A 56,397-nucleotide genomic window follows, 5' to 3' on the forward strand; every position below is an offset into this window, starting at 1 on the left:
TTCGTCCGATCATCATGGCCACACCCCCATGGAATTCTCAAATACTGCCAAGTATAGTATTAGTGGCTTGTCAGGGCAAGGTGGCATCAGTACTGGGGCGTTGGACAAGTAATGTTTAACTTTTTCTAAAGTTTTCTGGCACTCCTTATCCCATACACCTGGATTGTGTTTCTTAAGAAGACGGAATATGGGGTCACATTTCTTAGTTAATTGTGAAATGAATCGAGCGATGTAATTTAGTCTTCCTAGGAAACCCCGAACTTCTTTTTGAGTACTTGGCGGAGGTAATTCTTGTATGGCCTTAACTTTGTCTGGGTCAATTTCAATTCCTTTTTCGCTGACTAAGAATCCTAGCAATTTTCCTGATCTAGCCCCGAAAGTACACTTGGCTGGGTTAAGTTTTAGCTGGAACTTCCTTAACCTTAGAAACAGTTTTCTCAGAACTTGCACGTGTTCCCCTTCTGTTCTGGATTTGCGATCATGTCATCAACATAAACTTCTATCTCTTTATGCATCATATCATGGAATAATGCTACCATGGCTCTCTGATACGTTGCTCCCGCATTTTTCAATCCAAAGGCATCACTTTATAACAAAACGTCCCCACATCGTTATGAATGTGGTCTTCTCCCTGTCTTCAGAAAGCATCTTAATTGGTTGTACCGGAGAAACCATCCATGAAAGAGAACAGTGAGTATCCGGCCGTGTTGTCTACCAAGGTATCGATATGAGGCAGTGGGAAATTATCTTTTGGGCTGGCTTTGTTCAAGTCTCTGTAGTCCACACACATTCGCACCTTCCATCTTTCTTAGGAACAGGGACTATATTGGCTACCCATTCTGAGTACTTGACCACCTGTAAGAAACCAGCATCAAATTGCTTCTTAACTTCTTCCTTTATTTTTAGCAAGACATCAGGCCTCATCCTTCGGAGCTTTTGTTGGACTGGTTTGCATTCTTCCTTTATAGGCAATCGGTGTACCACGATATCAGTACTTAACCCTAGCATATCTTGGTAGGACCACGCGAAGACATCTTTAAACTCTTGAAGCAACTCAACAAGGTCTTGCCTTGTTTCCTTGGCAATGCAAGCGCCAATTTTTACCTCTCTGCCCTCTTCTAAGATCACAACTTCTACTGATTCCTTATAGGGTAGAATTTGTTTTTCTTCTTCTTCCATCATTCTTAACAAATCCGGAGATAAAACGCTGTCTTGGTCACCTTCAAAATCTTGAGGATCATCTATACTCATGTCTTGCTCAAATAGAGACTCTGAATTAGTAACAGAGTCGCTCATCTCGTTGATATCTGAAGACCTGTTATTGGAACTAATGGAGGCCCAAATAAAAGAATCTAAGAATACTTGTATGCATAGTATGATTATAAAGGGAATGAAAAGAATGAAAGAATATTTGCTCAAGATGAAACTGAATGATAAGTTTTCACAGAAATTAGATTTTGGACATGTGCCTTTTACAAAAGATTCTTATCACCCCTAGGCTTAGGCAACAAGTGTTCTGAATATTACTCTGAATTAGTTCTAAATGTTACAGGGATCTCTTCTGCAGTCCAGTTATTCAGAACACTTCCAGGTTCGTAAGGACGAATGCCCGATAAATTCCTTTCCACCTTTTCTTCCGCGGATATGGCATTGATGTCCAACCTCTCAATCCTTCCTTCTGTAACTCATCATTCTCTTCAGGGTGGACAATTCCCCCTAAACAAAAGTTTTGGATATATGGGGAAAGGTTATCGGTCCCCACTTGACTTCTATCCCGCCCAAATGTGCTCTTCTCTTTTCTTGCTTTTTCTCCATCTCCTTCCTCCTTTCCCTCGCATTAGGCTTATATCCCAAACCATAACGGTCCTGTTTGTTAACTAGGATCGGTACTTCAACCCTTCCCTGGAGGTATTTTCCAAATCCTCTTCCAGGCAATGCTCCCTTTCCCATCGTTAGCTGTAAGCTCATTGACGTAGCTTTGGATATCTTAGGCTCTGGATTTTGCTCGTCTCAATGACAAATGTGGCATTTACGAATTCCAATGATCGGAATGAACACTCTATCGCTTCACTATCAGCTTCTATGTATGGTATATCATCGGTGACTGATGCAATGATGTCTTCTTCTGCACCTATAGTCACCAATCGACCCTCTATCACCAATTTTAACTTTTGGTGAAGTGACGATGGTACAGCCCCTGCGGAATGGATCCAAGGCCTCCCCAATAGGCAATTGTAAGATGGTTTAATATCCATTACCAAAAAGTCTACCTCGTATGTATTTGGACCAATCAATAGAGGTATCTCGATTCTTCCCATCACTTTTCTCTCAGTGCCATCAAATGCTCTCACTATATTTTGGCATGATTTCATGTGAGAACTATCTACAGGTAGCCTGTTTAATGTGGACAGGGGTAAAACATTCAGGGCCGATCCATTGTCAACGAGTACCGCCGGTAGTATACACCCTTGCAATGGGCAGTGATGTGCAAGGCCTTAGTAGATCCCATACCACCTGGCGGGATCTCATCATCGTTGAAGAAGATGAAGTTATCGGCATTTATATTGTTAACCAGGCGATCCAATTTGTTCATTGAGATATCTTTAGCGACATAAGTCTCATTTAGCACTTTTATCAACGCATTACGATGTATTTCTAAACTTAGAAGTAACTCGAGCACTGAGATACGAGCCGGTTGCTTATGCAGTTGTTCCACCACGCTATACTCGCTATGCTTCAAGAATTTTAGGAATTCTCTAGCCTCATTTTCAGTCACCGGTGTGTTAATATGCGGTTCAATTTCGGTCGTCTTCGTTTTATCTTGTTCAACCGCCAAGGCTTTTCCTTTTATAGGCTCCCTTTTTGTATTTCCCGGGTCGTAACGTTTCCTACTACGCGTATAGAAGCCTGCGTCATTACCCTCTTCTGAAGCATTTATCGGGTTCTCCTCTCCCGTGATCATCATATTGCAGTCGTAATTCCAAGGAACCTTTTTGCTATCCTTGTAAGGAAAGGCTACAGGTTTTTGGATTATGACCCTTGGCGCCAGTTGTATTCCAGATCCTATGCTTGTTGGCCTTGAAATAATCACCACCGGGTGATTTTGGGCCTTTCCCGTAGGCCCCTCTTCCGAGGCATAAACTTCTCCCTTTTCAAGTCCTTTGATCTCTTCATAAAATTCTAGCTCTTTGTTGTTCATCAGATTTTGTACCATGGCCTTGAATTCAGTGCAGTTTTGAATGTCATGGTCTTCTTCAGCATGAAACTCGCAGTACGTCTTCGTTCCTTCGGGCCTTTCCTTTGAATCTTGTTTGATGAGACCTCCTTCTATCATTTGTCTCTAAACCCAACTCAATGGGGTTTTTATCTCTGCAATGTCGGTTTTGATTCTCTTTCTCCCACCTTCGATTATTGCGTTTACCCCCTTATCAGCATGATCGGGTAACGGATTCGCTGCTACGTTGGGTCCTAATGAGTTGTCAAACTTCACAATCCCCATCTTAATGAACCTTTCCACCGCATTTTTAAACCCAGTGCAGTTCTCAATTGAGTGCCCTGGTATCCCTGCATGGTATTCACATTGGGCATTCATGTCATACCATTTGGGATATGGAGGTTGCATGGGCTCTAGATAAAATGGAGATACTATGTGTGCATCAAATAACTTCTGATACAGTTCCCCGTATGTTATTGGAATGGGCGTGAATTGAAGTCTCTCTGTGTTAGTCCTTGTGTTAGGCCTCGTGTTGGGTTCCTGTCTTGAGGGGGCTTGGTGACTAGTGGTTATCATTTTTGGAGGGCCAACAGTAATCGGTTTTGAATGGCTCTTGCTATATGTGCTTACGTTGTTTACTTCGCCCTCTTTTTTCCTTGGGGCTGGTCTTTTGAAGTTTTCCCCCGTGTCAATTTTACCGCTCCTTACCGCGTTCTCAATCATTTCACAGGACATTATCATATCCGAGAAGCTCTTGGTAGCACTCCCCAATATGTGGTTGATGAACGGGGCTTTCAAAGTGTTGATAAACAACATGGTGACCTCTTTTTCCAAAAGGGGTGGCTGGACTTGTGTTGCCACTTCTCTCCATCGTTGGGCGTATTGCCTGAAATTCTCGCTAGGATTTTTTCCATGTTTTGTAACGTAATTCGATCGGGTGTTATATCCGTTACATGACTGTATTGCTTCATAAAAGCTTGCGCCAAGTCTCTCCATGAACTAACTTTAGCACGACTCAGTTGGTTGTACCATTTGGCTGCAGATCCGATCAAACTGTCCTGGAAGCAGTGGATTAACAGCTGATCATTGTTGACGTATCCTGTCATTCTTCGACAGAACATAGTTATGTGAGCTTCAGGACAACTAGTCCCATTATATTTTTTGAATTCCGGCATTTTGAACTTAGGTGGGAGTACTAAATCAGGGACCAAACTCAGATCCTTGGCGTCAACCCCGCGATGATAGTCGATATTCTCCATGACTCTAAATTTTTCCTCTAACCATCTACATCGGTCCTCCAGTTGTTTTGGCAGGTTCATTCTTATTTTTTCTGTTTCTGCCACGTCATCGAGGTCCGGGACCACCGGATTAGTGGGATTATCCCCGGGATTAAAACCCGAGCCCATTTAAAAATGCACTGGTACTGAGGTACTAGCCAGATATTGAGGTCCAATGGTAACTGGTACCCTCTGTGGGTACACCTCTGGTTGTGCTTGGATGTTAGTTGGGGTGAAACCTGGAGGATAAACAGGGTCATCGTGATCCTCCCCAGCATCAACTACGGGGACTTTTCCTTTGTTATTCCCTCCAGCCAATAACTGCTTTAATTGGTTCATCACAATGTTCTGGGATTCTAACATGTCCTGCTGGATTTTTTCCAGTCGTTCATGCATCTGATCTTGCATCTCTCGTTGCAGCTGTTCTAATCTTTCCAACCTTTGATCCATTGCTTTTGTTTGGCGGCGAGTACCGTAGTGATATTTGATTAGATTTTTGTTGGTTTCCAGGGTAACTGTCATAATTTAATTTTATTAGGGTCATTTTATGAAACTTACTGCATATGATGTAATGCAAATGTATGAGATGAATGCAGAAAGAGGCATTGATTCGAATTCAATTTCATTAGAAAACTCAACTAGAAAGCAAATTTCTTTACATAAAATAAATTACATATACAGCTTCGCCTTTATACCCAAAGCCTTAACCTCCCTAAGAAGCCAAGCTAAATCTCGACCTCGGCTTGATTCTGACTCATATTTTAAACTCAATACATCAGCCTGAACTGCTAATGTTTGCAGGTGATTAGCCACTTCCCGCACTTGAGTCACAGCATTGCCCATAACGTAATCTCTATCTCTAATCTGACTTTGAGAATGATGGAATTGTTCTTGCCATTGATCATTACTCCTCTCAAGAAGCTCCATTCGTAGCTCAGAATTGTGTAATGCGTCCTCAAGCTCCCCTATCTTTCCTTTCAGTTCTTCGATCTTATTTAAGCTCGCTCTTAATTCGATCATGGAGTTGCGACTACGGTACGAGTGAAGTGACTTTTCTAGCTTTGCCACCTTAGCCTTTAATCTTGCCTTCTCATTTCGGCACTCTAACAAACTTCTTTCCAAAGCGTTTTCTCGAGCTCGAGCATCTTGAAATTTCTTTTCCCACTGATCGGCCCTATTCTTTTCCTCATTGATCTCTTGTCGCCACTGCTCTGACGTTTTACCCAAACCGACAGTTCTCATTGACAATCGCAGCTTCTTGTAATCTATTTTTAGACTATCCAAATCTTCTTCAGCCTTGTTCTTTCCCTTCCTTAATTTCTCGGCTTCTAGCTTGTGGATATCGATGTCTAATCCCAAATGCATTCTTTCTTCTTCTAGCTGTTCTATCCTCTTTTCCAACTCAGAATTTCTTTTCTCAAAGTCTCGTTTGATGATCTCTAATTCTGACGGAACTACTTGTAGATGCTCCTCTATAGACTGAACACAATCTTCCCTCGGCTTAGGGATGTTGTCATTGACTCTTTTACTCCACCACCCATAATATTCGGGAGTTGTCATCGCTCCTACGGTAAATCTTTTCATTCGGTGAACCTATTTCCAAGCGTTAGATATTTCTCGAATTTTTCTCTTGTAGTTTTCATCCTTATAAGAAAACTCACATTGAGCCAGCCCTTATGTTGCTGGTATGAACTGTCTCGATCTATATTGTCTTAATACGAGTAAAGGGGCATAACCGACAGCTCCCCAAATTCCGAGTAAAGGGACCCAATCGAAATCACCACATCGATACAGGATCTCGTCGGGTACCATCCAAGGAGCTTTCCATTCAATGTCATCCTCCTGAAGATTTTGGAGAATCGTCATCCACTTCTCTTCCGTGATGTCGTCTCGTCTTGGTGTAGCAACTTGTTCCTTCAATGGGGAATAGCCTTCTAAGAATGCTCGATAGGAGACATTTTCCACCTTCCAAAAGTGACTATGGAACCACACCAATAGTAGCTGTGCGCATCCGATGAACCTTCCCTCCCCTGCTCTTCGACATGCACTTAGAGATCTGAAGGTTTCTGCTAAGATTGTCGGGATAGGCGTGAGTCCTTTACTAAGCCGATCGAACAAATCAGAGACGGCCTCATCTATGTGCCCTAAAGCTCTAGGGAAAATTACCAATCCATAGATACCTAGAGCGAAGACATCCACTCTTTTCTTCACATCAGGGTGTGCTAATACTAAATCTCGCAAGCTTTTCCAAGGAACGCATTTACTGTCTCCTTTCTGTTGGATTCGGGCAGCGACCCACTGTTCGCTCATCCCTGTAATGCTCATCAATTTTTTTAATAATGTCAGGACACTAGCAGCTCTAGAATAGGCCTTGTCAATTTGAATCTTTGGACACCGAAGCAAGGTCGTATATTCTTCCATGGTGGGCACCAAATCCACTTTTCCAAAAGTGAAACAACTATAAGCAGGATTCCAAAACTGGGCTAGGGCTCGGAATAAATGCTTGTCCACTTTGACACCAAGTAAGTAAGGCAAGTCCCCGTAGTCACAGTAAAACATCTGCTTGGTCCCATCGTCCCATTGATCCCATATTTCCTTCATTTCTCGAAGATCATTTTGGATTACGCTGATACGGGTGAAGTCCCATAACTCTGATACGTACCCTTCTGCAAGACTATCGCCTTTCTCTCTCCACATCGTCTCAACCCACACTCGTACAGCTGCATTGTCTTCTACTTTATCAAGAAACCTCTTTTCCATGATAAGCTTTCTATCTATACTGAACGTGAATCGACACCTCTTTTGAAATGAAAATGCCATGCAATCACAAACAAAGCAAATCAGAGCTAGGATTTAAAGTAAACAATAATAAATAAAGCATCTATTCGGTAAGCATTAGGGTTTGGAATAGCTCTATCTCGGTGGGTTCTTACGGCTCGCTATATGTGGTTTGGTTCTAAAGTAAGGGTACCTGAACCAGCAGATTCCTCGATCCTCACCCATTATAGGCTCATATGGACCGAGTTCAGTTCAGGGGAATACATTTCCCTATGGCCATGCGGAGATGAAAATCTCACGAAGACATAGGTACGGATGTATCCCGGAAGCGATTCACTATCCCATGCGGAGGTGAAAACCTCACGAAGGCGTAGTTTCTCACTCCCACTTAAAAGGGTATGACCAGCGGTCATGCAATGCAATGTGCAGAGGTATAAAATAAAATACAGAACACGATGAAAAAAATATAACTCAAAACAAAAGAGATGCAATGAAAGGATCGTAAATTTAAATCGAATTTTCCACTTTCAACAAAAAGACAAGAAATAATCAACACGTGGCTTGACCCTCTTATTGTCCCCAGCGGAGTCGCCAAGCTGTTGACACCATTTTTTTGGATAAAAACGGGGTCGACTTGGGTTTTGAAAAGTAAAAATGAAACAGGAGTCGCCACCAATCCTTTTTGATAAGGTGTGATCGGGTCACCTTAGAAAAATGGCTATTTTTAATAAACGATTCGATTTATTAAAATAACACTTTTTGGTCTACGAAATTCAGAAAGACGAGTTCGGGAATCGGTTACGCACGAGGAAGGATTAGCACCCTCGATGCGCCCAAAATTGGTACCTAGTTGATTAATTGGTGTCTTAGTGTCGAAGATTGAAAACTTTGAAGAATTTTAAAAATACGATCCTTAAAGAAAACTCTAATAATATTGATTGAAAGTTAAGAAGATATTTAGCTATTTGGTCGAACGAGAAATCGAAACCCAGCACGTTAGGGCACGTTCTCTCGAATTTCCAAACGCAAAACATTGCCTCGTTTTGAAAGTTTAAAAAGGATATTTGGCTATTTGGTCGAACGAGAAATCAAAACCCAGCACGTTAGGGCACGTTTTCTCGAATTTTCCAAACGCGAAATATTGCCTTATTTAGGAAAAAAGGTTTTGATGCATGGTGTTAACATGTGTGACGAAACAATAATGAATGCAGCAAGTTAAGGATAAACAATACAAACAAACATTAACAATGAAATAAATAAATAAGAGTTGGATCAATCGCATCATAACAAATGAATAAGCAAATAGGATTAAAATGTCCTTTTAAAATAATAATAAACATGTAGCCAAATTAATAAATAAACATCGAGTAAAAGAAAAATAAAATAAAATAAAACATGTATGTTTTTATTATACATATTTTAAAATTACAAAATATAATAAATATATAAATTATAAGATATAGGTATGTATGTGTATTACAAAAATATATAGACGTATCCATAGTTTAAGATCATAAAATATAAAGAATATATGCATATAAATATAGATAAAAGGTACGTATATTTATATTCATGAAAATAAAATGTATATAGGTATATATGGAGATGTATACAAATTGTAAAAATATGAAAATAAGTACATGTTTATATAAAATATTTACATACAGATATATTTCACAAAATGTATGCATATATGTAAAAATTTAAGATGTATATATTATATGTGAATGTAAAGATATAAACGTGTATGTATTTATAAAAATAAAAATGTACACATGTATTTGAAATAAATAAAATATAAGACTCGAGACAAATACTAGTTAATCTAAAACAATCTAGAATAAGATAATATATAAAAGAAAATCATAAATGATAAAAGAAACAGTTCAAAATATATGAAACATATAGATGAGTTTAATGTAAAACAAATTTAAATAATAAATGTAAGGACTTAAAACAAATAATAATAAAATAGCCTATTTTTTTTAAAAAATTAAAAACAAACTAAATATATCGAGGACATGGTTGAAACAGAATAAAAAATCAGGTCCTAAACTGCAAATATATGAAATAGGTGGTAAAGGAGCTGAAATAAAAGGCACTGAGGGCATGGGGGACCGGTTGCGCAATATTCCCCATCCCGTATGCGCATTGATTTGCACGGGACCAGATTGGAACAGGCGAGAAATTACGTGGCCGAAATTAAAAGAAATAAAAGAGTGCGTCGCATCTGTCACAGAATTGGAGGGACTAACTGTGTAAAATACCCATTAGGGTAATAATGCACAACCCTCTTTCCTTTACAAGACGCCGTTTGATATTTTAAAAAAATAAAACCTTCAAATCACTATAATCTGCCATTCTTTAAGAAAATAAAGCAAACATGTGAAACCCTAGCCCCCTTTCTTTTTCTCTCCACCGCTTGAGAAACTAAGAGCCACTCTTCCTCAACTCCGATTTGGGCGGAGAGAAGAAGAGCTTCGACGGCGCCACGGTAAGAACTCTCCGTCTTTTCCCTTTTTTATTTTTGATTTATCAAATGCATATATAAAATAAAATAAAAACCAAATAACGAAAAAAAACGAAAGATTCGCACCTAAAAAACTTTCTCAGAATTCGATCTATATTCTTCTTATTTCTTTGTTTCAAAACGCTGTTTTTTTTATACCAAAAATCCCCCCAAGCAATGGTGAGATTTTCGGTTTTTATAACCGATTACCATTGTTTATTTTCTATTTATTTATTTCTACTTGGCTTCTTGCAGGTGGCCATGGCCGACAATGGTGGCAGAGGCGTGCGAGTGGACGTGGCAGACGGGGAGATGGCGCGGCACACATGCGGCGCTCATGGGCAGTTGGGGCTAGGGTTTGCTGTTGCTGAAAGTTTGTTATGAGCTATTAGGTTTGGGCTTAAGGTTTGGGTAGTTGGGATTGAATTTTGGGTTTGTTGTATTTTATTATTTAGGTCTATTTTGCTGGTATGGGCCCGGGCAGATTTTTGGCTTTACAACACCTTTTGAGAATCCATTCCCCAATGAGTTGTATGGTGTATCAATTACGCATGTATGAATATATTTTCCTTCCACCATGTGCTGCCACGAAACTTAGGGCTAATATTGTGGATTCCCGGAGAATTAGAAGATAAAAGAAAACCTATGGGAGATTCTTGTAAGAGTTACTGGTTTAAGATTGGTTTTGGATTTTGTAGGAAAGATATGCTGCATCAATTACACATGGGGATTTAATACAAGTTGGATCATTTTCTTATGCTAGTTTAGATCCAAATCCACACACCCAATTTTGATTTGCGCTTCCATCAAACTAATTCTTTTTACTGTGAAAAACATATTATTTCAGTAATAAATGTTGAATCAACATTATTTTAATAATAAATTATTTTATTCCTTTTACTATAGTATTTTTTTCCCATCATGTTGATTTAGGTATAGTTTGGATAGACATTGCGTTTACTTGTGTTTAGTATAAAAACAACAGTGACGATAAAATTAGATAAAAGTGAACTAATCGCACCGCACTGGCCATTCAAATCCAAGTACCATACTCTTCTTTTAGTTTTTTTAAACCCTAAATAAGAAAGACAACCTCATTTAGCGAAGTCATTAACCCCTTTCTTAAATTTCCATAATAAAACTCGTACCCTATTCAAAAACCCTATTTTAACAAAATTCAACTATCTTTGAATTATTCGTAACCCTATATTTATAATACAGACGTGGTAATCAGTTAGACCTTTAATTACTTAACATACTTTTTTTATTGACTAACATCTCTTGTTTTTATTGACTCCTTTAATTTTAATTTAATAATTTTATAATTTAATCTAAAGAGGTCAAATTCGAATTATTGTTTTGATATAATTTTTAATTTAACAAGAGCTGAATCATACTTTATAGGATTTGAACCTTGGACGATAGGTTTGAAGACCCACATGCTACCGAACTAAACTAATATCACTTTCTTATCATAATAAATAAAATTGTAAAAAAATCCTTTTATTTTATAACCCTAATACAATACATTGTATGTCGTATATATATAATATGAGAAAATGATAGATTGAGCAAAATTGCATCATAGGTTGTGTTCAAAATTCAAATTCTTTTTGGTTTAGAGGGTTTTATGTTTGGTTAGTGATAAGTTTTTTTTCTTTCGCATGTGATTTATCTTTTCGATATGTAGGGTGAAGGATTTAAATTGTGGAATGTTTGTTTTATATAAGCAGCTTAAGGTAAGAAAAGAAAAGCAAGATAAAATTTGAAAGATGATCCCATTGTTGACTGATTCATTTACTGCGAGCTTCTCCCTCATATTGTAGCGACACTGATGTACAAAATATTTCAAAGATGTACAAATTTTTCGAGTTTAAAAACTACATTGAGTGTATTTTCGTAGGAGTTCAGTTGATTTAAAAACTATATTAAATGTTTTAGGATTTAAGGTTTACTTCAGATTTGTTAAATGATGAAATTTTATACAATAAATTAATACTTTTATATTTAAAAATATTTAATCTAAAATATTCGATATATTTAAATATTAGATTTAAAAAATTAATAAATAAATAAAGTCACTTAACTAATAATTTTTAGTAGATAAAATAAAAAATTTTTAACAGAGCAAAACGACGTTATTTTATCGATAGATAAGCAATAATGGCGTTTTTTTGTAAAAACGCCACGAAATTATTGTTCCATTTTTCCTCTTTATTTTCTAATTTTGGGTATTATTTACTCAGATCCCCTTTCTTTTTATTATTGTTTTTTTTCTCTCTTATATTTTAGCTAGAAATCGACGATGCCAGAAGAAGCTAGAAATCGACGATGCAAGTTACTGCTGGTAACAAGTTATTGCTTAAAATTTATCGTAACAAATCTACTTCAAAGGAAGTTATTCATATTCCTTCGTATCGAAGAGAAGTTATTTACGGTGGAACTTGGTTCTCCAGCTCTCGTAAGTTTGTTCCCAGTTTTGTATTTGCCATCTATACCAGGTTTACCTCTCTTACTTCTCTTCGTCTTCATCTCCCTTTCATTTATTCTACCAAAAACGCCTCTTACTTGTCATTTTTTTCTCACATATCGTGCAAGACTCATTTTTCTTTCTTTATGCTCTAGTCTTAACAGTGCACTTCAACTGTTCAATATAATGCTTCTTTATACAATTTGTTTCTGGTTTTCAGGGGGTGTTGTCTGTAAGATGTTGAAGCAAGCGATATGGAAGGTGTTGAGCAAAAGGGTAGTTTCAGATTCTGGTGATAAACTTCTTTTGCCTTGTTTGTACTTGCCCACGACTTCTTTTCACGCTGGACAGGTAGGTACTCTTTTTTTTTCTTTTAACTCTTACTTCAGTTTTTTTTATGGATACCCAATTGTTAATTTATTAAATAATAAATCTTTAATAATAAACCTAAATTTATGGCATTTGAATTATTTGTAGAATTTGAATCATAAAAACATTGTCAAGTATCTTGGATCATTGAAGACAACAACAAGTTAGGTTTTGTAGTCTCTGTCTGGAATTCTTGCTCTGAAGTTTGTCTATTTTATACGAGTTGAGTTTTCATGGTTTGCTGTTGCATTGTTTCTTCTGTTCTTTGTTTTGTTATTGGAACTATTTCCAATTGTCTGGTTTACTTGAAATCCGATATTGGATTAAAGGGACCAAGTAGAGAGCACAAGTGAGAGCGAAGGCAGTGCAAGTGATGAAGTGCTTGTTGTTCCTTATGATAACTTAGCACCTATTTCTTGTGGTAATATTTTCTCATTATTCTTCTACTTTTGAATTTATTGTATTCCAAATATAGCATCAAGAAAAATATAATAGTACATTAGAGTTCAGCTTGTATAATTTGTTTGGATTCTTTCTGTCTTGAAGCAGATATTACTGAATCTAAGCAGCTTTTAGATAAGCTTGTTGTGGTGAAGTATAATAGAGCTTTGGGAAAGAATATGGGTTTCGCTGGTCCCAAGTAAGCAATTATCTAACTTCTGGAAGTTTGATACTTATTTTTTTTCCAAGAAAAGAGAAACATTTCTTGATGATTCCATAGTTATATATTAAAGACTTGCCTCTACATAAATGAATATAGTTTCTGTGACATACATATATTTATGTATGCTTTTTATATATGCCTCTACATTCATATATTTATATATGCTTTTTATATTGTATTGTGCCAAATAAAGAGAATAAAAGTTTTAATTATTGATAGATTCTGCTACTTTTTTTATGTACTTTTTATTAAATCACTCTTTAATCAAATGTAGAATTATAAAATTATTAAATTTTACTATAAATAATTATCCTTATATAATTAATCATTTTAGTAAATTTTCCAACTATCAAAACAGATCACTCCACCATCCCACGTCAAAATTTTGTTAAGGGTAGGAGTTGAGAGAGGTAGATACTTTGATGAATATTTTCTTTTACATGATAATTATATACTTCTTTAAGTTTGCTTTGGATGTTGGGACAATGTCAGTTGATGCCGAAATTTGATAGTGCTGCAAATTGAAGTGTTTAAGTGCTGCAAATTGAAGTATTTAGTTGCTGCAAATTGAGATGTTTTATCGCTGTAATTGAGGTGTATAAATGTTGTTAATTGATATGTTTAAGTGCTGCAAATTGAAGTGTTTAAATGCTGTAAATTGAAGTGTTTAAGTGCTGCAAAATGAAGTGTTTAGTTGCTGGAAATTGAGATGTTTTATTGCTGTAATTGAGGTGTATAAATGTTGTTAATTGATATGTTTAAGTGCTGCAAATTTAAGTGTTTAAATGCTGTAAATTGAAGTGTTTAAGTGCTGCAAATTGAAGTGTTTAAATGCTGTAAATTGAAGTCTTTAAGTGCTGCAAATTGAAGTATTTAGTTGCTGGAAATTGAGATGTTTTATCGCTGTAATTGAGGTGTATAAATGTTGTTAATTGATATGTTTAAGTGCTGCAAATTGAAGTGTTTAGTTGCTGCAAATTGAGATGTTTAACGCTGTAAATTGAAGTGTTAAAGTGCTACTTTCCATTGTCACCTCCCCCATTTCTTTATGCATCAATAACTATATTAATGAAATCAAGTACTACAATTATATATTATTGCAGATGGGGGTTGGAGAATATGATCAAAGGGAAAACATCAGATATGGTGATTCCTAGCCAAGCAGTGGCTTCTTGGACACCCAACATTTTGCACAACCAAACATGACCACAACTTTTAAACCTACATGTTGAGGTTGCTACACACAAGTCCCTTCCTTTTTTTAGTTTATGTGCTATGTGATGATTGTGTTTTAAAATTTAACTTGTTTTAGTTCCTTACATTCTTATACGATTCACACTCAAGGAGCTAGAAACATCTCAGCAACTCATTGGGATCGAGCAGTCAAAATTCAGAATCAAGTGACACACAAGAGCTAGATTTGGAGCTTAAACTGTCACTGTAATCAATAATTTTTTTTTTTGCTTCTTTAAATGCATGCTCATGGAACTACATTTTATGCTTTCCTAGAATTGTAAGTTCAAATAAGGTGTTGATCTGCAATTTATACATACAACTTGAGCAAGTTGATATGAACTAGTTTCAATTTTTTTTTAAAAAATGAAAGGAATGTTATGTAATCAAAGGCAATTTGACTTGTTGCATGAGATATAGTGAAAAATATTTATCTTCTTATTCATGAATTTCCATTTTAATACGTCTTCAAATTAAATTATACATTTCTTAATTGGTAGAATCTCACTTTTGCTGTTGTTGCAATCTTTAACCAAAGAATGGAGTGATGTATGTACTGATAACAGTTCTAAAGGATTTGTTTAATCAAGTAAAGAGATTGGCGTTTTTATAATAATTTAGGATAGGAATGGAGCAAATCCAAAGAATGGAGTGGCATTTTTATAATAAATTTTTTTATTTTTCGTGACCTTTACTAGCGTTTTTGGAGAAAGTGCCGCTAAAGGTCTTGTTTTTTAGCGGCATTTTTGGGAAAAGCGCCGCTAAAGGTCCTAGTCTTTAGCGGCGTTTGTGGTAAAAGCGCTACTAAAGGTCTTGGTCTTTAGCGGCGTTTGTGGGAAAAGCGCCACTAAAGATCCTGGTCTTTAGCGGTGTTTGGGGGAAAAGCGCCGTTAAAGGTCCTAGTCTTTAGCGGTGTTTGTGGGAAAAGCGCCGCTAAAGGTCTTGGTCTTTAGCGGCGTTTGGGGGAAAAGCACCGCTAAAGGTCCTGGTCTTGAGCGGCGTTTGTGGGAGAAGTGCCGCTAAAAGCCTGTTTTGGTGTAGTGAATATAAAAATAATATATAATCTCATTTATTATTTTTAAATCGCAATACATATTTAATGTGCTAAAATATCATTAGTGAATCAAATAATTTAATTATTCTACAAAAAAAAATAGAAGTAATAAATAACTTGAAAATTATATTTTGCATAAATATAATATTCAAATATTAACAAACATACCCTAAATCAAATTTCATGTATAATTTTAAAATTTACCCCAAAGATTTAGTGTACTTCTTGACCTGAACTTGACAATTAGATATATTTTAATCTTTGAACTTGACAATTAGATATATTTTAATCTTTGAACTTGAAATATATAAAATTTTATTGACAACACTTTAAGATTGTCTCACATCATTAAATTTGGACGGAATATAAATTCGTAGTCAAAATAGACCTACTTGTAAAGTTAGATACTAAAGTAGACCCCAACAACATATATAAGTATCAAAATGAAACTAGCTTACAAAGCAAAACTTCGTATGAAAGAAGATAAACAAATTGTGCTACTTGAAGGGAACAACACTGGCACTGGAAAAACATTCCGTGTTTGAGGACATAAAATCTCTTAAGCACTGCGTCCAGGTTATGAGCTACTCACAGCAACACAGATCGCTGGGAAATAGTGTGCCAAATTACCTTTTGTATCTCTTCTTGGAACCACATGGACAGGGAGCATTACGGCTCATTTCTCCACTCTTTACCATATTAAACTTGGTAAGATCCAATGGTGTTAAACCCGTTAGCTTTTGCACCTGCAAAAGATAAAAAAAAAACTAATGACATTTCCAATGGAGAAAGAGAGAGATGCATAAACTAATACTTGTCATTGATGTTTTAAACTGTGGGAGAAACATTCATCCGAACTCAAATGCGAATTTCAGCAACTGAAGATGAATGAAGGCAGACATCTCAGTCTTTTAAGCAATCTGGCATTGAACCAAAAAGCATAACGCAGATCAGCAGACCAAACATCTGTAACTCTATGTTAGTTCGACTCTTTCTTTCCTTTATGCATCCATGTTTGATGCAAGTCTGGGACCAGAATGAATATAGGGAGATAATCCTTTAAAAATCCTCCAAATACATTAAAAAACTTGGACAAAAAATGAACACAACACACCCGTGTCAAACATATATATCAGACACTCAAACTATAGTCTGAACAACAAGATATACAATCATCATTTTGACTCAGATAATATGCATAACTAACTCCCCTACCTTCTTAGACAAATATCTTACTTATCTTTCAAATAGCTCATCCTACATTCAACATCATATTCACCGAGCAGCAGCCAAAAGACAAAAATACATTAACTTAGAGAATTTAAGATCAGACAAATTGAGCAATAGGCATAAAGACACTAGCTCATACGTTTTAATCATTCAACATATTATCAGCAAAAACATAACTGAAAAAAACCAGTGGTGAACCTACCACAGCAAAGTTCTTTGGCATCGGTTTGCCTTCCTCTTTCAGCTTAACCATCTTCTTATGAACTTCTTTAGCCCATGTGAACTTCGCAAGCGCATTCTCAACATATAATAAGGTACAATCACACTGTTTTGCAGCTTCTTTCTTTTGACTCAGTTGGAGATTCTAAAAAAAAAAGTCAAAATCTAAATCCACAATCAGCGAATTCACCTACAGGGCTCCAACCATGTTTTATAGTTTGGACGAGAAAAGGCAGCACCTTCTTACATGCAATGTCAGTGGTCAACAGGACTGGAATGCTCGCCTGTTTATCATGGTGGAAATCAAATTCTTATATAAAACATAGTTAACATTTCTCAGCATAAAGCCTTCATCTTTTGTGCAAACAAATTTTAAATTAACAGAACTCAACTAGTCGAAATCACAAGCCATTCAAAAAACAATAGAATCAGACAAACATGTAATAGAATAAAAATTTTCATCTGTTCAATCTGTTCAATCGAACAAACATTGAAAACATTGAAAGAATTTTCATCTGTTCAATCGAACATGCAATACAAAGAAAAGCTGAATGGAAAACGCTAGAAACGAATCAAAATTAGGAGAACAAAAACAAATATTCCAGATTTGAGCAAAAGCAAAACTAAATCGATTTTACAGAAAAGAGAAGAAAAGAAAAACAGGGAAAGAGTGTGAGAATTTTTCGTTGTTGATAAAATGGAGAAAAGAAAAAAAACGAGAGAAGAAAAGAAATGTACGAGAATAAAAGAAGCAGAAATCGATGGAAGGGAAAAAATTACCTTGCAAAACGTCGGAGAGGATGAGCGCAGAAAACGAAAAAGATGGTAACAAATTGGGAGGGAATCCCTATTCCGCGCTTAAACATCAGAATGGCTATTACAGCCAACGTGGGTAATAGATGCGGAACGGAATCAGGGTGTAATAGCATTACACCCAACCAAACATCCGTTTGGTGGTGGGCCTAGGGAATTGGGGGGAATGCATACCGATTCCCCCCAACCAAACATACCTTGAGTTTGTTCTCTTAAGAGGAAATGGTAATGAGGTGTAAAAGCCAAGAGGAAATGATTATCTTTACCGCTAGAAATGAACAAGGTATGTTATTCATATTTTTCTCCGGATGCAGGTTTTAATTGGGCAATAGTTTTACTTTTGTTATAGCTAGAGGTTTTACTTGTCAAGCATCTTACTGCATTTGGTTAGTTTTATGTTTTATTGTTTCATCTTTCTGGCATTTTATATTTAGTTCTCCTATTTTTTTAGACAATTTCTGCAACATTGGTTTCCTATGACGTGATAGTATTTTTTTGTTGTAGTAGTGATAACATTTGTGGTTGGCAAGATTCCTTTAACACGGTTTATCTGGAAAGGTCTATCTTTGGGTTGCTGATAGTGTCACCGAGTGAAATAAATGCTAGTTGTGGCTCTTATGATTACAAACTATTAGCTTATTGGTAAATTGAATGTTCAGATGTCATGACTGATGTAAATTCACATACTTTTAAACATTGTGCATCTTCTAATTTTATGAATTTTAACAACAAAAAGTTTTCTATACATAATGATTATTTGATTACTGTATGTTTGATCTTGGATTTCTGTTGCTAAACATGAATTGGAATAAAATGAATGCTAGTTGTTCATTTGAATAACAAGAATGAAATAAATGCTAGTCAAGGCCTCTAAAAGACTAATTTAGTAATTTGGCTGAATTGAACCCTTATATCATTAGGGAATATAACAGAAGAACTACAAATAGTTTGAATAGAACATAATGAACTGATTAATAATACATTTAAGAGGTATGTTAGTAGCTGCTAGTCTCTAGTTCCTTGAGAGTTTGGTTGTTCAGAGTGTCGTCTAGGATTGTATTCTGTGCTGTCCATGCAAGTGTAATAAGATTGACTAAGGTCTTTTCCCTTTGAAATTGTTGATCACTCAATTAAGCTCAGTTGACCGGCTATCATGTCCTTGCTCAATTAAGCTCTGCCATAACTACACGAAAGAACAACAATTCCATACACTCATTACAAAGAATACAAGTAGTGGAGTTCACGGACTAGACAATTAAAGAGAACTTTACACATGTAACCAAATTCACCAATATGAGCATTGATATCTCATTTTTATGAGATCTTATTAGATTATTGATTATGAATATGTTTACTCGATCATTTCAAGATCATGGTTTCATTACATGGAGTTGTTTGATGGTGAAGGCAATAATACATTTTTAAGATTACTGCAGCCAAAAGAGTTGTTGCAGAGGAGACCAAAGTCCAGAAACTCTTTTTCTTTTGTGCTTCCACAACTGATTTCTCCATTACCTCAACTTTCTGCTTCAAATCTTGAGCTACTTGTCTCTTTCTGTCATTGATTGTTACTTTTATGTGGTGTAATATTAGCTATGCACTTGGACAATGTTGTTGTTATTATGTGGTGTACTACTAATTATGCATTTGGATAATATTATTAATTTCTAGTATTAATTGTGGTTTGGAAGCTAATTTATAATGATTCAATCCTTGTTTTTTATTTTTTAACACAATTACAAATAATTTATTTGACTTTGGTTGTTTTCAATTTATGACGGTTAATATTGTAGCTTAATAATTGAGTATTTTGATTTATTTATTTATAAATAAATCATTTCAATATATGTAAAAATAATTTAAAATATAAAAATTTATTAATATGTATATAAATTTATTAATATATGTAAAAACAACTTTTTCGGAAAATATTTTCAGGAAATCTACCAAACAACAAAAAATATTTTACACAGATTCATCCAAACACTAGAAAATATTTTCAGTAAATCATTTTCCAGAAAAGTAAATCATTTTCAGGAAATCATTTTTCGAAAAATATTTTACTGGCAAACAAACGAACCCTTATTGCTCATGGTCATCAACCTATAAACCCAAGAGCATTATTAGCTTCTAAATCCAAAACACTAATATCAGCATCCAACCCAACAATGATAGTCTTATTGACTCATTTAAACAAGTTTCCTTTGTCAATCTATATTCTGTATTTGGTAATCTCCAATATGATTTCAGAACATACGATAGCTGGAAGAAGAATAGTAGCAAAGATGCAAAGGGAAATGACTTGTAGGAGGAGGAAGAACCATCTTTTGGGTGCAAACCTGTATACCATATAATAGGATGTCCTGTATAATGTCACGAGAGCTAGTACCGTTGCCAAGCAGTAATTACTAATGCTAATATGATGAACAGAAAAGGATCCAGCCGTAAGATAGTATGGATACTGAAATGCGAGTGTCCGTATGGAAACAGCAACTAAAAGCATGTAACAGGTCCCAAAACAAGTCCCAAACAAGGAAAGTGTTATGAGATTAATAAACAAGCAGATTGAACGGCTGGGTAGGAGATAGGCTGTTAAAACAGTTGTTGCCCAAAAGGTTAAAGTGTTGTATAACCAAAACATTGTGCACACGTTTAGTATAGGTTCTATTTTTTTTTTCTTCAGCGGGTGGAGGACTTGGTACGGGTCCAGTGCTGGTTGAACCTAAAGATGCGTCATACTTGAGTTGGAAATTCTGGGAATTTGAAATGGTACCAGGCTGCTTTGGAGGGTTCAAAGTGGCAGTGTATGTGGCTGTTATAATTAGCACTGTGACTACTAAAAATGTGTTACGCATCTCATGTGGGATTCCCTTTGTTGACACCATTTTTTTTATAAAACAAGGCCGACTTGGGTTTTAAAAATGAAAACAAACACGAGAGTCGCCACCAATCCTTTTTGATAAGGTGTGATCGGGCCACCTTAAAAGTGGTTATTTTTAATAAACAATTTAATTTTGTTAAAATAACGATTTCGGTCCACGAAATTCAAAAAATAGGTTCAGGAGTCGTTTACGTACGAGGAATGATTAGCACTCTCGTAACGCCCAAAATTGGTACCTAGTTGATTAATTAACGTCTTAATGTTGAAGGTCGAAAGATTTTAAAATACGATCCTTATATTAAAAACTTGGATAAATCAAATTAGCCGTTAGGACCCTCTCATTTCAGAGAGAGAAAATGTTATACCCAATGAGTTAGGGCATGATATTTCACCTCTTCAAAAATGTGCTTGTTTAAACAACTCGTACAGTAAAATTTAAAAGGATATTCAATTGTTTAAGTCAGGTGAAAAAATTGTAGCCCAATACGTTAGGGTACAATTTCTCAAAATTCTAAACATTGAATATTGCCTTTATTTATTTTTTAGAAAAATTCTCGTCTCGAGAAAACAACGTGTCATATCCAATGCGTTAGGATTCAACGTATTGAATTCCCGATAATGAGCTTTTATTTATGTTTTTGATTAAAGAGCATTCTCGATTATTTAGATTCAACGAAGAAAATTAGAACCCAATACGTTAGGGCTCAATCCTCTCGAAAATCCCAGATACTGAGTATTGCTATTATTTTAGAAATTTTCCTTTTTTCCAAATCTGAGTAAAAATTGATGTAATGGAATAACAATTATGATAATATAAGTAAAAATAATAAGAGCAAAAACAAAAAGATAAATAAATAAGAAGACAAATATTAATATATAAAAAAATCATTCATGTATACACAATAAACAAGTAATAAGCAAATAAAAGTGAAACATTCTTTTAAAATAATAATGAAAGCGTAAATAGATAAATAAATAAAGAAAATGAATAAAATTATAAGAATGTAAAAAGATATATGTATGTACATATATATAAATTATAAGATATAATAAGAAATATATATAAGCATGTATATATATATTTATAAAAATTAAAAAATATGTATATAGATATATATGCATAAAAATTATAAATTATAAAATATAAAAAATATATATAAGAATGTATATATATGTATAAATTATAAATAAGTTATAAAAATATGTACGGGTATAGGTATATATATATTATAAAAATGTATGTATGTGTATATATAACAATATATGCATGTGTATATAGATAACAAAATTTGAAGTTTAAAAAGTATAGATAATAATATTAATGATGTAATATAATAATAATAATATATTAAAATGATCAATTTAATAATAAATAACTAAAATACCAAGCAGAGGACTAAATCGAAACTAAACAAAACTTTAGGGCCGAAATCAAAAATAAAGAGTAGAGAAAAGGACTAAATCATAACGCGTCTGAAAGGAAAAGGACCAAAAAAGAAATAAACCAAGTCACCCAAAACGCAGCGCTGCAATGGACTAAAATGAAATCAGTGAGAAATTATGCAGTCCAATTTGAAGAATAAAAAAATCAAATTAAAACAAAGTGCAAAGGTGGAGGGCTTAATGCGCAAATATCCCTCCAAAGTAAAACACGCGGATCCTTCTCAGGGTCGGGTCACTGCGCGAGTTAGGGCTAAAACGGCATCATTTTGGCTCCTGACCCTAAACAGCAAAACGCCGCCGTTTAATAACCTTTATTTAAAACATATTTTTTCTTAGAAAAAAATCATTTTTTAGGGTTTTAGAAAAAATTTGCAAAGGAAGAAACTCTCCTCTCAACTGTCCTGTCGTCAGCCGAATGGGCCACCATCGGCCCGCTGTGGGCGGTGGTCAGAAGGCCAAAAGTTGGGTTTTTTAAACCCCGCTTCAAGGGCCGTCTGAAGATCGAGTTTTCATGACCCTAAGGCCATGGGAAGAAACCCCAAACGTCGCCTTCCCCATCCACTTTCAGTGACTCGAAGGACTCCGGTGACAACACTTACACGGCGATTCAGGTATGTTTTCCTTTCTCTTTTTATTCTATTTATTTCGTATGTAAAAAAAATGAAGAAATGGACCGAGAGAAAAAGCCAATCGGAAAATGTAAAAGGAATCACCTTTAAAACTGTTTTCTTTTTTTATTTCTTGAATGTTCGTGGAAAAAAAAAAGAAAAAAGACCCCCTTACAGATGTAAAGATCGGTTTTTAAACCGATTCTCCCCCCAAAAAAATACAAAAAGTTTTTTTTTATTTCTTTCTATTCTTCCTGTCACTGCTTCGGTTGCTTTGCAAGTACTTGATGGTGGCAAGTGGCGGTGGGTAGGTGACAGAGGGCAAGTGAGCGGCGATGTGACAATGGCGGCTAATCAGGGCAAGTGGGCGACAGAGGCTGCGGCGCTAGGCTAGGGTTTCAGAAAATTGAAACCCTAGTTTGACTGGGTTTGTTGGGCTGGTTTTTGGTCTGTATTTGGGTTGTTTGTTTGGGCCAAGGTTTGGGTTGATATGGTTATAATGGGCCCTTTGTAATTTTTTGGGTTTGCCTGGGCAAAATTCGGCTGTACACCCTTCTTTCCACGACTTGCTATTGTTGCAAATTTTTGAAGACTGACACCTTTCCTTTTAAAGATTTGATGTGGAATGAAGAGATGGAGGCTTTGGGAAGCGAGGAAGAGGAACCACTCAAACCTCCTGCTTTGCTTATCATGTCTTTAATGGACTCCTTATCGTCCACTCTCCCTTCATCCAATGGGTATTGTGATGGGATATCAAGTGCAGTCAATCCCTTAGCATTTTTGCATTGATATGGTCAGCACACAAGCGTTTCAGCAGTAATTTTACCACCTGTTAATTAGAATATTCATACAAGTAACCTTTGAGTATATATATACATAAATAATTTCACTTGCAAAATTATCATACCTTAGGTCTGTTTCTGATAGCAGCAACATGTAAAACAATGTTGCCATCAATGTCTGCCCAACTCAGAAGTTCTTTCTCCCAACGGTTGGCAGCTTTATGGCGGCTCCTTATAAGCCACCCCACCAAGACTTGGAAAGCTTGAAACCTGTCATTTTTTACGGCAAGATGGAAAATCGTCTCATCTCGAACAGTCACATCTTCAATAGCCTCGGGGCAAACCTCAAGGAACTTGATCAAAAAATCAACATTTCCATTTTGAACCACATGATGCAACGGAGTGAAGCCCTCCCGCCCTTTGACACGAACAAGGCCTTCATCAAACCTGAGGAGTCGAAGCACTGCTTGAATTTTTTGATTTTGCAGAGCCAAGTGCATGGGGCTAAACCCAGCTTGGTTTAGCTTTCTTGCAAACGATGGCTTTAAGTTGATCATCTCCATCAGAAAATCAATATGCCCTGCAGAGGCTGCTACATGCAAAGGAGTATGGAAAAAAGGTCCATCATCGATACGCTGTAAAACATATGGATCATTCAGAATTAACTCATACAAGATGTTTATGTCTCCTGTTTGTGCAGCACCTATCATCCTCTCATCCATAGCAAGGTGCGGAAATTTGCAGAATATAGAAATGGAGTGAAGAAAAAACGCTTTAGCGGAGGATATGATTATGTTAAGGATATAATGAAGTGTTTGATTATTTTTTCCAGGCGAAGTGTTAGACATTTTATAGCACTTAATTATTTTGGATTTATATGTGATGTCAGCCTCTACACGTATACACGCGAATGTCACCTATTTGAAAGAAATAGTAATTATATTTAGTAATTAAATTCATATTTAATATACATTTTTAATCTAATTTTAGTTAAAACGTTTAAAAACATTTATTTAATCTAATTTCTTTAATATATTAAATAAATTGGATTAGAGAATATATTGAATATGGATGAATACTGTATCATACTAATTTTATGTCTCTAAAAATTAATAATGTGTCATTATTTTATTGGTGTTTAAAAAATTAAATTTTTTAGAATCATCCTAATATAAGTTATTCCCTTAATAATAATATTTGGTACTTCCACAAGCAGGTTCAATGGTTAACAAATATCTTATAAAAATACTGTAAAATATTAAAAATATATATTATTTAGTGACTTAATTTTTTAAGAGCATTTGATAATTCATAAAGAAAACAAATAATACGCTCTAAAACATATTCATCATTCTGAATCAACTCATATAAGACGTTAATATGTCCTTGTTGTGCAGCATTTCTCATCGTCTCATCCATGGCAAGGTGTGTGTGTGTGTGTGTTGGGGGGAGGAGATGAAATATACAATATAGAAAAGGAAATAGAATCTTAATTTTTGAAAGGACTGATGAAATCTTAGACCACACAAAACGGAAGATAAAGGATTGATGAAAGAACGCTTTACCATAATTTTTCTTCCTGTTGTAATGTTTGACGTTTTGTTTGATACCAAATCTCACTTGTTAAAAAATATACAATAGTTATATTTATTTTAAAATTTTTTAGATATTAAATAAATGATAACACGTCATAATAAAACTCTAGTTATTTAATTTTAATATAAATATAATATCAATGCATTTAATTAACAAGCCACAATCTTTTTTCTTGAAATTCAACTTTTTGGAAGTTATTTTTTAACCATCAGCGTCAAACTGGCACTAAAGTCTTCCACGCACACTTGTAAATAAATAAAAGGACTCCAATAATTAAGGGACTTGAGAATATAATCTAATATGAATCTCCGTCACACACCTAGTATTTGCTGTCGATAGTGATGGATGAATACGGATTTTGTACCATATACTACTTGGATTTATAACCCCAAGCAATGCAAGCGGTAGTAGTACTATTGTAGGGATTTTCAACATTATCATAAATTTTAGGGAGGAATGAAGTGAATTCATAGACCAAATTAGATGTCCATTGAGTTTTGTTCAAATCTTGGGATTTCATCGTCATATTGGGTCGATTTTGATAGCTAAGATAGAAAGCTTCAGATCATTGATCTTCAAAAGGTTCGGTGGCCATGGTTATATATGTTGATTTTGAGTTTATTGTTGCCGCACTAAAAAAAAAGGTATTACCAATACTAAGAGTTGTTACTAAATAAATATCGTATTATTGTTGCTAAAATTTTATTGTAATGATAAAAGTATGGTTGTTATGTATATTTTTGTTGTCTAAAGTATACGCAACAATTTTACAAATTAAGAAAAGCTGTTTTTAAAATTTGTGGCCAACATCTAAATATACGCAACGATATTACAAATTAAAAAAAGTTATTTTTAAAATTCGTGGTCAACATCTACCCTTTAATAGGCTTATAGAATGCAGAAAATTAATTACTGGACTCGCTCCAATAGATACTTTGAGAAAAAAAATTCATTTTTAATTATATATATTTCAATCACTTTTTATGTTTTCAAATAAAATGTGTTTTTAGCAACAATTTGATTTATTGGTGTAAAATTGTTTTTGTAACGACCCAAAATTCGATGGTGTCAAAAAATACGGTTTCAGAACCTCATTTTCGTAACTCAAGCCCGTAAATATTAAATATTAATATTTACTAGATTGATATAGTAATATATTAAATTTTGGTCTAGTAATTTTGTTAAATTGATGATTAATTAAGGTATAAGGTCTAAATTGTAAAAATCCAATCACTATAAATTTTTAATTTGCTAAAGGATCAAATGATAAATAATCCATTTTAATTCATCATATGGTATTAGATGATGACAAAATCGTTGTTACTAAATATTGTATTGTTGTTGCTAAAATTTTATTGTAACAATAAAAGTCGTGATTTTGTGTTTATCTTCATCATCTACAGTATATGTAACGATTTTACAAATTAAAGTCATTTTTAATTATATATATTGCAACGACTTTTGTTTTTTTGATTTTTTTTATAATGTGTTTTTAGCAACAACTTAATTTAATTAAATAAATTAATTATGATTAGTTAAGTTTAATTAAAGTATAAAAGTTAAAATGAAAAGAAAAACAAAACATTTTTCTCTCCATCTTCTTCTCCACAGTTTCTAGGGTTTTGGAGCTTTCAACTTTTGCCCTTCAATTGGTAAATAATCTTTAAGTTTTTTTTATTTATAAATTTTATATTTTTGAGATCATGAGAGCTTGATTTAACTAAACTATTAAAGTTACTTAAGGTTTGTCCTGAGGCTATTGCAGACGTGACTGTTCGAGATGAGACAATATTCCATCTTGCTGTGAAAAACGACATGTTTGAAGCTTTCCAACTCTTGGTGGGGTGGCTTATGAGAAGCCGCCACGAGTCTGCCCATTGGAAGAAAGAATGCTGAGTTGGCCAGACATCGATGGCAACACTGTTTTACACATTGCAGCTATTAGAAACAGACCTCGGGTATATGCTAATTATTGTCATTAAGCCAGTTAATGATGTGCATATAAGCATGATAAAAGGGTTACTTATAGGAATATTCTAATTGATAGGTGGTAAACGTATTGCTGGAACACGTGAGGCGAGACCAAATCAATGCCAAAAATTTGGAGGGATTGACAGCACTAGATATCCAATCACAATACCCATGGAATGAAAGGCAAGCGGATAAGATTATAGATATGCTAAGCAAAGCAGGAGGTTTGAGTGGTTCCTCTTCCTCGCTTCCCAATACCTCCATCTCTTCATTCCACATCGAATCTTTAAAAGACAAGATGTCACGGTCTCAAAAATGGGCAACAAGACCAGGTCAAGTAAGAAGGGTATGGTACATTAGATGCGTAACACATTTCTAGTAGCGATAGTGCTAATTATAACAACCACTTACGAAGCCTCTCTAAACCCTCCAAAGAAGCCTGATGAAAGTCCATCCACGAAATTCCAAGTCTCTCTATAAGTCAAGATCAGCCTCTCACTTCCCACATATTTTTGCATAAAGCCGACATCAATACTGAACCCATACCCGGTCCCTCCACAGTGGACGTTTCCAAAAAAGATGATTGGACATTTGAATACTCCTCGTTTTGGTTTTACAACACTGTGACCTTTCGGGCAGCATTGTTTTTAACATCACGTTTCCTACCACCTCATTCATTCTCTTCGTTGGCTCTCCTAACACTTTCCTTCTTTGGGAGATCTTACATGAATTTATTTGATGTTTCCTCACGGTCATGGAAACATTCATATGGGTTTTCCAATAAAAACGCACACTTATTATATGATGTAGCCCCCTTTTGTAATGTTCTCTTCTCAATGTTGCTAGTTGTCCTTGTATCATACCAGACAATGTTTTATGTTTGCAGGAGGGTAAACATTACGAAACCAAAATTCTTCTTCCTCTTACTAATCGTTAACATTGTCTACATGGTTTTTATGTATGGTCCAGCTTAGTGGGTCCGTATAATCTAAACTCCGAAACCGTAACGAAGTTTTCGGGTTTGTATTGGTGATGGTCATCGACAAATAAAATCAAGTTTAGATGAAGTGGTTTATATATATATATATATATATTAAATTGAGTGAGTTAATATTATTTTATAATTCTAATGAGTATAATATATTATTAAAGGAAATAAGATTCTAAAAGCTAAAGTTTGTAAGTACCAATAAAATTTTGTCACATCATCAAATTTTAAAGACATTAAATTATTATTATACACTCATCTATGGATAAATTATTTTATGGATCTTTTCCACCATATTATTCATGGTCTCTTTCAACAAATTTTTTCCATGTTATTAACACATAATTTTGATAATTTTTTACTCTGAACCCTGAATCTAGAATCCTGAACCTTGAACCCCAAACTCAAATTTTAAGCCCTAAGTTTTTAAACCTTGAACCCAAACCCTGAACCCTTGAATCTTAAATTTGAACCCTAAACTCCAAATCTTTAAACCCTCAACCTGAACCTTGAACCTCGGGGTTCAAGGTTTAAGGTAAAATAATTACCAAAACTATGTGCCAATGACATGAAAAAATTGCATAAAATTTACTAATATTTTTAAAAATTGGTTGCACAAAAATAAAAAATATTAACTAATTATGAAAGAAAAAATGATTAAAATTTGTACAAAAAGAAAAAAAAAGATGTTTGTTTATAATTTAAAAACTAATTATTTGAGTAAATTAATTAAATTTTAAATAAGTTGGAGAATATATTAGGTATACATTATTGTTTAATAATAATTTATTATCTTTAAAATTTAATGACATGGCGCTATTTTATTGGTACCTAATAACTATGCTTTTTAGAATCATCCTAATATAATTTATTCCCATTATTAAATACCTATTGTTTTGTTTAAGTTTTGAGAAAAAAAAATAAAGTAAATATGGGAGGATTGAGCCTAGCCTGAAATCTTTTAATTTTATACGGGCTATATTTGGATAAGATGGGAAGCACATATCTCGAGTCGAGTCAGGCCTGAGCAAACATGTTGTTCATAAATACTTTGTTAGACGGGTACATGTTTGATAAAAAATTTAACCATCATCCCATAGAAATTAAATTACTATTTTTCAATTTTAGAGTTGGTATATATATATATATTATAGAGAGAGATTATTAATATTGATTGATATATCATCTATCTTTCTCTCTATATAAATATCAAGGCCAAATATGTTAAATACTTAAATGTGATCAATTAAAAAATCATTTTAAGATATTTAATTTAAAATATTTTGATATGAATAAAAGAAATGACTAATTCACATTTTCAAATTATTATTTTTAAAATTTCAAAATATCACATAAAAAATTTTAATAGAAAAATGTTAATACTGTTAAACTTGAATTTTTAAACTCGAAAAATAGAAAGATTAATTCTAAAAAATAAAAAATAAAAAGACTAAATTTTAAATATATAAAATATGTAAGGAATTAGAACATATTTTAACATTTAAATTTTTATTTTATAATTTTTCACAAATCGAAAAACTTTCTATTTCAGACAAAATAGACCAACTTGTCAGTAGATAGCAATTCTATGTTGGATTGGACCCATGAGGTTCCCGTCGACAATGGGAGAGTGGTCCAATTGAGTCGTCCTTCATAACCAAGCGGCTGCCTAACATAATTACAAATAAGTCCACATCTCCCCTATATTAACCTAATAGGCAAAATAATATGGAAAATACAAATGTGCCCATAATTTCATTAATCAGAAATTTTCTAGATAATTCAAGGGAAAAAAATATCATAAATAATTGAAAATTTTCGCACTTACCAATTATTTACGCAATTTAATTTCTAAGCCTTGCCTAGCTAAAAAGAAAACCCCACTATATTTAATCTAGAAAAAACATTGATTTAAGTCGTATCACACATCGGTATAAAAATTACACTTTTACACATAAAATCAAGATCTCTCCACTAAGTTCTCCCTCTAAAAACTTTATTTTAAAAATTGATAAAACTTTTTTTAAAATAATTTCATATCTGCTCTTTTTTATACAATGCTTAGAATTATTCATAGCCCCTCTCAACCTATAAATAGGAGGATAATGCACTTCAGCGCACTTGAACACACATTCTTCTACATTGATAACAATACCCAAATCAATCAAACTAAGACTCAATCAATAAAATTGTTTGTACAAATAATTCAAATATCACAATTTTGAAGGTAGATATTTTAAAATTTTATTAAGCATTACTTGTATGGAATATCCTCGACAATTTTTTTTACAATTATAGCATGTAAGACATATGTTTGTAATCAGAAATTAAGAAAAAAACATTAAATAAAAAAAAGCTATAAAATGACATAAGAATATAATTCAGAAAGAAAATCTATTGAACATAATACAAAAATTTAAGTATATGTGATACTAACAAAACCTACTTTCCAAGCATTGGTGCTTCGTGGCATCAAAAATCTTGTTCAGTAGAAAACTCCAATCTGCATCCTTTAGGAGAGCACTTTCTTTTTCCCAGACCTGCTATACAATGATTATGTAAATCAAGATTTTGAAATATAATGCAGCAATTGGTTATACCACGGTAGAAGAAAACCGAAGTTTCAAATTAGCAGTACTGGTGATGTGATTTTGTATGTTAGAATGACGTATTTGTAATGGTTTTCAATTTTTGGTTGACTCTCGACTGTCAAATAAAGTTGGAAAATTTTATTTATTAAGTTTCCATATTTGAGAATGTGAACATGACATGTTTATGGGTCAATGGAATATCTTTAGGGCTTTTTATTTTTAAGTTTAATGGTAAATTAACATGTTTTATTAAAATAGTTTTAATTGTATATTTAAGTTTTTTTTAATAGATTTGATGAAAGTATTATTAAGAAAAGGTAACGGAATTTAATATGTGAAATATTTTTAATGAGATATAATTTATTACTTAGATAATCTAATAAGATAATTACATGTGAAAAATAATAAAATAAATAAATAATTGATGAAGTTAAAAAAATAACTCTTAATTTAAAGAAAATAAACATAATTATTATTATTTTTTAAATGAATGCATATTGAGAAATTTCAAAAAGATAATTAATAAATCAAATCGAAAATACTGGATGTGTGCATAGGTTAATATCACTAATTGCAATAATTTAGTTAAATACCCTTTAAGATTAAAGGTAAGTTGATTTTGATTTGCACAAAAGATGTAATCTAATTACAATTAAAATTTATAATTTTAGGTATTCTAAAATAAATTGAATTTTTTAAATTTATTCTGAAATGTTAAGCATTAAATTGTAACATCTCGAAAATCGGAGGTTAGTAGAATCAGGTTTGGGAATCGAGAGAGAGTGGTCATGCCTTAATTTTTAAGATTATCTATGCATTTTTAGAAAATAAATGAGGTATTGGTAAATTTTGTAAATTTTGAAATGAGGTCCCAAGTTTGAATCCCTTCCTTTGTGAAATAATTAAATTTTACAAAATTCCTTGTTTTTTTAATGTGTGTGCCATCCGTACCCTTGAACCCTAACTATAAATATAACTTTTTACTGTATTTTTTAGCCTTTAATTCAACTTTTACCTACCCAAGCCGTTCACCACTTCCTCTCCTCTTTTCTCTTCAATTTTCTTTCTTTCTCCCATTGTTGTTGTCACCTACACCTAGTTTTACCATCTCTTTCTTCTTTTTCTTTCTGCCACAAGATTCGTTAACATATTCTCCACCATATTGTTGTCATTTTTCCTCATTAAAATTAGCCTCAAATCTGAAATCTTGAACTCCAAGATCGATCCCGAACATTGCCAAGAAAGTGCATTGTCGTTTCTCTGAATTGTCGTTTCTCTCGACCAGCTTGGGTAATGTCTCTTCTCTCTTTAATTTCTTAATTAATCTTGTCCACTAAAAATCAAAATTTACAAACTTTGAATTTGGGGGATTTTAAATGATTTCAAAGGTATTTTTCCAGAATTTAACGAGATCTCAAACCGTTTTAAAATTCAGCACCAATTTTGGCCACCATGGGTGGTGGTGCGTGCGCCTATGTGCAAGAAAGGGGGTTGTTTTATTTCTTGGTTCTTGCCTATATTTTTTCAGAATTAATTTGAGTTCTTGAACCCTCCTAATAAGCTTTTAAACCCATTTCAATTAGGGCAAAATTTCCTTGATCGATAGGCTATTAGGATCCCACAAATTGTGAAGCGTAAGTGTAATTAAGGGTAACTAGTTTGTTATTTCGATATAGTTGTTGGGTAAATGTTATGATTTGATTAAATGAAGTAATTTAATCATTAATTAACTACTGATTTTCCAGTATATTATTGAATTAGGTGCTGACTCAAACATCTCAAATCATCCGTAAAGGCAAAGAACGATTGTACGTACAGTTTGCATCGATACAGTGTAAGAAATCTAACTAGTTTGGATTCATAAAAATGCAGTTGCAGCAATACAAGAAAGAGTTTAAAGCTTTAACAGAGAAGAAACTGCAGAGAATAGTTTTTATTTGTATATATATATGTTTTTTAAGTTATTCAGTATTCAGCCCTTTAAATAGCTGAGTTACAACGTAGGTTGTTTCCAAAAATATCAATTCTGAGAATCAGAATACTAACAATTCCCTTCAAAATAGGGATATGCTCTAACTGTGAAACAAATTTATTGGATTTCAAATAAACAAGAAATCAAACTAACGTTCCTTAAGCAAATAACTAAAAATTCTGAATGATCCATATGTTTTAGAGCGTATTGATGATGTGCCTTTTTTTCATACTCCATTGCATGTAGCTGCCTCTGCCGGGCATATTGAGTTTATGATGGAGATGATCAAATTAAAGCCAACTTTTGCAAGAAAGCTAAACCAAGCTGGGTTTAGCCCCATGCACTTGGCTCTGCAAAATCACAGAACTCATGCAGTGCTTCGACTCCTCAGGTTTGATGAAGGCCTTGTCCGTGTCAAAGGTAGGGAGGACCTCACTCCTCTGCATCATGTGGTTCAAAATGAAAACTTGAATCTTTTGAAAAAGTTTCTTGAGGTTTTTCCTGAGGCTATTGAAGATATGACTGTTCGAGATGAGACGGTTTTCCATCTTTCTGTGAAAAACGACATGTTCGAAGCTTTCCAAGTCTTGGTGGGGTGGCTTATGAGACGCTGGTATGAGTCACCCCGATGGGAGAAAGAACTACTGAGTTGGCCAGACATTGATGGCAACACTGTTTTACACATTGCAGCTATCAGAAACAGACCTCGGGTATATGCTAATTTTTGTCATTAAGTCAGTTATTGATGAGTATATATGTATGATAAAAGGGTAACTTATATGAATATTTTATTAACAGGTGGTAAACGTATTGCTGGAACACATGAGGCGAGACCAAATCAATGCCAAAAATTTGGAGGGATTGACAGCACTAGATATCCAATCACAATACCCATGGAATGAAAGGCAAGCGGATAAGATTATAGATATGCTAAGCAAAGCAGGAGGTTTGAGTGGTTCCTCTTCCTCGCTTCCCAATACCTCCATCTCTTCATTCCACATCGAATCTTTAAAAGACAAGATGTCACGGTCTCAAAAATGGGCAACAAGACCAGGTCAAGTAAGAAGGGTATGGTACATTAGATGCGTAACACATTTCTAGTAGCGATAGTGCTAATTATAACAACCACTTACGAAGCCTCTCTAAACCCTCCAAAGAAGCCTGATGAAAGTCCATCCACGAAATTCCAAGTCTCTCTATAAGTCAAGATCAGCCTCTCACTTCCCACATATTTTTGCATAAAGCCGACATCAATACTGAACCCATACCCGGTCCCTCCACAGTGGACGTTTCCAAAAAAGATGATTGGACATTTGAATACTCCTCGTTTTGGTTTTACAACACTGTGACCTTTCGGGCAGCATTGTTTTTAACATCACGTTTCCTACCACCTCATTCATTCTCTTCGTTGGCTCTCCTAACACTTTCCTTCTTTGGGAGATCTTACATGAATTTATTTGATGTTTCCTCACGGTCATGGAAACATTCATATGGGTTTTCCAATAAAAACGCACACTTATTATATGATGTAGCCCCCTTTTGTAATGTTCTCTTCTCAATGTTGCTAGTTGTCCTTGTATCATACCAGACAATGTTTTATGTTTGCAGGAGGGTAAACATTACGAAACCAAAATTCTTCTTCCTCTTACTAATCGTTAACATTGTCTACATGGTTTTTATGTATGGTCCAGCTTAGTGGGTCCGTATAATCTAAACTCCGAAACCGTAACGAAGTTTTCGGGTTTGTATTGGTGATGGTCATCGACAAATAAAATCAAGTTTAGATGAAGTGGTTTATATATATATATATATATATTAAATTGAGTGAGTTAATATTATTTTATAATTCTAATGAGTATAATATATTATTAAAGGAAATAAGATTCTAAAAGCTAAAGTTTGTAAGTACCAATAAAATTTTGTCACATCATCAAATTTTAAAGACATTAAATTATTATTATACACTCATCTATGGATAAATTATTTTATGGATCTTTTCCACCATATTATTCATGGTCTCTTTCAACAAATTTTTTCCATGTTATTAACACATAATTTTGATAATTTTTTACTCTGAACCCTGAATCTAGAATCCTGAACCTTGAACCCCAAACTCAAATTTTAAGCCCTAAGTTTTTAAACCTTGAACCCAAACCCTGAACCCTTGAATCTTAAATTTGAACCCTAAACTCCAAATCTTTAAACCCTCAACCTGAACCTTGAACCTCGGGGTTCAAGGTTTAAGGTAAAATAATTACCAAAACTATGTGCCAATGACATGAAAAAATTGCATAAAATTTACTAATATTTTTAAAAATTGGTTGCACAAAAATAAAAAATATTAACTAATTATGAAAGAAAAAATGATTAAAATTTGTACAAAAAGAAAAAAAAAGATGTTTGTTTATAATTTAAAAAACTAATTATTTTGAGTAAATTAATTAAATTTTAAATAAGTTGGAGAATATATTAGGTATACATTATTGTTTAATAATAATTTATTATCTTTAAAATTTAATGACATGGCGCTATTTTATTGGTACCTAATAACTATGCTTTTTAGAATCATCCTAATATAATTTATTCCCATTATTAAATACCTATTGTTTTGTTTAAGTTTTGAGAAAAAAAAATAAAGTAAATATGGGAGGATTGAGCCTAGCCTGAAATCTTTTAATTTTATACGGGCTATATTTGGATAAGATGGGAAGCACATATCTCGAGTCGAGTCAGGCCTGAGCAAACATGTTGTTCATAAATACTTTGTTAGACGGGTACATGTTTGATAAAAAATTTAACCATCATCCCATAGAAATTAAATTACTATTTTTCAATTTTAGAGTTGGTATATATATATATATTATAGAGAGAGATTATTAATATTGATTGATATATCATCTATCTTTCTCTCTATATAAATATCAAGGCCAAATATGTTAAATACTTAAATGTGATCAATTAAAAAATCATTTTAAGATATTTAATTTAAAATATTTTGATATGAATAAAAGAAATGACTAATTCACATTTTCAAATTATTATTTTTTAAAATTTCAAAATATCACATAAAAAATTTTAATAGAAAAATGTTAATACTGTTAAACTTGAATTTTTAAACTCGAAAAATAGAAAGATTAATTCTAAAAAATAAAAAATAAAAAGACTAAATTTTAAATATATAAAATATGTAAGGAATTAGAACATATTTTAACATTTAAATTTTTATTTTATAATTTTTCACAAATCGAAAAACTTTCTATTTCAGACAAAATAGACCAACTTGTCAGTAGATAGCAATTCTATGTTGGATTGGACCCATGAGGTTCCCGTCGACAATGGGAGAGTGGTCCAATTGAGTCGTCCTTCATAACCAAGCGGCTGCCTAACATAATTACAAATAAGTCCACATCTCCCCTATATTAACCTAATAGGCAAAATAATATGGAAAATACAAATGTGCCCATAATTTCATTAATCAGAAATTTTCTAGATAATTCAAGGGAAAAAAATATCATAAATAATTGAAAATTTTCGCACTTACCAATTATTTACGCAATTTAATTTCTAAGCCTTGCCTAGCTAAAAAGAAAACCCCACTATATTTAATCTAGAAAAAACATTGATTTAAGTCGTATCACACATCGGTATAAAAATTACACTTTTACACATAAAATCAAGATCTCTCCACTAAGTTCTCCCTCTAAAAACTTTATTTTAAAAATTGATAAAACTTTTTTTTAAAATAATTTCATATCTGCTCTTTTTTATACAATGCTTAGAATTATTCATAGCCCCTCTCAACCTATAAATAGGAGGATAATGCACTTCAGCGCACTTGAACACACATTCTTCTACATTGATAACAATACCCAAATCAATCAAACTAAGACTCAATCAATAAAATTGTTTGTACAAATAATTCAAATATCACAATTTTGAAGGTAGATATTTTAAAATTTTATTAAGCATTACTTGTATGGAATATCCTCGACAATTTTTTTTACAATTATAGCATGTAAGACATATGTTTGTAATCAGAAATTAAGAAAAAAAACATTAAATAAAAAAAAGCTATAAAATGACATAAGAATATAATTCAGAAAGAAAATCTATTGAACATAATACAAAAATTTAAGTATATGTGATACTAACAAAACCTACTTTCCAAGCATTGGTGCTTCGTGGCATCAAAAATCTTGTTCAGTAGAAAACTCCAATCTGCATCCTTTAGGAGAGCACTTTCTTTTTCCCAGACCTGCTATACAATGATTATGTAAATCAAGATTTTGAAATATAATGCAGCAATTGGTTATACCACGGTAGAAGAAAACCGAAGTTTCAAATTAGCAGTACTGGTGATGTGATTTTGTATGTTAGAATGACGTATTTGTAATGGTTTTCAATTTTTGGTTGACTCTCGACTGTCAAATAAAGTTGGAAAATTTTATTTATTAAGTTTCCATATTTGAGAATGTGAACATGACATGTTTATGGGTCAATGGAATATCTTTAGGGCTTTTTATTTTTAAGTTTAATGGTAAATTAACATGTTTTATTAAAATAGTTTTAATTGTATATTTAAGTTTTTTTTAATAGATTTGATGAAAGTATTATTAAGAAAAGGTAACGGAATTTAATATGTGAAATATTTTTAATGAGATATAATTTATTACTTAGATAATCTAATAAGATAATTGTACAGCCCAATTAATAGAGCCCAAACACCAAACCCGAGAACCAAATTCGGAGCCCAAATCCAAAAAAAAAAGGAAACCTAATCCCCCTAACCCTAGCCTAGCGCCGCACGTCCTTGCCCCTGGCCTCCTCACCTGCTCCACCGTTCACCTGCTTTCTGCCATTGCCCACACGCCACCACCAACTCCTCTTGCACCTGCAATCAAAAGAAAAAGAACAGAGCAGAGCAAGGCAGCAAGCAACAGTAGCCACATTTTCTTAATATTGTAATCGGCTATAAAGCCTAAAGGAGATCAGTTTGTACATGGGGATTTTTCATTTTTTGTTTCGGTATAAAGAAACCGATTGCAAACCATTGTAGAGGGGACTTCTTCAATTCTGGGAAAGATAGTTGATATACAAATGCTACAATCCTAACAGAGGGAATATTTTTTAAACACCACTAACATCAGAGAATATCAAGAAATCGAAGAGCAAAAAAAACTGAAAAGAAGGTTGACCCATTTTTCTTTCTTTCGATTCTGTTTCTTTCATTTTCATATAATAAAAGAGTAAAAAGGAATTCGATCGGAGCCTCCGACGGTCGTGGATCCCTCACCATCGTCGGAATCGGACCTAGAAGGAAGCCGAAAGCCTCCTCCCTTCGGTGTATCTACGTCTCGGTGGTATGGCCTTTAAAAGGTGTCTGAAGCCCGACTGAAAAATCCCCTTTTGAGCGACGATGGCCACCGGTCACGGTGGTGGAGCGATGACGGCAAGGATGGGCTTCTTTTGAAACCCTAGCAGAGCTCAAATAAACAAAAAGGGGGGTGTTCTGAAATTTCGGACGAAAATGAAGCAAAAAATGAATTTTTTATTTAAATAATGAAGTGAAACGGTGCCGTTTTGCACCTGGAGCACCAATGTCCAAACGGTGTCGTTCGATCGACTATACCCGCGTGTCGACCCGACCCGACCCGGAGGATCCGCGTTTTTTTAGATTTTGGACTATTTGCGCGCGCAGTCCCCCTGATTTGGCAGCGTGTTATAATTTGATCCCTTTTTCGTTATTTTCTCTTTTTTTAAATTTAGCCCCTGCAATTTCATTTTGTTCCGACTTGGCCCATTTCAACGCTGCGTTTTGGGCCTGTGGTTTACTTGCAGTTTTGGCCTTTCCCTTTTCAGCACGCGTTGCAATTTGGTCCTTTTTTGTTTTTTATTTTGATTTCGCCCAGTACTTCCGTTTTTATTCTGATTTAATCCATATTTTAGCAATTTTATTATTATTATTACTATTATTATTGTTATTATTATTATTATAATTGTTTTTATGCATATACGTATTTTTTTAACTTATCTAATATGTAAACACTCATTTTTATATACATATCTATCTATATATATATAATTAAAACATATATATTATATATATTATTATTTCATATCTATTTTTTTATTTATTTTTTTGAAATACGTATATTATATATTATCTTATTTTATTTTTATAATCCACATCTGTATATTTTTTATCTACATACATACCTTCTTATGTTTTGTAATATTTATGCCTTTCTTAATATATATATGTACATATTTTAACCTTTGTAAATACATATATATATATTTATATATACATACATTTTAATTTTTGCCTATATATATCTTTATATTTAATCGTATTTACTATTTATTTGTTTCATTTTCATTTTCATTTTTATTTTGAATGAATGTTTTAATTTCATTTGTTTTTATGCTTTGTTATTTTTATGTTGTAGATTTGGCCTTTTTATATCGTTGTTATTGCTCGTATTTTTTTTTTATACTTTTTATACTTTCATATTCATTATGGTTTTACCATGCATAAAAAATGTAATTTGCTTTCGTATTTTTTGTTACGGTTTTCGTGTTTTTTATTATACTCGATTTAACAAAATTGGTTTTGAATAAATAATATTTCGTGTTTAGATTCGAGAAGGCCGTACCCTAACTTACTGGGTTTCGATTTTCACGATAAATCTAAATGTACGAATCTTTTTGAACTCAAATTTTAAATGATCTCGGGGTTTAAAAAAATCGCGTCCTAACTTACTGGTCGTGATCTCGTTTAAATCCGAGAGGGCTAAATTTTTTAAATAAACATTTTTCATTCGCGTATCGGGAATTCGAGACATCGTGTTCTAACTTACTGGATATGACTCTCTTTCTCGAATAACGTGAAATATGCTTCTTTTTCAATTTTTTTTTATACAAGGATTGTATTTTTAATTCCTTCAAGTTCTCAATTTTCGACATCAAAACATTAGCTAATCAACTAGGTACCAATTTTGGGCGTATCGAGGGTGCTAATCCTTCCTCGTGCGTAACCGACCCCCGTACCCGTTTTCTAAATTTCGTAGACCAAAACCGTTGTTTTAATAAAAATCAAATTATTTATTAAAAACATCCTTTTTCAAGGTGACCCAATCACACCTCAAAAAAGATTGGTGGCGACTCCCGTTTCTTTTTTAAAAAAACCCAAGTCGACCCCGTTTTCCGTCAAAAAAAATGGTGTCAACAGCTTGGCGACTCCGCTGGGGAAAATAAGTGAGTCGAGCCACGAGTTGATTATTTTTTGTCTTTTTGTCGAAAATCAAAAACTTGGTTTAAATATACGATCCTTTCATCGCATTTCATTGCTTTTATTACAATTTTCATCGTTATGGTTTATAATTGCTGTGTTAGTTTAAGTTTTTGTATCTTTCTGCACATTGCATTGCATGACCGTTGGTCACACCCTTTTAAGTGGGAGTGAGAAACTACGCCTTCGTGAGGTTTTCACCTCCGCATGGGATAGTGAATCGCTTTCGGGATACATCCGTACCTATGTCTTCGTGAGATTTTCATCTCCGCATGGCCATAGGGAAATGTATCCCCCTGAATCGAACTTGGTCCGTATGAGCCTATAATGGGTGAGGATCGAGGAATTTGCTGGTTCAGGTACCCTACTTTAGAACCAAACCACATGTAATGAGCCATAGGAACCGACCTAGGTAGAGCTACTCCAAATTTTTAGTGCTTACCTAAATGAATGTTGTATTTATTTGTCGCTTATTTTAAATCTTATTCTGTGTTTAATGCTAATTTACTTTGTTTGTGATTGCATGGAATCTTCATTCTAAAAGAGGTGTTGATTTACGTTCAGTTTCTTGGTAGAAAGCTTATCATGGAAAAGGGGTTTGTTGATAAAGTAGAGGATAATGCGGCTGTGCGAATATGGGCTGAAACGACACAACGGGAGAAAGGCGATAGTCTTACCGAAGGGTACGTGTCAGAATTGTGGGATTTTACCCGTATCAGTGTAATCCAGAATGACCTTCGAGAAATGAAAGAAGTCTGGGATCAATGGGATGTCGAGGCCAAGCAGCTGTTCTATTGTAACTACGGTGACCTACCTTATCTGCTTAGTGTCAAAGTGGACAAGTATTTATTCCGAGCCCTTGCTCAGTTTTGGAATCCTGCCTACAGTTGTTTCACTTTTGGGAAGGTAGATTTGACGCCTACTGTGGAGGAGTATACGACCTTGCTTCGGTGCCCAAAGATTCAAGTCGACAAGGCTTATTCCAGAGCTGCTTGTGTCCCTCCGTTGTTAAAGAAATTAATGAACATCACTGGGATGAGCGAGCAGTGGGTCGCTGCCCGGATCCAACAGAAGGGCGACAGTAAATGTGTTCCTTGGAAAAGTTTGCGAGATTTGGTGCTTGTACATCCTGACTTAAAGAAAAGGGTCGATGTCTTCGCTTTAGGTATCTATGGACTAGTGGTTTTCCCCAAAGCTTTAGGACACATAGACGAGGCTGTATCTGATTTGTTTGATCGGCTTAGTAAAGGGGTTACACCGGTTCCGGCAATACTCGCTGAAACTTTTAGATCCTTAAATGCGTGTCGAAAAGCAGGGGAGGGAAGGTTTATTGGATGCGCGCAGCTCTTATTGGCATGGTTCCATAGCCACTTCTGGAAAGTCGAAAAGGTCTCTTATCGGGTATTCTCCGATAGCTACTCCCCTCTAGGAGAATTGGTGGCCACGCCAAGACGGGATGATATTTCAGAAGAAAAATGGATAGAGATACTCCAGAATCTCCAAGATGAAGATATTGAATGGAGGGCTCCTTGGTTAATTCCTGATGAGATATTGTACCGATGTGGAGATTTTGACTGGGTTCCGCTGCTCGGGATATGGGGAGCTATCGGATATGCTCCTCTACTCGTATCAAGACAGTATAGATCACGACAATTCATACCAGCAACGCAGGGGTTGGCTTATAGTGATTTTTCCTATAGGGAGGACAATTACAAGAAGAAGGTTCGAGAAATATCTAGTGCCTGGAACCAGACTCGTCGAATGAAGATCTTAGCCGTGGGTCCGACAATTACCCCCGAGTATGGTCAGTGGCGTGATCAAAGGATCAACGACAACATCCCGGCGTCAAATTCAGAAACTGCTCGATCTTTAGAGGAACACTTACAAGTTTTGCCTTCTGAGATAGAAATCATCAAACAAGAATTCGAAAAAAGGAGTTTAGAATTGGGGAAGAAGATAGAACAACTAGAGGAAGAAAAAATGCAGTTAGGATTGGATGTGGACATTCAAAGATTAGAGGCCAACAAATTGAGAAAAGGAAAGAACAAAGCAGAAGAAGATTTGGACAGCCTGAAGACAGATTACAAGAAGTTGCGTAGGTCGGTAAGAGCTGCTGGCTTGGGTAAAACGCCAGAACAATGGCGACAAGAAATTCAGGAGGAAAAGACGAAAGCTAATCAATGGGAAAAGAAATTTCAGGATACTCGGGCTCGAGAAGTCGCCTTGGGAAAGAGTCTACTAGTTTGCCAAGACGAGAAGACGGAGTTGAAGGTCCGGATAGCTGAACTAGAAAGATCGCTTCACCAGTACTGTAATCGTAATGCTACGGTGGAATTAAGGGCGAGCTTAGACAAAATTGAAGAATTAAAAAGACAAATAGGAGGGCTAGAGAATGCATTGCAAAATAGTGAAATCCGGATAGAGCTTCTGGAAGAAAATAATGAGCAGTGGCAAAGACAATTCCGTCAGTCTCAAGAGCAGATTAGAAAAAGAGATTATATTATGGGAGAGGCGGTGACTCAAGTGCGCGAGGTAGCTGATCATCTGCAAACTCTAGCGGTTCAGGCTGATCTATTAAGTTTGAAGTATGAGTTAGAGTCCGACAGGGGCCGAGAGTTAGCTTGGCTTCTTAGAAAGGTTAAGGCTTTGAGTGTAAGGGCAAAGCCATATATGTAGTCTATTTTATGTAAAGAAACTCTTTATCTAGTAAAGTTTTCTAATGAAGTTGAATTAGAATCAGTGCCTCTTTTTCTTTGCATTCTTTTCATGCATTGCATCACATCATATGCATTAATGACCATTAAAAAACCTAATCGAATAAAATCATTTCAGTTAACCTGGAAAACCAACAAAGTTACGGTACCCGAGCTAAGAAAAAATTATGGACCAAAGGTTGGAGAAGCTAGAGCGACTTCAAAGAGAAATGCAAGACCAGTTGCAGGCGCAAATGAAAGAGCAAATAGAAAAGATTCAGCGTGACATGGTGTAAAAGATGGAGGAGGCCCAAAATGATCTGGTGGCTAAGATGACGCAATTATTGAAGGGAGTAGATAAGGGTAAAGGTCCTGTGATTGTTAGTGAAGAAGAAAACAATGGTGAACCACTTTATCCTCCAGGTTTCACGCCTCCGCATGCGCAAGTACAGACTGAGCTGCATCCGCGGAGACCCTCTGTGTCGGTTAGGCCCCAGCAGTTCCAGGGCGATGCTTCAATCCCAATGAATTTTCAACCCGGAGCGGGCTTTAATCCCGGTGATAGCCCGAATAATATTGCTGTCCCAGATCTTGACGAGATGGTTGAAAAGGACAAGGCGAAGGAGGAATTTCCAAAACAATTTGAGGAGAAATGGAAATGGATAGAAGAGAAGTTTAGGGCAATAGAAAGCATCGAAAGCTATGGAATAGATGCAAAGGATCTGAGCTTGGTTCCGGACTTGGTGCTCCCTTACAAATTTAAGATGCCGGAATTTGAGAAATACAACGGGACTAGTTGCCCAGGATCCCATATTACTATGTTTTGTAGAAGAATGACGGGGCATATTAATAATGATCAATTATTAATACATTGCTTTCAGGAAAGTCTTACGGGAGCGGCGTCAAAGTGGTACAATCAGCTGAGCCGAGCTAAAATTGCTACTTGGAGGGATTTAGCACAGGCTTTCCTGAGACAATACAATCATGTCTCAGAAATGATGCCTGACAGGATAACTCTGCAAAATTTAGAGAAGAAATCGAACGAAAGCTTCAGACAATATGCGCAGAGGTGGCGAGAGGTGGCGGTTCAGGTGCAACCACCGCTTTTGGAAAAAGAGATGACGACACTTTTTATTAATACTTTGAAAGCCCCGTTCATCACTCACATGTTGGGAAGCGCTTCAAAAAATTTCTCGGATATAATCATGAATGGTGAAATGATTGAGCATGCCATTAAAAGTGGAAAAATAGATGGAGGAGAAAATAATAGGAGGGCACCCCTGAGGAAAAGAGAAAATGAAGTGAATAATGTGAATGCTTATGGTAGGTCAATTACCGTGAATCAACCAAAGAAAGTGGTTGCTAATCAACAGGGATCATCAAGACAAGAGTCAGGAGCTAGGCAAACTACTGAAAAGCCCCAATTCACGCCAATCCCGATGTCATACAAGGAGTTGTATCAGACTTTATTCGATGCACATGTTGTTGCTCCTCGTTACTTGAGTCCTCTACAACCCCCGTATCCAAAATGGTATGATACGAACGCGCAATGTGATTATCATGCGGGAATTTTTGGGCACTCGATAGAAAATTGTACTGCCTTCAAGAAGGTAGTAGAAGGACTTATCAATTTAGGTGTTGTCAAACTTGACGACTCACCTAACGCAAAGAATCCGTTACCTAATCACGCAGATAAGGGGGTGAATATGGTTTGCGAAGGTACGGGAGAAGAAGTCAAGACTGACATTGCTGAAGTAAAAACTCTATTGAAACGGGTCTGGAAAGAAATGGCGAAAAGAGGTTTGGTTATTTCAGATTCTGAGGAAGGGCATGAGATGGGAAATTATTGTGAATTTCACCATAAAACAGGGCACGAAATCCAAGAATGTGAAGGATTTAAGGCTTTGGTTCAAAGCATGATGGATAATAAGGAGATGAGGTTTTACGAAGATGCGAAAGAAATGAGGAGCATATGCGCGACAGAGTTGGGAACAAAGGCTCCAAATCATCCTGTGGTCATTATCTCACGCCCTAAGGGTAATGAGGTTAGGGCTCAGGTAACACCGAAAATTGTAATCCATAAACCATCAAATTTCTCTTATAGGGATAACAAAATGGTGCCGTGGAATTACGGGTGTAATGTGACCATTTTGGGAAAAGAAGCAGAAAGAAATCAGGAAACAGGTTCTTACACGCGCAATGGAAAAAGATATGACGCTCAAGCAGAGTCGTCCAGGGAAGAGAATTGGAAGAAAGAACAGAGGAAAGGGAAAGCAGTAGAAGTTGAACCATTGGTAAATGAACCAATAAAAGAAGAGGAGGCAAAGGAGTTTTTGAAGTTTTTGAAACACAGTGAATACAGTGTTGTGGAGCAACTGCACAAACAGCCAGCCCGCATTTCTGTATTAGCTTTACTCTTAAACTCAGAAGTACATCGGAATGCACTATTAAGGGTGCTAAACGAAACATATGTGGCTGACGATATTTCGGTAAACAAGCTGGATCGGCTGATCAACAATATTGGTGCTGACAATTTTATCTTCTTCAGTGATGATGAAATACCATCCGGAGGAAGAGGTTCTACTAAAGCCCTGCATGTTACTGTCCGATGCAAAGAGTACACACTCCCGGGGGCCTTGGTTGATAATGGATCTGCACTAAATGTATTGCCTTTGTCCACTCTTAGTCGATTACCAATAGACAGTTCGCACATGAAAGCATGCCAGAGCATAGTAAGGGCATTTGATGGAACAAAAAAGGAAGTTATGGGAGAATTGAGGTACCATTAAGGGTTGGTCCAGTCACTTATGAGGTGGATTTCTTGGTAATGGATATTAAACCCTCCTACAACTGTCTATTGGGGAGACCGTGGATACACTCAGCAGGGGCAGTACCTTCATCATTACATCAGAAGGTGAAGTTGGTATCGGAGGATCGGTTGGTAACAATAGATGCAGAGGAGGATATTATCGCAATGATGACTAGCGATGCACCTTATGTGGACATCAACGATGAGGCACTAGAATGTTCTTTTCGGTCGTTAGAATTTGTGAACGCGATGTTTATTGCGGAGGGAAATAGAATTCCAGTACCGAAAATATCCAGGACCACTGAGATGGGATTGCGATTGATGGTAGGAAGAGGAGCCTTACCCGGGAAAGGATTGGGAAAATATCTTCAGGGAAGGATCGAGGCACCAATACCGAAGGAAAAGTTTGATAGATTTGGTTTAGGGTACAAGCCAGACATGAAGCAGAAGAAGAAAGAAGTAGAGAAGAGACAAGAGAGAAGAAGGGCGCGTTTGAATGGACATGAAGCTAAGTGTGAGCCTTTAACTTTTCCCCACATATCTACATCTTTTGTGTCGGGAGGATTTATTCATTTTGAATGTGGAGTGTCCGGTAGCGGCATGGGAGGAATGTTGGAAAATGTTTATACCAACGCCATAGAAGCAACGGAAAGGAGGGCTTTGTTGGAGATCTGCCCTTATGAGCCTGGAAGCGAGCTAAACAATTGGACTGCTGAAGAAATCCCTGTAGTCTTTAGGGCTTATTCAGAGTAATGCTCAAAACATTCCTGTTGTTTGTTGGCCTAGAAACAATATGAAATTTTTTGTGAAATAGGCATTTGGCCTAAATATCATTATTTTAATGAAATACGTGTCAACGTTCATCTTGATCAGTCATTTTTTCTTTTTATATTTTTCATTTGGTTGATTGTCTTACAAATAATTCTTTCATTTGTAATTCTTTTGCACAAACATATTCATAAATTTATATTCTTGGTATATTCTTTGATATGCCCTCATAGGTCTTCAGATATCAATGACATGAGTGACGCTGCCTCAAACACGGAGCCTATTTTTGAGCAAGAAGTGTGTTCAGAGGGATCCCACGACTTTGAAAATGACGAAGATTATGATGCATCTCCGGACTTGTTAAGAATGATGGAACAAGAGGATAAGCATATCCTACCTCATAGGGAATCGTTAGAAATAGTGAGCCTAGAGGATGGAAAGGAGGTGAAAATTGGAACTGAAATCACCGCAAAGACAGGGCAAGACCTCATTAATTTGCTCCGAGAGTTCAAGGATGTTTTCGCGTGGTCGTACCAAGATATGCCTGGGCTAAGTACTAACATTGTGGTGCATCGTCTGCCCATAAAAGAGGATTGTAAACCCGTTCAACAGAAGCTTAGGAGAATGAGACCTGACATTGTGTTGAAAATAAGAGAAGAAGTCAAAAGACAATTCGACGCTGGTTTCTTACAAGAGGTCAAGTATTCGGATTGGGTAGCCAACATCGTCCCTGTTCCCAAAAAAGATGGAAAGGTACGAATGTGTGTGGATTATAGGGATTTGAACAAGGCTAGTCCAAAGGACAACTTTCCACTGCCTCACATTGATACTTTGGTAGATAACACGGCGGGCTATTCATTGTTTTCTTTCATGGACGGTTTCTCTGGATACAATCAAATAAAGATGCATCCTGGAGACATGAGAAAAACCACATTCATTACCTTATGGGGAACATTCTGTTACAAGGTAATGCCCTTCGGATTGAAGAATGCGGGAGCAACATATCAAAGAGCTATGGTGACTTTGTTTCACGACATGATGCACAAAGAGATCGAAGTCTATGTTGACGATATGATCGCGAAGTCTAGAACGAAAGAAGAGCATGTTCAGGTCTTAAAAAGGTTATTTTTGAGATTAAAGAAATTTCAGCTCAAGCTTAACCCGGCCAAATGCACGTTTGAAGCCAGATCAGGGAAGTTATTAGGCTTCATAGTTAGCAAAAAGGGGATCGAGGTTGACCCAGACAAAGTAAAGGCAATATGAGATTTACCTCCCCGCGCACTCAGAAGGAGGTTCGAGGTTTCCTAGGGAGGCTGAATTACATTGCTCGGTTCATCTCACAACTGACAGAGAAATGTGATCCAGTATTCCGGCTCTTAAAGAAACATAATCCGGGTGAATGGGATGAAGAGTGTCAGAGGGCTTTCGATAGGATAAAGCAGTACTTGGCTAATACTCCAGTCTTATCACCTCCAAGTCCAGATAGGCCATTGATATTGTATCTAACAGTGTTGGAGAATTCCATGGGATGCGTATTGGGCCAACATGATGAGACGGGAAAGAAAGAAAAGGCAATATACTATCTCAGTAAGAAATTTACCGATTGCGAAATGAGGTACTCATCAATTGAGAAGTTGTGTTGTGCTCTAATCTGGGCAACCCGAAGACTGAGGCAGTATATGTTGTATCACACGACTTGGTTGATTTCAAAGTTAGATCCTTTAAAATATATGATGGAATCGACTGCTTTGAACGGGAGAATGGCTAGATGGCAGATCTTGCTCTCAGAATTTGATATAGTATATGTCAGTCAGAAGGCCATAAAGGGAAGTGCAATAGCCGATTTCCTAGCTAGTAGAGCCTTGGAGGACTATGAATCTTTGAATTTCGATTTTCCAAACGAGGACTTGATGTATGTGGCGAATACTAAAGAAAATCCTCAAATGGATCACGTATGGAAGTTAAATTTTGATGGAGCTTCAAATGCTACGGGTAATGGAGTTGGGGCAGTCTTGGTATCCCCAAGTGGAGATCATTATCCTGTTGCTAGCAAGTTGGACTTCGATTGTACAAATAACATGGCAGAATATGAAGCATGTATTATGGGCATTCGTGCAGCCATTGAACGGAACATCAAAGTACTGAGAGTATACGGGGATTCAGCGTTGGTGATATACCAACTCAAAGGGGAGTGGGAGACTAGAGATCCTAAGCTAATCGGTTATAGAAAACTAGTTCTTGAATTGGCTGAGGAGTTTGACGATATCACCTTCTATTACCTCCCACGGGAGGAAAACCAAATGGCTGATGCATTAGCTACTCTAGCTTCGATGATTCAGGTGAATAGACTTGAGGCAATGAGGCCTGTTCAGATGAGTATCTCTGAGACCCCGGCTAATTGCTGCAATATTGAGGAGGAGGGAAAAGATGATTGTCCTTGGTATCGGAGTATCTTACAATATGTGAAGAATCGGGAATACCCTGATCAAGCGACAGAGAATGACAAAAGAACTCTGAGAAAGATAGCCATTGAATATGTCTTAGATGGAGAAGTGTTATATAAAAGAAGGAAGGATCAAGTACTGTTAAGATGTGTGGATGCTGTGGAAGCCAAGAAAATTTTGGAAGAAGTCCATGAGGGTATTTGTGGGACGCACGCCAGTGGTTTCACGATGGCCAGACAGATCATGAGATTTGGGTACTATTGGCCCACCATGGAAGGAGATTGTATTGATCATGCCAGGAAGTGCCACAAATGCCAAATTTACGAAACAAAATACACGCGCCTCCTTCACCTCTTCATGTCATGACCTCTCCTTGGCCGTTTTCCATGTGGGGTATGGATGTTATTGGGCCAATATCACCAAAGGCTTCTAATGGGCATCGCTTCATCTTCGTAGTAATTGATTACATTACCAAGTGGGTGGAGGCTGCTTCATATGCAAATGTCACGAAAGCAGTAGTCAGCAAATTCTTGAAGAAGGAGATCATTTGTCGATATGGAATGCCTGAGAGGATCATATCCGACAATGCGATGAACTTGAATAATAGCACAATAGCTGAAGTTTGTAGCAAATTTAAAATTAAGCATCATAACTCATCGCCGTATCGTCCCAAAATGAATGGTGCAGTGGAGGCGGCCAATAAAAACATTAAAAGGATTGTGGGGAAAATGACTGAAACCTACAAGGATTGGCATGAGAAGTTATCATTTGCTCTCCTTGCCTATCGAACATCTGTTAGAACTTCTACTGGGGCAACGCCTTTTTCTCTGGTTTATGGAATGGAGGCAGTATTACCCATTGAAATTGAAATCCCTTCTCTACGGGTGTTATCTGAGCTACAGTTGGATGAAGCCGATTGGATCCAATCTCGGTACGATCAGTTGAACCTAATAGAAGAAAAGAGGCTAAGAGCTATTCACCATGGGCAAATGTACCAGAAACGAATGATGCGAGCCTACAATAAAAAGGTTCGCCCCCGAGAATTTCGTGAAGGGGACTTGGTACTAAAAAAGATTCTTCCTATGCAAAAAGATTTTAGAGGAAAATGGATGCCAAATTGGGAAGGCCCTTATGTTGTAAAGAAGGCCTTTTCCGGTGGAGCTTTGATCCTATGCGAGATGGATGGCAAAAGTTTACCAAATCCTGTAAATGCAGACTCCGTCAAGAAATATTTCACTTGAAAGAAAGGGGAACAAAAGTGAAAACCCGTAAAGGGCGCTTTGCTTCCTAAAAAAAAAAAAACTTTGGAGAGGCTAAGGTGAAAATCCGTAAAGGGCACTTTGAGACCAAAGAGGGCTTGAGTCGAAAACCCGAAAAGGGCGACTCAAGTATTGGGCAGGATTGGAACATCAGGACTTGAGCGGATCAAATTTTGATCAGGGGCATATGATGATCTTGCTTTACCAATAAGAAATGATATGCAACGTCTTGGAACATTGACAGAGTATTGCAGATCTCCTGAACACATGTCAAACTCAGAAGGGTCTTCGGAAAGTTTGTACAGAGAAACTCAAGCTACGATAACTGGGGCACCTAGTTCTTATGTGTATTCTTGAAAATACATTCTTTTATTTTCTTTCTTTCTTCCCTTTTTTTTGTGAAAACGCACATTCTCAATCCACTTCTTTGTTACCTTTCTTTCACCATCTTTGAGGTTTTATTTGAGTTATGATCAGAACTAGCTTTATTCTTATCCATTGTTATGATCTTTTTGCAAACATGTTGCATAGGAATAATGATTAACGAACTAATAAAACTTTCAGGAAAGAAGTTTTGCATATTACTCTGAAAATTTCTAAATAATATAGGGACCTGAAACATGACTATTGTTTAGAAAATACCAAGTTTAAAGGGTGAAATAGCTAGGAAAGAAGAGTCTAAGTTAAAGACTATCCTTTCAGATTTCGTTGTCTAAACATTGATTGAACAAAATGACAAGCTGTCGTGTTAATTACAAAGCTTAAATGAACAAGCAAGCAATGATCATCAAGCAATAGGAAGAGGTTACCTCGGAGAAGAGAGCCTTCACTTGCGCATAAGATTTTGGTACGGCACCTTGAGAATGGTGTAGGAAACTAGAACGGCTCAGATCCTATATCCCCGAATTGTGATAAAAGAGGACAGAGGAAAAGCCACATATTTCTACCCTTAGATTACTGTGAGAGAATGATGGTACAAATTTTGGCGTCCCAGTGGATATAACTTTGAGGTTTACAATGGGGACAGTCTGGCTAAATGTTTCTTCAGAAAAATCAGTCAAGCGAGAAGGCGTTGTAGCACATCAGTCATAAAACCTTGATAAACTTCGAGTAGTGATAACCTAAGCGAGATCATTCTCGGAAAAATAAAATTCTGCATTCATGCAAACACCATTCACATATGTCAAGTTAGGAGCATTTGTTTCATTTTGATCATGTCATCCTAATCATTAGGCATAATTAGGTTTATTATACAGGTCTTATCTCCCTGAGATTACAGTGGAACAGACCAAAGAATTTCAGATCTTATCTCCCTGAGATTACAGCGGAGCAGATCAAGGATAGTAATCCTATCTCCTTGAGATTACAATGGAGCGGATTAAGGGATCTTATCTCTCTGAAGTTACAGTAGAGAAGATCACATCAGGTCTTATCTCCCTGAGATTACAGTGGAACAGACCAAAGAATTTCAGATCTTATTTCCCTGAGGTTACAGTGGAGCAGATTGAAGCCAGAGATCTTATCTCCCTGAGATTACAGCGGAGCAGATCGAAGACACTATCCTATCTCCCTGAAGTTACAGTGGAGCGGATTAAAATAAGAGATCTTATCTCCCTGAGATTACAGCGGAGCAGATCGAAGACACTATCCTATCTCCCTGAAGTTACAGTGGAGCGGATTAAAGGATCTTATCTCTCTGAGGTTACAGTAGAGTAGATCGCATCAAGTCTTATTTCCCTGAAGATGCAGTGGAACAGACTGAAAACAATAAGGCGTGTCTCCCTAAAGTTGTAGCGGAGCGGGCAGAAGATAGTGATTCTTATCATGTCTAATCTTATTCCCCTAAAGTTGTAGTAGAATAGATGGAAGCGAAGTCACAAACCTTGTCTCTCTGAAGTTGCAGTAAAGCAGGTTGAAGTCACGAATCTTATCCCCTTGAAATTGCAGTGGAGCGGGTCAAAATGATGGACCTTACTCCCTGAAGCTACAATAGAGTGGATTGAAATGAAGCTACTTGAAGAAGAAAGGCGAATCTTATTTCCTCGGCAAGACTGGGCAAAAATTGGTCTTTCTTAGTCTTTGCTCTGTTATCGTTACACGACAACGAGCAAAGAGGGGCAGCTGTACAGCCCAATTAACAGAGCCCAAACACCAAACCCGAGGCCCAAATTCGGAGCCCAAATCCAAAAAAAAAAGGAAACCTAATCCCCCTAACCCTAGCCTAGCGCCGCACGTCCTTGCCCCTGGCCTCCTCACCTGCTCCGCCGTTCACCTGCTTTCTGCCATTGCCCACACGCCACCACCAACTCCTCTGGCACCTGCAATCAAAAGAAAAAGAACAGAGCAGAGCAAGGCAGCAAGCAACAGTAGCCACATTTTCTTAATATTGTAATCGGCTATAAAGCCTAAAGGAGATCAGTTTGTACATGGGGATTTTTCATTTTTTTGTTTCGGTATAAAGAAACCGATTGCAAACCATTGTAGAGGGGACTTCTTCAATTCTGGGAAAGATAGTTGATATACAAATGCTACAATCCTAACAGAGGGAATATTTTTTAAACACCACTAACATCAGAGAATATCAAGAAATCGAAGAGCAAAAAAAACTGAAAAGAAGGTTGACCCATTTTTCTTTCTTTCGATTCTGTTTCTTTCATTTTCATATAATAAAAGAGTAAAAAGGAATTCGATCGGAGCCTCCGACGGTCGTGGATCCCTCACCATCGTCGGAATCGGACCTAGAAGGAAGCCGAAAGCCTCCTCCCTTCGGTGTATCTACGTCTCGGTGGTATGGCCTTTAAAAGGTGTCTGAAGCCCGACTGAAAAATCCCCTTTTGAGCGACGATGGCCACCGGTCACGGTGGTGGAGCGATGACGGCAAGGATGGGCTTCTTTTGAAACCCTAGCAGAGCTCAAATAAACAAAAAGGGGGGGTGTTCTGAAATTTCGGACGAAAATGAAGCAAAAAATGAATTTTTTATTTAAATAATGAAGTGAAACGGTGCCGTTTTGCACCTGGAGCACCAATGTCCAAACGGTGTCGTTCGATCGACTATACCCGCGTGTCGACCCGACCCGACCCGGAGGATCCGCCTTTTTTTAGTTTTTGGACTATTTACGCGCGCAGTCCTCCTGATTTGGCAGCGTGTTATAATTTGATCCCTTTTTCGTTATTTTCTCTTTTTTTAAATTTAGCCCCTGCAATTTCATTTTGTTCCGACTTGGCCCATTTCAACGCTGCGTTTTGGGCCTGCGGTTTATTTGCAGTTTTGGCCTTTCCCTTTTCAGCACGCGTTGCAATTTGGTCCTTTTTTGTTTTTTATTTTGATTTCGCCCAGTACTTCCGTTTTTATTCTGATTTAATCCATATTTTAGCAATTTTATTATTATTATTACTATTATTATTGTTATTATTATTATTATAATTGTTTTTATGCATATACGTATTTTTTTTAACTTATCTAATATGTAAACACTCATTTTTATATACATATCTATCTATATATATATAATTAAAACATATATATTATATATATTATTATTTCATATCTATTTTTTTATTTATTTTTTTGAAATACGTATATTATATATTATCTTATTTTATTTTTATAATCCACATCTGTATATTTTTTATCTACATACATACCTTCTTATGTTTTGTAATATTTATGCCTTTCTTAATATATATATGTACATATTTTAACCTTTGTAAATACATATATATATATTTATATATACATACATTTTAATTTTTGCCTATATATATCTTTATATTTAATCGTATTTACTATTTATTTGTTTCATTTTCATTTTCATTTTTATTTTGAATGAATGTTTTAATTTCATTTGTTTTTATGCTTTGTTATTTTTATGTTGTAGATTTGGCCTTTTTATATCGTTGTTATTGCTCGTATTTTTTTTATACTTTTTATACTTTCATATTCATTATGGTTTTACCATGCATAAAAAATGTAATTTGCTTTCGTATTTTTTGTTACGGTTTTCGTGTTTTTTATTATACTCGATTTAACAAAATTGGTTTTGAATAAATAATATTTCGTGTTTAGATTCGAGAAGGCCGTACCCTAACTTACTGGGTTTCGATTTTCACGATAAATCTAAATGTACGAATCTTTTTGAACTCAAATTTTAAATGATCTCGGGGTTTAAAAAAATCGCGTCCTAACTTACTGGTCGTGATCTCGTTTAAATCCGAGAGGGCTAAATTTTTTAAATAAACATTTTTCATTCGCGTATCGGGAATTCGAGACATCGTGTTCTAACTTACTGGATATGACTCTCTTTCTCGAATAACGTGAAATATGCTTCTTTTTCAATTTTTTTTTATACAAGGATTGTATTTTTAATTCCTTCAAGTTCTCAATTTTCGACATCAAAACATTAGCTAATCAACTAGGTACCAATTTTGGGCGTATCGAGGGTGCTAATCCTTCCTCGTGCGTAACCGACCCCCGTACCCGTTTTCTAAATTTCGTAGACCAAAACCGTTGTTTTAATAAAAATCAAATTATTTATTAAAAACATCCTTTTTCAAGGTGACCCAATCACACCTCAAAAAAGATTGGTGGCGACTCCCGTTTCTTTTTTAAAAAACCCAAGTCGACCCCGTTTTCCGTCAAAAAAAATGGTGTCAACAGCTTGGCGACTCCGCTGGGGAAAATAAGTGAGTCGAGCCACGAGTTGATTATTTTTTGTCTTTTTGTCGAAAATCAAAAACTTGGTTTAAATATACGATCCTTTCATCGCATTTCATTGCTTTTATTACAATTTTCATCGTTATGGTTTATAATTGCTGTGTTAGTTTAAGTTTTTGTATCTTTCTGCACATTGCATTGCATGACCGTTGGTCACACCCTTTTAAGTGGGAGTGAGAAACTACGCCTTCGTGAGGTTTTCACCTCCGCATGGGATAGTGAATCGCTTTCGGGATACATCCGTACCTATGTCTTCGTGAGATTTTCATCTCCGCATGGCCATAGGGAAATGTATCCCCCTGAATCGAACTTGGTCCGTATGAGCCTATAATGGGTGAGGATCGAGGAATTTGCTGGTTCAGGTACCCTACTTTAGAACCAAACCACATGTAATGAGCCATAGGAACCGACCTAGGTAGAGCTACTCCAAATTTTTAGTGCTTACCTAAATGAATGTTGTATTTATTTGTCGCTTATTTTAAATCTTATTCTGTGTTTAATGCTAATTTACTTTGTTTGTGATTGCATGGAATCTTCATTCTAAAAGAGGTGTTGATTTACGTTCAGTTTCTTGGTAGAAAGCTTATCATGGAAAAGGGGTTTGTTGATAAAGTAGAGGATAATGCGGCTGTGCGAATATGGGCTGAAACGACACAACGGGAGAAAGGCGATAGTCTTACCGAAGGGTACGTGTCAGAATTGTGGGATTTTACCCGTATCAGTGTAATCCAGAATGACCTTCGAGAAATGAAAGAAGTCTGGGATCAATGGGATGTCGAGGCCAAGCAGCTGTTCTATTGTAACTACGGTGACCTACCTTATCTGCTTAGTGTCAAAGTGGACAAGTATTTATTCCGAGCCCTTGCTCAGTTTTGGAATCCTGCCTACAGTTGTTTCACTTTTGGGAAGGTAGATTTGACGCCTACTGTGGAGGAGTATACGACCTTGCTTCGGTGCCCAAAGATTCAAGTCGACAAGGCTTATTCCAGAGCTGCTTGTGTCCCTCCGTTGTTAAAGAAATTAATGAACATCACTGGGATGAGCGAGCAGTGGGTCGCTGCCCGGATCCAACAGAAGGGCGACAGTAAATGTGTTCCTTGGAAAAGTTTGCGAGATTTGGTGCTTGTACATCCTGACTTAAAGAAAAGGGTCGATGTCTTCGCTTTAGGTATCTATGGACTAGTGGTTTTCCCCAAAGCTTTAGGACACATAGACGAGGCTGTATCTGATTTGTTTGATCGGCTTAGTAAAGGGGTTACACCGGTTCCGGCAATACTCGCTGAAACTTTTAGATCCTTAAATGCGTGTCGAAAAGCAGGGGAGGGAAGGTTTATTGGATGCGCGCAGCTCTTATTGGCATGGTTCCATAGCCACTTCTGGAAAGTCGAAAAGGTCTCTTATCGGGTATTCTCCGATAGCTACTCCCCTCTAGGAGAATTGGTGGCCACGCCAAGACGGGATGATATTTCAGAAGAAAAATGGATAGAGATACTCCAGAATCTCCAAGATGAAGATATTGAATGGAGGGCTCCTTGGTTAATTCCTGATGAGATATTGTACCGATGTGGAGATTTTGACTGGGTTCCGCTGCTCGGGATATGGGGAGCTATCGGATATGCTCCTCTACTCGTATCAAGACAGTATAGATCACGACAATTCATACCAGCAACGCAGGGGTTGGCTTATAGTGATTTTTCCTATAGGGAGGACAATTACAAGAAGAAGGTTCGAGAAATATCTAGTGCCTGGAACCAGA

The 56,397-nt window shown here is 35.7% G+C and overlaps 3 protein-coding genes and 1 long non-coding RNA gene across 6 annotated transcripts; 2 read left to right on the plus strand and 2 right to left on the minus strand.

Annotated features, from left to right (window-relative positions):
• The first annotated feature begins 11,984 nt into the window (after positions 1-11,984).
• On the plus strand, positions 11,985-14,872 carry LOC107936440 (uncharacterized). 3 transcript variants are annotated; one of them, XR_001694405.2, is made up of 5 exons: positions 11,985-12,279; positions 12,469-12,599; positions 12,947-13,038; positions 13,167-13,257; positions 14,385-14,543. XR_001694405.2 is itself a non-coding variant. In XM_041103564.1 (3 exons), exons 1-3 carry the CDS (start codon positions 12,084-12,086, stop codon positions 14,436-14,438), a joined length of 381 nt encoding a protein of 126 aa, XP_040959498.1. In that variant the 5' UTR covers positions 11,985-12,083; the 3' UTR covers positions 14,439-14,543. The 3 variants fall into 3 exon arrangements, 1 of the variants encoding a protein (XP_040959498.1); XR_005919864.1 differs by lacking the exons at positions 12,947-13,038; positions 13,167-13,257 and adding an exon at positions 14,626-14,872 and having other exon boundaries at positions 14,385-14,514; XM_041103564.1 differs by lacking the exons at positions 12,947-13,038; positions 13,167-13,257.
• Positions 14,873-15,851: 979 nt separating this feature from the next.
• Positions 15,852-17,935, minus strand: LOC107936441 (uncharacterized). The gene is made up of 3 exons (XR_001694407.2): positions 17,798-17,935; positions 17,001-17,301; positions 15,852-16,314 (listed from the first exon to the last, which is right to left on the minus strand). It is a non-coding gene; the product is annotated as an uncharacterized lncRNA (long non-coding RNA).
• A 4,933-nt stretch (positions 17,936-22,868) lies between these two features.
• Positions 22,869-24,361, minus strand: LOC107936438 (ankyrin repeat-containing protein BDA1). Its single transcript, XM_016869165.2, has 2 exons — positions 23,670-24,361; positions 22,869-23,591 (listed from the first exon to the last, which is right to left on the minus strand). Exons 1-2 carry the CDS (start codon positions 24,264-24,266, stop codon positions 23,526-23,528), a joined length of 663 nt encoding a protein of 220 aa, XP_016724654.1. The 5' UTR covers positions 24,267-24,361; the 3' UTR covers positions 22,869-23,525.
• Positions 24,362-31,628: 7,267 nt separating this feature from the next.
• LOC121222560 (ankyrin repeat-containing protein BDA1) lies at positions 31,629-34,462 on the plus strand. Its single transcript, XM_041103565.1, has 4 exons — positions 31,629-31,980; positions 32,452-32,524; positions 32,909-33,372; positions 33,461-34,462. Exons 3-4 carry the CDS (start codon positions 32,935-32,937, stop codon positions 33,761-33,763), a joined length of 741 nt encoding a protein of 246 aa, XP_040959499.1. The 5' UTR covers positions 31,629-31,980; positions 32,452-32,524; positions 32,909-32,934; the 3' UTR covers positions 33,764-34,462.
• The last annotated feature ends 21,935 nt before the right edge of the window (positions 34,463-56,397 follow it).

Source organism: Gossypium hirsutum, chromosome D10 (assembly GCF_007990345.1).
Source record: "Gossypium hirsutum isolate 1008001.06 chromosome D10, Gossypium_hirsutum_v2.1, whole genome shotgun sequence".
In the NCBI taxonomy this organism is placed as follows: Eukaryota; Viridiplantae; Streptophyta; class Magnoliopsida; order Malvales; family Malvaceae; genus Gossypium; species Gossypium hirsutum.

Bases quoted from the DNA above. Each gene is read 5' to 3' on its own strand.
- LOC107936438 (XM_016869165.2), bottom strand. From the start codon at position 24,266: ATGGATGAGAGGATGATAGGTGCTGCACAAACAGGAGACATAAACATC. The intron at 23,592-23,669 runs GTATGATAATTT...TCTAATTAACAG, and splicing joins CTATCAGAAACAGACCTAAG to GTGGTAAAATTACTGCTGAA.
- LOC121222560 (XM_041103565.1), top strand. From the start codon at position 32,935: ATGATGGAGATGATCAAATTAAAGCCAACTTTTGCAAGAAAGCTAAAC. The intron at 33,373-33,460 runs GTATATGCTAAT...TTTTATTAACAG, and splicing joins CTATCAGAAACAGACCTCGG to GTGGTAAACGTATTGCTGGA.
- LOC107936440 (XM_041103564.1), top strand. From the start codon at position 12,084: ATGCCAGAAGAAGCTAGAAATCGACGATGCAAGTTACTGCTGGTAACA. The intron at 12,280-12,468 runs GTTTACCTCTCT...TCTGGTTTTCAG, and splicing joins GTATTTGCCATCTATACCAG to GGGGTGTTGTCTGTAAGATG. The intron at 12,600-14,384 runs GTAGGTACTCTT...ATATTATTGCAG, and splicing joins CTTCTTTTCACGCTGGACAG to ATGGGGGTTGGAGAATATGA.